General features: G+C 31.9%; 2 protein-coding genes and 1 long non-coding RNA gene across 3 annotated transcripts; 1 reads left to right on the forward strand and 2 right to left on the reverse strand.

Moving 5' to 3' along the window:
• Nucleotides 1-1,688: 1,688 nt before the first annotated feature.
• On the reverse strand, nucleotides 1,689-4,677 carry LOC127721172 (uncharacterized). The gene is given in 3 exon segments (XM_052227843.1): nucleotides 1,689-1,960; nucleotides 1,963-2,449; nucleotides 4,654-4,677. Coding segments are annotated over 3 exon segments (783 nt in total).
• Nucleotides 4,678-23,590: 18,913 nt separating this feature from the next.
• LOC127722195 (uncharacterized) lies at nucleotides 23,591-29,271 on the reverse strand. The gene is made up of 3 exons (XM_052229094.1): nucleotides 29,062-29,271; nucleotides 24,785-26,678; nucleotides 23,591-23,876 (listed from the first exon to the last, which is right to left on the reverse strand). The coding sequence occupies exons 1-3, from the start codon at nucleotides 29,074-29,076 to the stop codon at nucleotides 23,740-23,742; spliced, it is 2,046 nt and encodes a 681-aa protein (XP_052085054.1). The 5' UTR covers nucleotides 29,077-29,271; the 3' UTR covers nucleotides 23,591-23,739.
• Nucleotides 29,272-37,616: 8,345 nt separating this feature from the next.
• On the forward strand, nucleotides 37,617-45,664 carry LOC127722217 (uncharacterized). Its single transcript, XR_007991696.1, has 3 exons — nucleotides 37,617-39,134; nucleotides 39,996-40,091; nucleotides 43,113-45,664. It is a non-coding gene; the product is annotated as an uncharacterized LOC127722217 (long non-coding RNA).
• The last annotated feature ends 26,425 nt before the right edge of the window (nucleotides 45,665-72,089 follow it).

Here is a 72,089-nt window from a genome sequence, read left to right on the forward strand (position 1 = left end):
AAAAATTTATAAAAAAACGTCAATTCGGTATTCCTTTACTGTCGGTTTATTTCAACTTCAAAGTATTATCCATTATTTTGTTGAAACCATTACTGTTGTAGACGACCAACTCTGCATAAATCACTATATCTTTAGATTGATGATGCATTAACTTTGTTATAACATCTGTCCCGATGAAGTTGGCGCTTTACTTCATTAACTTGTTTGACTTAGTCTCTTATATTCTCCGGTTTTGAGATAATAGTATATTGATTTTCTCTGTTGCTATAGAGATTATTTGAAAGCGTTTTTCGCGATCCCGGACCCTCCAGTGCAGATGGAGTATCGTACAGTTCCGTAGTCTTATATCATCATTATTTGGAATCACCGCTACAAACTTGCATTCAATTGTATTTTATTTTTTTCCCCTTTGAAAAGAACACACATACAAAGAAACAAAAACATCAACCAATACAGCGTCTATATAACCAGACTCATTTGGTGCAGGAACCAACTTTATGTTAAAAGTAATTGCAAAAAAATTATATGAACTCGGTTCGTGCATTTCTATATTATTGGATGTAGTTGAGTCTGTCCTCTTTTTCCAAATTATATTACCAAACAACAATAGTACTACAACTGTCAAAATTCCAACAGCACCACTTATTAGTATATGTGTTGAATCTAAAATAACAATGAAATACTATTAACATAAAAAGCTGCAAAAGTCACAGTATTACTCTTCAATGTGTTCTCACCATTTTACTATTTTTTTTCTTTTTCAAATGTGATCTTAAATTATGATAGATAAGAAATATGAATCATTGATAAATAAATGTTAGTATTTCAAGAATTGAGATTCATGAACAGATGACATATGTCAAGAAAGACGGTGATTGCTTGATCAAACAGTATAGATCTCGTCGTTTTGTTTAGAACAAATTTATGTTAGCAGTGTATGCCAAGCTATCTAAACCAACTTAGATCTCCCCAATTATTTTATGATGTTCGTGTTACTCAGTGTTTAGTTTTAATCGTGGCAGTATGTGGATGGTTGGATGTCTTTTCGTCGTTTTTCGCTTATTCTTCCATTGTATTGTCAGTTTCCCATCGACTTATGAATTTGAATGTTCCTTTTGTATCTTCCATAAATGTTTTGATAACTTAATTTTCAAATTGAAAAGGAACGATTCTTATTCGAACACGCTCGAATATCTGTCGTTTTTCTTCTTTCTTTCTCACTCCAATGTCAAAGCGCATTACACGAAACTCAAATGTCAACAAACTAAACATGATCAACTTGATACATATATAATTGCAAACGAAATTCTGTTCAGCGATTTCAAAAAGTTATACCTCAGAGAACGCATATTATTTTTTGTTTTAAATACGTACCCTTTCAGTTTCTTTTTTTATATTTCAAAAGCAATACATAAATCAAGAATAGATAAGAAACACTCGCAAAATATAACATTGTAAAACGACTGCTTTAATTATTTGACTTAGATTTAACTTATACAATGTTATAGTTGATAATTCTGTAAGTTAGACTTATGATCATTAAAACCAATTTAAATTTAAAAAACTACGAATTCAAAAATGATTTTTCAGAATGCAATTATAAGCCTTTGATTAACATGAACCTAAAAGTTAGATACTAATTTATATATTGATATAATATTGATTGGTTAATGCAAGTTGCAAACGATTCAAATTGCCTTCCCGACAACTTTATCTAAAGACCTGATCATACCTATTGTAGAAATTGTTTGAGGCACAGATGTTGCGCTAAGTTTACCTGACATTTCCGCCAGATAGCTGTGACATGTTGGTAATCCATTTGGTACTTTTATTTGCTCAAAAGATTCATTCAGCATTAACATGATTAACGCCATAACCTCGACCATATGTTTATCAATGTGACAGTGCATACACCTAACTCCTGGGTTTCTGGCTTTTATTCTTATAATCAAATATCCCCGTATGGTACCACTATTGTATCTTTGCGTACAGGATCACTTATATTAATACCAGGGATGTTACTGTAATCATTACACGACGAATTTCTCCATCGTGCATTATTACAACTGCTATTAATATTCGGAAGTGTATTGCTGCATTCTTTATCTTCTGTCAACTTGAATTTGCCATCAATGGTAACCTCGAGAAATTCCGTTTTAAGAACTTTGAAAGTATGGCCATGCATGTGAATAGGATGCGAAATGAAAGCTCCGGTACCGAGATTAAGTAAAACAATAATAATGTCAGACCCATTTTTCAAGTTAAGTGAATGGCTACAGTGACAAGTTTTTTCATCAGTGCATCTACTACAGTCGGTATCAACCTCAGATGGCTGAGTGAGAGCGGATACCGTTGGCCAACAAAATATGCGGCCATTTATGGATGAATTACCTTTTGGAAAACCGAAATTCAAGACATGTAATGCTGTTTCGGTTGACTCTTGTGTAGTCTTCAAAACAAAAAAAAATCTCATCTTTTACAATTCTCCTGTACGTGCATTGATCCTACGCCTATAAGTCTAAACAGACACCGATCCCCCTTTGTAACATGAAATATTTCTAGAGTTGCAAGGTTATCTTTTAACTCTCCTCTTCCATTAATCAAAATAGAATTTGGAGATTTAACATCATCTTTCACATTTGCATACAGCAGGTCCATTGCGTTATATAGATGATTCCATTCTTGTATCTGTACAATATGTTGTAATTAAAATGGTACTGTATCCCTTTTTCTGAGAATGATAAATGCACCTTACATGCCCATATCTCTTTGATTACCTATATGTGAGTGATACCAGTAGGATCCCCCAAATCTCGGTTGGAAGGTGTAATTAAAAGTTTATTCCGGTAGTACCGGACATTGAGAAAGAAATGCCACACCATCCATTGCAGGCGATCCAAGTTGGTTAACGCCATGTCAGTGAATAGTAACATCTTCATTTATCATTTGGTTTTTAACCAGAATTGTTATTTTCTGGTTTTCATAAATAATAATAGAAGGTCCTGGCATGGATCTATTTGCAGTAATCAGATGTCTTGTATGATTCCAACCGTCAGCAGTTATTATATCATCTATAGGGAATTGGTCGTCTAAGTCTGTATTTAGTGAATAAATTGTCCGATCCTTTATGTACACTTGACTGATGTTTCCTTGACCAATCATAGTTAAAGCGGATTTTATATCAAGTGATGTAAAACAGTGGACAGCATTCTCATCACAATGAAATCCAACTACGGTACCATTCAATCTATACACAACACAGAGCACAGTACTTAATACCTGCAAATGTACAGCACATAAAATATGTATGTTATTCACCAAAGTGCAATAGATTTCCGTTCTATAACCGAAATATGTAGTATGGTAATATCTAATCATGTTCCTTGTTAAGTGCATCATGGAGAGGTATATGTACTCTCTTATAGCGTGAGCGTTCGTTTTGAAAACAGCAAGTTGAGATAATACAAATTTTCAGAATGTAGGTATACACTAAGTATCTCTATTCTTATTATGCTTATGAAAAAATGTGACATCGTACATCGATTAGAAAGAGACAAACCAAGACAATAATCATGAGGGAATCAACAGAACTCAACAAGGAGCGATTTCGGGTGCGTAAATATAGTAAACGTCTCATGTTTGCATAAATTACCCGTTATGCGATTCATACTCAATCGCAATGTCACAATCACGAATGGGATACAGTCTGTACAATTACAATTCAGACGACTTTATTGGAATTTTGAGGCTTATCTGACTTCTTAACTACAATTCGTTCCTATACTGGTTTGGTAAAAAAAAAACCTAAGAATTATAAATTTATATAGCAGTTTAACGGGGAACGAAAAAAGGGATTATATAATCGTTCCCTGTCTTAATCAGTTAAAAATTGAAATCATCAGATATTTAAACAAAAAGATAATTTGTTCAGTGTAAAATAAATATATAAAACATAAAGATTATGATGAATATACAATTTAAATAAAAAAATACACAGATGCCTAGTTGTACTTTAATCAATGTTTGTACACAAATATAACCTAACTTTGTTATTTCAAAGAAAATAATACGATGATAGATTCAATCATGAAAAATAAAATTATATTTGGAATACGATTTCGGCAGACAAAACATTTGTACAAAAAATCTCTACTAATTCAACCATAAAACTCCGTGTCTCATTTAACACAAAGGAAATAAACAGTATGTTTTACAGATCTACTTGAGATGAGGCTAGCTATGCCTATTTGGTTGAAATTAGAACTCGACTTTTTTAGCTTTTGATTTACAGTGTATGTACAGGAAAGACGTGTATAAATATATTATTGGGCTGGTGATACATTATGGAATGAAGAGTCGACTAGCAGTAGCATCGACCCAGTCGTTGTAAAAACTCAGGGTTTGAAACTAGCGTTCGTCTACTCGCCATTGGCAAGTAAATTTCAGTGTGGGCCCATAAAAATTCCATTTCCGTCGCCCACTTGGCAGCGAATATCAAATTCCAGTGTGGCCAATTAAAATCAAACTTCTTTCGCCCGCCTTTTCAGGGTAAATAAAAATTTAAAGAACAGAAATTTCAGCAATATATTTCTAATAATGGAGACTTCGTTTACTAAGTTGTTGCGCGCATGCTTCTCTAAACTTGCCACTTACTGATTGAAGCTCAGCCACAAACATTTTGATATGAGCGAAACAGGGGTCCAGTTTAATGCTTCTTCTTGCAGGAGTAATGCCGATACAATTACAAAGTTGAGGAGCATTTAAAACCAACAGATAAATATTTAAATACGTCGATAACATTATAAGTTATCTACGTTCATATCCGTAGATATGGATATTTTAACACCCTGAAGTATCCAAGTACACCCTGAGGCGCAGCCGAAGGGTGTACAGGGTACTGAAGGGTGGTAAAATATCCATATCTACGGATATGAACGTAGATAACGAATTTATCCCCGGTCTTAGTCTAAATCTGGCGATATTTAGAGAAATTCGACCACAAAGTTAAACGTGAAATCAACGTTTTTTTCATTTTTTAAATATCTTTTATTGAAATTTGGGAATTTGACATATTTTTAACGGGGTGTAGGGTACTACCTTTGGTAGAACCCTACAGGTAGACAAATATAAGACGTTTTTAAACTAGAGACAGAGAAACTGAAATGGGTCGAATTTGGCGCGCAATGTTGTGAGAGTTACATCATAAACGGTGTGACGTCAACGTGGGTCATTTGCATAGCTAGGTCAGTAGTACCATTCATTGACAATGTGGCTGCATAGTGACGATTTACTAAAATGTGTGCAAATAATCGATATAATAAGATAAAATCGTTAGTGGATTAAATATTTAATTATACAGACATCATGGAAAATCTACAGAATTCGATATTTCATAAGGAACAACCATGGAACTAAGGAAAACGCGCGTGAAATTCCCCTATGTAATGGGTAGCAACGTCCGGGGATATGGGTTAGCAACACACAGGGGCTATGGGTTTTGTAACGACGTGCGTTAACCAATCAGAATCCTAGAAATATACTAAGCCGGGGATAAGTTTACATAGCAACGTAAGCGGGGTATAAGGTATAAAATAACTCAAAGGATCATAAAAAAAATATTCGATCCGTTTCTTCTCTTTATAATTTAATTTGGAATGTAACGCGTCTTCTGATTGGCTGACGTTGTTTTGTTTATCAGCTCATAGACATAATTTTGTCATGTGACCGTGATGTCATCAACGTTTTTTCATGGTTTACTTCGGTTTAAAATGGAATTTAGAATTAAATTATAAGAAATGACTGTAATATTTGTCTGTCTATTCGAAATAACATAAAACATGTGGTGCACACTTTAAAATAACCCGCTACGCGGGTTATTCAGTGTGCACCACATTTTTTATATTATTTCTTCATAGACAGAAAAAATATTACAGTTATTCCTTAATTAGAAACATGATACATAAGTTATTTCTCCATTCATGTAATAAGAATCCAAATAGATGTGGTTTAAACATAAATGGCACAGTTTCGACAAAAAAAAAATAACCAAACAAAAAAATATAAAAGGTACCATATAATCCTCATCCAAAGATAGTGGTCTTTACAATATGCTAAGCTCTACGTTATCCCGATTTAGCAAAAGTTGAACGGAGACAGTCAAAAATCTGCGTATAACACCAATTTCCACAAATAAACAAAAAAACATTTAAAAGATGAAAAATGACAACAACTCTTAACACATTCAATGCGTCAGACACGCTTATCTAGATTTACCTCCATCGGGAACGTTCAAATCCAATTACTTGAAATTTATGAGTTTGAATGTCCTTTTGTTATCTTTTGCCTCTCTTTTGAAAGAAAACTGTGTATGAAAACTGAAACAGTTGAAGACTATTTGACAAAAAGTACATTTACATAATAGCCAAATCCTTCTGGGATTTTACATAATACAACCTCTTGCTGAGGTTCCTGACAGACACAATGGTATGTGCCGATGTTAAATGATTTTTTACATCTCCATTTTCCCCTAATAAACATATTTAAAAACATGTTGACTAAAATCGATATAAGAAAAGTACTTAACTCTACAATAACAGTATCATAGAAAACAAAATACAGCATAATAAAAATATGCTGACGTATGTAAGACTTCTCTTGGTTAGTAAGTAAGTGCAAGGTATCTGCTGTAGAAATCATTTGTTTTTAAGTAAGTAATATGTTTATCATAGTGACTTGCGAACATATATAAAAAATTTTAACACAATTACAAAATTTGTTAGTCAATGTTACACCCGGCCATTGAATCTAAGAGTCCCCCATGTGACAAATTGAGTAACGTTAAACTGTATCACAGACTATATGTAAATATAATATTTCTAAGATAATTCAAAATTAAATTAAATATACGAAATTTAAGATAACATATGTAAAACATTTGAATGTTATTGACTATACAGCACTTGTACTTTATTCATATTATATTCTATATTTATCTTATGACTGATTGCTTAATTATATTATATCCTAGTGATTAATGTCATGACAACATACATGTACTTAGATATGTAGTCAACAACAGATACACAACTTTTATACGTCAATTATATGATGTAATATCCATGTAACATCAATGAAGGCGTAATACCACCGGATCATAGTCCGTCACATCCGGTTTCTTACGAAAAATGGTCGACAAAATATTCCCTTGCATTTTACAGTTGTAGGCAATTAAGACTGCATTTCATTGCAGGAAAAAAATTGTGAGCTATAAACATCTACCTTGGGTGTTTCCAAACACCATTCTTATTTTAGTTAGTGTTTCTATTAAATATTTTGGGATATTGAAGTGACTTGGATATTAAAGCTTGTAAATAGGAAAAAAAGAGGTGAACATTTGATTGGTTAACTTTCGGTGACGGTTATTATTTTATATGCAATGAAATGTTTTGTGAAATTTCCACTGTAACACTGGACAGGATAAAATTTTACTCAAAATAGTATTTTTATATTTCAAACAAAGATAAATTCTGCACGATTTTTTGAAAAGTCCCAATTTTATAAAGACTAATAGGAAAAACACAATGTTGGTATTAATTCCATAAAAGGGAAGCTGCATATTCAACTTTGACCTTGTATACATCATGTACATGTACTCTTATTTTCCTTTTCTTTTTTATTGTATGCTTTTTCACCTGAATATTGAAAAAAATAATAATTCTGAGTGAATTGAGTGTCAAAAACATATTTGAGAGGAAATTGCCTTGAAATAGGTATATACCTTGAATTTTAGTATACAGAGCAAGCCATACTCATTTTTTTGGGGAGTTTTTTCTGACTTTTTCTCCTTATCTCCTATATTTGGCTATAGCAGTAAAACTTTTTCCTCGGTACTTCTTTAAGAAATATGCAGCAATAAGTAAATCAAATGATTTTTGAAGCAGGAACAACAAATTATTTACTTATAGGAACAATCATATGTCATTCTCTGAAACGCGGCGTAAACTTACGTTTTACATAAGGACTTAGTGAAACCTCCATGGAGTCAGTAAACTTTTATATGGATACTAAAAGTAGTTCATTCAGCTTAAAAAACTTAATCATTCATTTATTATTATATTTCGTACATATATATATATGATAGTTATCCCAATATTGTGAGGGAATGAGAGGTATAAATGGACCAAAAGGGACCTTATAATGTGGTATATTAGTGGTGTTTATCATCTGTGAGTCATCTTTTAATTCTTATTCGACTGTTTTTTATGCATATGCGATGAATATATAATCATTTATTAGTCCACTCTTTAATTTATCATGATGCCGCGTGATTTTGATTTTTCGAAGAAATTTTGCCCAAATCGCATTAGACATGTTAGATGACGTCTAACATTTAAAAAAAATTCTCTGAATAACTGAACTGATTATGACAAAACTTGACAGTAATGCTTGAAATAACCAATTTTTTCAACAAAAAAGTCTTCTTTAGGTGTAATACCACCACATAATAGTACGTCTTATCCGGATTCATACGAAAACGGGTAAAAATAAATCACTGGAATTTGACAGTTGTAGGAAATCAACCCTGCATTTCATTGCAGAAAAAAAATTGAGAGCCATCAACATTTATCTTGGGTGTTTCTAAGCACCATTTTTTTTTTAATTTGATGTTTCTATTAAAAATCTTGGGATCTTGAGGTGACAGGGTTACTAAAGTTTGTAAACAGAAAAAAATTATTGGTTAACCTCCGGTGATGGTTGTTATCTTATATGCAATGATATGCATGTTATGTGAAATTTTTACTGTAGTACTGGACAGGATGAAAGAGGGACGAGAGATACCAGAGGGACATTCAAACTCATAGATCAAAAACAAACTGACAACGCCATGGCAAAAAAAAAAAGACAAACAGACAAATTATAGTACAGATGACACAACATAGAAAACTAAAGTCTAAACAACACGAACCCCACCAAAAACTGGGGGTGATCTCAGGTGCTCCGAAAGGGTAAGCAGATCCTGCTCCACATGTGGCACCCGTCGTGTTGCTTATGTTATTACAAATCCGGTCTAATTCGGTAGGTCACATTCGTGAAAAGGGAAGGGTATTGTAGTTACGACATAAGGAACAAATCCGATATCATCTGTGAAACGGTTATTCCATTACGGTCAACCAACTCGTGATGGCGTCCGTAAAATTTACGAAGGGATGATTTCAACTTCACCACATCAAAACTTACTCAAGTATTTCTTTATTTGAAACAAAGATAAATTCTGCACAATTTTTTTGAAAAGTCCCAATTTAACAAAGTCTAAAAGGATACATTCCTGCAAATCTTTGCAGAGTATTATGATATTTTGTGACGGTATATAAGTCAGATAATGCATATTTTAAGGGTTTCTTGTCGTAAAACACACCTTGGGGTGTTAGGATTTCGCAGAAAAAGACCTCACTACGGTCGATCTTTCGTTTGATCAATCCTTACACCTCTCGATGTGTTGTACGACAAGAAAAACCTTAAAGTATGCATTTATATAACGTATATATTCAGTTTACTCATTAATACACCGTGTATATTTAAAAATATGTATCTCCACTTTTTCTCGTGTACTTTTTATATTAAATAATTGTTATAAAAATTATTTGGTAGTCAATGAATAAATGGTTTGCATGGTTTGAACTCAATCTATGAGCAATTCTTAGCAAATCCATCAGTACAAAATTCGGTATATTACACAGTTAAAAAATCATGGTCCATCTCCAATGGAAATATAGGGATACATTTCCAAAACTACATTGTTTGTAGTGAAATGTTCTATCTTCAGAGGGATGCTTTATTTATCTAAGTAGATTGACTATCTGCCTGGAATGTTCATGGTTTGGGCGATAAAATAAATGATCAATTATTTTTTCAACAAATTCAACAGTGATATTATTAGTCTTATAGAAACTTGGACTGGAGATAATCAAAAAACTAATCTACCGGATTGTGTTTCAATATCTAAATGTGGATAGAAAAAAAGAAAGCAAGATGGAATAGTGGCAGTATAATTGTATTATACAGAAAAAAACTTCATCTAAAGGTATTACCTATGTTTTTTTTGTTTTGATACAGATTTATATTTATGTACAGTTTTCATACCCCTATCAAATTCAAATTATTTTGACAATGATTTCGAATCTTAAGAAAATAAAATTAGTATCTTGGCAAACAGAGGGAAAACTCTCCTCATTGGTGATTTTAATTCACAAAGAAGTCAAAATCCTGGTTATATAAAAAATGATTCAATAAATTTACATTGTTTTTGTGAGGAAAATATATTATTACAAAATAATCTTATACATGAAGTCCTGAATAGAAATAATCAAGACTAACATTTTAACAACCACGGTAAGAATTTATTAGATATGTGTGTGTCTTCTAGACTCAGAACTCTAAATGGCAGGTATTCAGGTGACTCATTGGGATTTTTTACTTGTTTGACTCAAAATAGCTTTAGTAGTGTTGATAATGCCATAAAAAGTGAAAGTCTTCTGTCCTCGGTTCTTTATTTTATTACTCAAGATTTTAACTATTTGTCCAACCATGCTCAAATTAAAGTGATAGTACAATGCAATGTTAAACAAGAAAATTTTAAACACTCATCATTTTTTTACTGACTGGAATACAACCAAAGGTTACAAGTGGTCAAATGAAATAAGTTATCAAATCATTGATGCACTTTCTAGTGAAAAAGTCCAAACAAAAATCATTGATTTTGAAAATCAATCTTTTTCTGAAAATCAAAAAAGAGTCAACGAAGCTATAGTTGATCTTAATTCATTGTTTTGTGATATAGCGGACGATTCTTGTAAAATGATAAGACCTCAAAGAATTTAAAAAAAAAAATTAAAAAGGAAAATAATAAAACAAAAAAAGTCAAATTATTCTATCCAGTCTTTTGTTTTAAATAGTTTTTATATGACGTCATAAATGTGCACTTTTATGAAGAAAACATTTTTTTCAAGCTTTTTGGCTAAATTTAAATTGTTTTTGCTTCAAACGACCCAATGGAAGGACCATCATGATTTATTGTACGGATGTGGTTTTAGACCACTTTTGAATAAAAATATTTTACCATAATCTGAAAAGTCTGAAACTTCAAAAGATAACAAAGGGATATACTTTCAGACCAATAAGTTGAAAACAAACTAACAACTTAGGCCATGGCAAATAAAAAACCGACCAAAAGCAAGCCACATTATACAAAACTTAACCAAGAAAACTAGCAAGAAGACTGAGCAACTCGAACACCACCAAAAGCGGTTGTGTTTGTGCTCCGGAAGGGTTTACCGATCCTGCCTCAAATATGACAACTGTTGAAATATGATATTTTTTCTGATATTGACTTATTGCAATTTCAGTGTTGTTCACTAAGTTTGTCCTCGGTCATTTCAGTACTATTCAGGAGATTTTCAGACAATTCAGTACTTCGTTAATTCGTGAAAGTAAATAACAACTACTGAACAGTTAGAAAAAAGACTGAACATATCTTTACTGACCGCAAGAGATGTGTTTGATTAGAACTGACCGTTTTATTTCAAAATTGATTTATTAGTTAACACAACAAGAAGACATATATGAAATTCAAGGGAAGCCAACACAATCATTCAAATTGAGACCTTTAGGAAGTTTGAATTATTGTACCATTATATTGCCTAAGTGTTATGTGTGTATGATATAAACATGGAAAATAAACATGATGTAGGTTAAATCATCTAACTTAATGAAACAGGTTTGGAGATCATTTACAATTCACTTGGAAACTCAACATATACCCTCACGACACTTACCAAAGAGGAAATCCTAGATAATCATAGGTCTGTTCTATGTTCCTTTGGAATTTCAACCAAAGACGAAGAACTGGATCTTCCATCACTGTATTGGATACCTAAACTACATAAGTGTCCTTACAAACAACGGTATATTGCTGGGTCTTCCAAGTGCTCCACGAAACCTCTTTCTAAATTATTAACATCTGTTTTATCAGCAATCAAAGCCGGGCTCCAAAGTTATTGTGAAACTGCCTATTCTAGAGGTGGCGTGAATCAGATGTGGATACTAAAAAATTCCAATGATCTTTTAGAGTACATACAATCTAAGACTCTCTCATCTTGCAATAGTATTAAAACATTTGACTTTTCTACACTTTACACAAGTATTCCCCATTCCAAACTAAAAGACAAATTGAAAGAGTTGGTATTACTTTGTTTCATTAAAAAGAATGGCGAACGTAGATACAAGTATCTTGTCTTGGGGAGGGATAAATCCTACTTTGTAAAGAATCACTCTGATTCAAACAAAAAATTCTCTGAAACTGACATTATCAAGATGCTTGATTTCTTGATTGACAACATATTTGTTACGTTTGGAGGACGTGTTTTTCAACAGACTGTCGGAATTCCAATGGGAACCAATTGTGCCCCTCTTCTTGCCGACTTGTTTCTTTATTATTATGAGGCTGACTTCATACAGGAGCTTCTTAGGAAGAGAGATAAGAAGTTAGCAATATCCTTTAACTCTACGTGCCGCTATATAGATGATGTTCTCTCACTAAATAATACAAAATTTGGTGACTATGAACGAATCTATCCCATCGAACTACAGATAAAGGATACTACAGATACAGTTAAGTCTGCCTCATATCTTGACTTACATCTAGAAATTGACAATGAGGGTCGGTTGAAAACAAAACTTTACGACAAAAGAGATGATTTCAGCTTCCCAATTGTGCACTTTCCATTTCTATGTAGCAAAATTCCAGCAGCGCCTGCATACGGAGTATATATCTCCCAATTGATACGATATTCCCGGGCTTGTGTTTCCTATCATGATTTCCTTGATAGAGGATTGCTGCTCACAAGGAAGCTATTAAACCAAGAGTTCCAAATGGTGAAGTTGAAGTCATCCCTTCGTAAATTTTACGGACGCCATCACGAGTTGGTTGACCGTTATGGAATAACCGTTTCACAGATGATATCGGATATGTTCCTTATGTCGTAACTACAATACCCTTCCCTTTTCACGAATGTGACTTACCGAATTAGACTATTTACCGGATTTGTAATAACATAAGCAACTCGACGGGTGCCACATGTGGAGCAGGATCTGCTTACCCTTCCGGAGCACCTGAGATCACCCCCAGTTTTTGGTGGGGTTCGTGTTGCTTAGTCTTTAGTTTTCTATGTTGTGTCATCTGTACTATTATTTGTCTGCTTGTCTTTTTATTTTTGGCCATGACGTTGTCAGTTTGTTTTCGATCTATGAGTTTGATTGTCCATCTGGTATCTTTCGTCCCTCTTTTACATGTTTTATACGTTTTATCTGTACCCACTATATCAATCCGGTTATATAGTATGAAAGTAATAAGGTATGGGGGAACTTGTATTCAGCATTAGCAAGTTCAGTTTATTTAAAAATAAGAGGATATTGTATGATTGCCAATGCGACAACTATTTAACAGGTAAACTGAAGTGACTAAATGATTAAATCCCGGATAGTAATCAACAAAGCCACATACATTGTGTTTCGCTGAGCTACAGAAAACTAAATTCATTGTTTTGTGATATAGCGGAAGATTCTTGTAAAATGGTAAGACCTAAAAGAAATTAAAAAAAAAATAAAAGGAAAATAATAAAACAAAAATGGTCAAATTATTCTATTTATGAACAAAAGAAAAAGTTCTTAACTCTCTTTCAAGGTAAATAAGGAAAGATCCATTAAATCATAATCTAAAACAGAGATATTTGTATAACCTTAAGTCTTTAATAAAAATGTTCAACAGAAAAAAAGAAAATATAAAGAACAGTTGTATGTTAACTTTTCAAATACTCTAGAGAGCAATCCCTCAGAATTTATGAAAATTTTAAAATCTCTTGAAGTTAAAAATGAAGACCAAGAGGACGGTGTAAAAAAATACTTGAAGAAATTGTTAAATAAAAATGTTCCTCATTAAGGAATTTGTGTTGATGAAAATAAAAAAAATTGAAAATATCATAAATGATAGTTTACAAAACTTGGAATAAAGTCTCTTATGTAATTCTAAGACAGATAAACCTATAACAATACCTAAAATTCTACTTGTATTGACTAATTTAAAGAAAGGGAAAACTAGGGGACCAGATGGCATTGTAAATGAAATAAATAATATTTAACTCTTCTTCATAAATCTGGGAGTAAGTCTGACCAATCTAATTATAAAGGAATATCACTTGTAAATTGTATTTCAAAAATATGTAGTGCTGTTGTAAAAGAGAGGCTTATATCTTTGAAGAAATATAAATATTCAAACACTCAGTTTGGATTCATAAAGGATAACAGAACCTCAGACAGTTTATCTATTTTGAAAACTATCATTAGTAAAAAAATATATACATCAGAATAAAAAAAAAGCTTTTTATATGCTTTATAATTAACAAACAGCATTTGATTCTGTATGGAGAAATGGATTGCTTTTTAAATTGGTAAACATTGGAGCTGGGAAAAAATTATTTAATGTAATAAAAAGCAATTTTCTAGAACTGAAATAGCTATGAAACTGAATAATCTTTGTTGAGGCTCCTTTAAAACATTCAGGGGAGTAAAGTAAGGGGACCCTATCAGTTCTTCTCTTTATCATATTTTTATAAATTATTTAATGCAAGTCACTACAAATGAAGACTCCAAGCCATCTTAATAAGTTGATTCAAACGTTGGATCCCTTTTATTTGCTGATGGTTTAATTATACTCTCCGACAGTAAAGAAGGTCTTCGTAACAGTGTAAATAACCTGTGAGTTTTTTTTTTTTGTGATAACTGGAAGCTCACACTTAATATTAAAAAAAAACAAAAATATGGTTATTCAACATCACAGCAATAGTAATATTGAATCAATTATTAATTATAAAAACCATTGTTTACAAAATGTTACTGAATACAACTTTTTCGGTTCGCTACTTAAAAGTAATGGTAACCTGGATCATAGTTTAGACTGATAGTTTTTTTTTCGATCTACGAGTTTGACTGTTATCTTTCGTCCCTCTTTTAGAGAATCTTGCTAGAAAGGTCCAAAAAGTTTTGTTTTTCTATAAAAGCTAAATCTTCTTCCTTGGGCAATCTTCCTATACAGGTCTCAAATAATCTTTTTGACAAATTAGTACGCCCAGTGTTGAATTACAACTCAGAAATATCATATACGGATAATTATTTGACCTATCATAGGGCTAAAATTTGGGCTGAAAAAGGGGGGAACATTTAGATCCATTCTATTTTATAGACAAAACTTCCTCTGAAAAAAGATCATTTATACTTTTGTTAACTTATATTGAGAATAAAAAGTCTGCATCAAATGTTGGGACACCATCTGCACTTGGAAGATTGCCAGTAGAACATTTCATTTTAATTCAGTCTTTGATTTACCTAGCAAGACTTTACATGGACAACATAAACCCCCTTCTAAAATGTGTTGACAAAATTTCTTTTTGTCACAAACTTGTATGCATCATTATAAGATTCACACTACGATATTTCTAGACATGAAATTTTATAATCCAGATGGGTATTTTAAAATAATAATACATAATTGTATTCAAAACATTACCAGATGTATGAACAAAATTATTAAATATTTAAGGCTTATCTTCCAAAATCCAATTGCCGGATCCTATAAGTTCCGGTTCCCTTTTTAAAATGAAATACATTATATTCCAACGTGGTGAAATTTAGATACTACTTTTTAAATGTTTCCGTGGAAATAGAAATCGTTTGTGTTAATTAGTTTTCATATGACGTCATAATCGTGCACTTTTATGAAGAAAACAGTTCTTTTTCAAGCTTTTTGGGCTAACTTTTGATAGTTTCTGCTTCAAACGACCCAATGGAATGACCATCATGATTTATTTTACGGATGTGGTTTTAGACCAAACTTTGAATATGAATAACTTAACATCATCTGAAAAGTCTGAAACGTAAAAAGATAACAAAAGGATATACTTTCAGACCAATAAGTCGAAAACAAACTAGCAACTAATGCCATGGCAAATAAAAACAGACCAAAGCAAGCAACTATACACAAAATTTAACTAAGAAAACAAAAGACTGAACAACTCGAACACCACCAAAAACGGGATGTGTTTGTGCTCCGGAAGGGTTTACCGATCCTGCTTCAAATATGACAACTGTTGAAATATGATTTTTTTTTCTGATATTCACTTATTGCAATTTAGTATCATTCACTAAATATGCGTGCAGTTATTCTAAATACTATTCAGGAGATTTTCAGACAATTCAGTACTTCTTTAATTTGTGAAGGTAGATAACAACTACTGAATAGTTTGAAAATAGACTGACTGCAAGCGATGTGTCTGATTAGAACTGACCGTTTTATTTCAAAATTGATTTTTTAGTGTACATAACTAGAAGACATATACAACTATCAAGGGAAGCCAACACAATCATTCAAATTGAGACCTTTAGGGAATTTGAATCATTGTACCGTTATATTGCCCAAGTGGTCAAAAAAGTAAATGTATGATATAAACATGGAAAATATACATGATGTAGGTTAAACCATCTAACTTAATGAAACAGGTTTAGAGATCATTTACATGTTTTATATGTTTTATCTGTACACACTATACCAATCCGGGTATACAGTGCTGAAAGTAATAAGCTATGGAGGAACTTGTTTTCAGTATTAGCAAGTTAAGTTTACCATTTCTACTAGTATTGAAAAATAAGAGGATCTTGTATGATTGGCACTGCGACAACTATTTTACAGGTAAGCTGAAGTGACTAAATAATTTAATTCCGTATAATAATCCACAGAGTGGCACGTATTTTGTATTGCAAAACTCATAAATTCGAACTCTCAACTTGTAATTTGTTTGCTAACTTTAAAAAATGCATTCCATCCAAGCAAACACAAAAAATATTTTTAAAATGTTATTAAAATTTTACGTCAAATATCGCCTTAAAACATGTAAAATGTATGAAAACTATAAAAGTGTATGGCAAAAAAAAAATAGCGCAAAAACATTTTCAAATATTTTTTCCCAAAAATAGGCATAATATAATAAAATGTTGTCGAGAATATTCACGAAAATCTGGAAAAACATGGGCGGATACAACATTTTGATGATCTTTTCACAATATTTTTCTCGAAATACTTTCCAAACGTTTGAAAAACATAATGTCATTAAAATGTTCAAGTGCCAGAAAAATGTTTCAAAATGGTTTTAGAAAATGTTAGGTTGATACCTTTATCATATTAAAATAACATTTTCTGAGCTTTAAATTGAGTTTCAAGCTTTTCAGTTTTACAAATCATGTCACACTTTAAAAACGTGTTACTCATTTAGTCAAAACAATAGGTGTCATCTCATATGGGGATAATCAAAATAGAAAAATGTCATTAGACGAGGGAAAACTCTGATAAATATAAGGTTTCAACTCACTCAGGCAAAGTTCATATCTTCGGCTTTAAGAGTTCTTGGTGAAGGTAAATCAAGATCTTCGAACGCATGACATTTTCAAAGTGTCGTTTCCATCTTTTATTGCCAAAACGCCCATCTTGCGCAGTAACATTGATACCATTAATTTTATCCATTTGCATCAATTAAAACGAAAACCATGCACAATGTATATATTTCTTTCGGAGTTTTGTACGTATTTCCCTAATTTATTTACAGTCCGATAAATCTAACATGTGATTTTTTATTTGATTACAAAATCAGGTAAAGCATGTCTTTAATCCAAAGTTATTCCCATCATTCACAGATATGTATCAATTGACTTGTATTAAAATGGCATGCTATTTGCAAATATGCCTTCTAAAACAAGTTCATTTACTTAAGTGACAATCTTAAGAATTCCAAAATAAATTCAGGAAAAAATGTAGTGAACTGTTCATGTATATTGTAGATTTATGACGACCTACACTTCAACTGATGACGCACTTTAATAAAACATTCTCTGAATTCGTATGCATATTTTCAAGAAATTTAAATCTCTCCACACACATTTTCATTATAAGTAATTTAATGTGGTTTTTGTCGCCTTTTTAAGAAATGATTACATAAAGAGTACTGGTCTTCTTGGTAAATGTGTTATGGAATTTATTACATTCAACCTTTCATTCATTATTATACATAGTTTCTTTTGTTTTTCTTTAATGTATGTTCATAAGAAAACCACAACCCACAACTTCGACAAAGATATTTAGACATGATTGTATGTATATATATACACCAAAAGTTAGTACACACGATCAAAGACAAATGAATGATACTATCCAAATTTTCTTTCCCTGGAATGTTATCAAATCTGTAAATATAATCCTCATTTCGTACAAATCCGTTTCATCATAAAGTTTTATTAAAGATATTATATATATCAGATAACCTTCATTTGTTTTCCCTTTGAATTTTGTTTTTTATTTTAACCCATTTATTCAGATATCGTTAAACAATTTTAAATTATATAATTTTTACTCTCTGTTATAAACGTAATCAAGCGGAAGATAAAACAAAATAGAATGTATTATCGTCAAATGCTGCAATCAAATTCGCGTGTGTCATATAATAATGTCTGGTATTTTTTATGTCTTTCTGGCGATTGTGATATTAGTGAAAGCATCGAATGGTAAGTGGTTGTTTTATTACCTTTAATTTACATCCTCTAAATCAAGCACCTGTTGTTTTTTATTTACTTATTTATATTTATTTGCAAATTGATATACTAATACAAGGTAATTACGTCCTTTGTGATAACTCTCTTTATTACATTGCATATTGCATATTACATTAATAGCTAAATCCACTACCGTTCTTGTCTAGTGAAAACCCAATTTCTTTTTATAATTGTTTTTTTCTACATAGACTCTCGATTAGGATTACAGTTACACGTATAGGTAGCATTTAAATCTTGGGTATTCTCAAAGTGTAAATAAAAAGTGTGGCTAACTCCTACGATGTTTTTCTAAAGTTGAACAACGTTTTTTTTTAATAGAAATAGTTTTGGTATGGAAAGAAAAAAAATAAAAATGTACGAAAAAAACACTGTTATCTATTAACATATACGTCGATTTTTTAAATATCTGATTTAAATAATTCATCATCGTCAGACTCTGTTGAAGAGACACTAAGACTACAGAAAAATAAAATGCTAGATTTCCATTCTCAATTTTATTTGTTTTGTTTTGTTATGAATTATTATATTCCTTATGATTTTTAACTTATCAAATTCATAATCGGATTTTTCAAATCGGGGGAGAACAACCCGATCTGTTATAAAAGACTTTCTCTCGAATACAAAAACACTGATCGTTTTAGTTGATGTAAATCAAATTGAGACTGCTTTCGTCTCGCTGAAATGTTTTTTTGTTTTCTTTCTGCTTGTTGTTTTATCTAAGTTATTGATGAGTGCTTTCATTATAAATCGGTGCAAACAACGTGACATCTTTTATCTGAATAGTTTCTAGAATACCGACTTGACCATGATATTGTTTATCTTATCTACTGAAAGGGCCAATAGTTGTCCCAACTTAACTGACAATCGGGTTTTAAGATATTTCGGGAATCATTTGACTGAGTATGTTACGATTTCGATAATTCTCTAGCATGAACATGGGTGAGTTTAGTATTTTCAAAGCATCAACAGTGACTCCTGATCCGAGACTGGTACAGTTGTCTTTTTCTGTTTTAAATATTATAGGTTATGAAAAAGATTTCAAATAGCTGCTAAAATCTCACATATGACGGATACCTGCCATTTACATTTCTATAGCACTGCGCTGCGACTTATACTTTGCTTGGCGCATTTTCCCATGCGTTTCAAGATTATCATCTGAATGAACTTTTTACTGATTTTGCTAAACTACAATAAGGACAGACACATATTTATTAAATATCTTTTGTATAGTTAGAAAAGCTAAATTTACAGATTTGGAACACAAACACGCAAAAAGCATCATGTCTCTGTGCATATTACATATATTCATAAAAAAATAGAAGATATTGTAATCTCATTTTGTTGTCATTGTAAACTTATCTTGCTTAGCATCTATGTCAGTCAGAATTTCAAGACCTTCTTCATCTACAAGCTAGTCTAATATTTAACGTGGATAAAGATGCGCTGGAAATTTAAGAATAAATGTACTCTAAAAGTTGGAATTTTACTACAACGTCGATCTTTTCAAATACAAAATGGCAAATTTTCAGTCACACAAACACCAAATAAGTTTAAGAAAAACCATTCATTCATTCTATAATTAAAGAGCCGCCTTTGTTCTCAATTATTTTAAGGACAAGCGATACAGAAGCAATCGCAAGGTTAAATTTTCTTAAAATTGTACAATAGAGTGCTTTTAGACATTGTTCATGTCAACACAAAGTTTATCTGGAAAATTAGTTCGTTGATTAAAAGGGATAAAATGTGCAAAGGTACACCAGGCGAGTAGACATTGTAAGAAAAATAAAATACTATTTCAGTCTGTTAAAGAGAATTTGTGAATACAAAAGTATTATCTTGACAATGAAGGATCCGGGGACTTTTAATTACTGTTTACTACTTGCATTTTTAAAGGCGTGGGTGTATTTATAAGAAGAAATTATTAAATGATAATTGTAATTCGTTCATTTATTTCATTTCCATAATGGATGAAGGACCCTGATTATCCATGGCAGCAATTCCTGACCTGATACAGACTCTACCAGACACTATTCATTTCCTTCGTCATTTGATCATATACCTGGTAGTACCAGCTAGACCACAGACGAATACATAGTTTACAATCAGGACAAGAATTATAGGCAATGATGTACACTTTTGGAAGTGGAGAGAAGTGTTCACTTCTTTCGCATATCTTTCAGTGACGTTACAGGTGAAACTACTGAAATATTACTTCAAATTGTAACCGATGTTGATGGTCTCTTCAGAGAGAAAATCGATCGAAACCATATGATTTCCCCGTGAAACCGAGTACTTCTTTTTATATCATGGTTACGATAGCACATGCTATTTGACGTAAGTGTTTCGACTTTCAAAGATGAAATACATACATGTATAACTATTTTCAAAGAAACATATAGCCGTCTTATTAGTTAGCCCTTTTTAGATTAATCACATAACTTATAAAGTGGGTGGCAAAAACTTCCGTTTTAAGTAAGGAATACTAACGGAACTTCGATAAAATGTATCGGCCGATAATAGGACCAAAGTCTTATTCAGGAAAAAGACATTGTAAATGCATTTACACTCAAGTTGTAATATAGATCGAAGGCAGGGTAGGTTATGTTGAGCGAGGATATATCGGACTTCAAACGATGCTGAGCAATATGTCTTGATGAGAAATATTGTACAAGAACTATCTTTCTTGGCATAGCTGTTTTTGCCGGGCGAAACAATAAATCTGAACAGACATCAGTATAGACAACGTATACAAGACAAAAGATTGTTCGACAACCCAAGAATATGCAGAGAAAGTGAAGAAAATTAAATAGGCTATTTATACACTATAGAGTATATGTTGAACACGTCATCGGAGAATAAAAAAAAGTTACGAGGATTTGTTGCAAAATTCAAGACAACGAATAAAATATGTTGCGACTTAATGCGCTGCATGTGTGTGTCGTCGACTTATTTACATAATAAAAATTCATTTGGTTTAACTATGTATCTCTATTATTTTTTTTATATTTTGAGATAATCCCTTGTTTTTCCTCAACTGTGATCGTATGTCTTAGTGTAACCCAGGTATAGATCTAGTTTCCGCAAATGTCTATAGTACTTTTTGATTCTATTTATAATTTGTATATGATTGTTATTGAACGATATCAACACAGTGAAAAATGACACATAATTTGGGTTAATCTGATCTCGATCTGGAACAAACTGGCGCGTTGCGAGGAATGCAATAGACGATTTATTTACTATACTGAACACTCTCTCACATATAAACCGGGTTTGTTTACTTGGAATTTGTATTCATTATGTATAGCAGAACTGATAATAATAATAGAGCGGTAAATTTATGTGACGCATTCCAGTGCAAATATCTATAAAAAAAAACAATTTACGTCATTTTGATATTTCTTTGCTGTCGGTTTATTTAAACTACAAATTCCATAATTTCATTGTTACCATTATTATTGTAGACGACCCTCTCTGCATAAGTCACTTTAGTGAACATATATATATCTTTACATTGATGATGCATTAACCCTGTTATCAGATCTTTCCCGATGAAGCTGGCACTTTACTTGTTTGATTTAATCTCTTATATTCTTTGGTTTTAAGATGACAGTATTTGGATTCTCTTGGTGCTATAGAAACTATTGTTTAAAGTCGTTTTTGTCGTTATCGGATCCTCCAGTGCAGGTTGAGCCTTGTACGGTTCCATGGACTTATATTATCAACAATTTTTGTATTTTATTGATTTTTAACTACATACACTAACACCTTGCGTTCCAAAATAAAAACAAGAATTTAAAACTAGAGGCTCTTGAAAGCATGTGTCATTATGTAGGTCTATGTGCATAAACAATGGACTCTCTCCAACATTGTAAAGCAAGATGAGAATTCATGACAAAAATCTGTTTAGTTGACCATGTATTGCTGATCATTTTGTCTGTTTAGTTTCTCTCTATCTTTTTTAGTTTTTATTCAAAACACAAAAGAGGGTAAACAATCGTCATCTAAGGGCAATCATTCATATGAAGAGTGACAGTCTACTAACTTAATCGGCAACATTTGACTTGTATGTGATTCTTGCCTAGCTGATACTTTTTTGTTACTTAAAGTTTCTTTTGATCATAATTGGTATCATTTAAGGCAAAACACAAACATATTGGTAAAAAACGTCCTAAGAGGGCACAAACTCCAATAAAGAATCGTTGTAAAATTTCCTCCATATTGTCATAAGGTTCTATCTTTCTATTATAACGTTTAGTATTAAAGGCAAAAATGCAAATGCAAAAAAAAAAAATGGTAGAAATCGTCATCCAAATGCAATAACTCTAATAATGAGTTGACTGACGATAATTGTTGCTGAGTTTGTTTAAATTTGGTTCAGTAATTTCAGAAAAGATCTGTATAAAAGTTAATGACGACGACGACGACGGACGACGGACGCCAAGTGACACTTTTATCTCACTTGACCCTTTTGCCCAGGTGAGCTAAAAATGGATAGCACAAGAGACTACACAGCAAGAAAAATATGACTCCTTCGAAAAGAACACACTTGAAAAGAAAAAAAATGACCAACATAGGGTCTAGATAACCAGACTGAACTGGTACAGCCCCCAACCCCTTTGTGCTTGTTTAAGTTTACCCTAGGTGACAGAAGGTTCAACCTAACTAAAATAATATAAAATAAGATGGGTTTATTTGGTATAACGCTTCTATTTTTTTTTTCCTGTCTTTTTTCGTATTTCTTTAAATACAGTACTGTAATGATAAAATCACAGCTTTTTCAATCCACACACTACGTTATTATTAACATAGCTTCATATTCCGAAAACAATGAACTTAAATATTTCTTTTGAACTTGTTTTAAAAAAATAGAAATATGCTAAAGAATAGGACTATAGTTTTACTTTGAATAAAATAAAGATATATCATTTGTTAGAAAATATAAAATAAGAAATAATCAGATACATGTAAGCCAATATAATACATCATATAAATAAGAGCCAACTTTATGTAAATGCTAATTGTAACATAATTCTATGTACTCGGTGGTTGCATTTCTATATTATTGGAGGCGGTTGAGCCTGTCCTCTTTTTCCATATTATATAACCAAACAATAGTAGTACAACAACTCCCAATATTCCGACAACAGCATATAGTATATTTGTTGAATCTAAAATAACAATGAAATACTATTAACATAAAAAGCTCTTCAATGTATTACCGTTCTACTTTTTTCTTTTTTTCAACTTTGTTTAAAAATTATGGATAGATAAGAAATATGAATAATTGATAAATGAATGTTGGTATTTCAGGAATGAAGTTTCGTGAACAGATGCCACATGTCTAGGAAAACGGTCATAGTTTGAATTATCAGACAAGATCTTGTCATTATGTTAACAACATCGTTATGTTGGGCAGGATATACCTATCTATCTAAAACAACTTCTTTAACGGGGTACGTGTTACTCAGTTTTTGTTTTTTATTATTGTGTTTTGTGGATAATTGTATTTCTTTTCGTCGTTTTTCGCTTTTGTCTTGGCGTTGTCAGTTTTGCATCGGCTTAATAGTTGTGAATGCCCATTTATTATCTTCCGCCAAAATTTAAATAAAACAAAACAAATCAAACTATACTGCGCAATTATCATTCTGACACGATCGTATGTCAAGTCCCGCGTTTTTTTTCCTTTATGTATCTCTGTATGTCAAAGCGCCTGTCACAAGATTAATTTGTCTACAAACTAAACATGATCAATGGGATAAATTTATAATGCAAAAAGAAATTCTACCCAATGATTTTTAAAAAGTTATACTTCAGAGAACACATGTTTTTGAAGTCAGTTATTCTATCAGTTTCCTTTTTAAAGAGTGCTTTAATTATTGGACATATATTTACTATATACAATCTAATAGTTGTTAATTTAACTTATGATCACTGAAATCAATTTCAAATGTACACAAATCAAATCGTAGTAACACCCTAACCTTAAAGTGAGGTACTAGTAGTTATATTGAGATAATATTGGTTGCAAATTATTCAAAAAGCCTTCCCGGAAATTTTATCTAAAGACTAATCATACCTGAAGAACTTGTTTGGGCTGTAGATATTGAGCTAACGACACCTGACATCTTCGTCAAATAGCTGTGACAAGTTGGTAATCCATTTGGAATTTCTAGCCTGGAGTTCTCAAAAGATTCATTCAGCATTAACGCCATACCTTCGACCATATGTTCATCAATGTGACAGTGCATGAACCACACTCCTGGGTTTTTGGCTTCTATTCTTATGATGACATAACCCCCGTATGGTACCACTATTGTATCTTTGCGCACAGGATCATTTATATTAATACCAGGGATATTTTTGTAATCATTCCATGATGAATTTCTCCACCGTGCATTATTACAACTGCTGTTCATATTCGGAAGTGTACTGCTGCATTCTATATCTTCTGTAAAATTAAATTTACCATCAATGGTTACCTCGGGAAATTCCATTTTAAGAACTTTGTAAGTGTGGCCATGCATGTGAATAGGATGAGAAATGGCAGCTCCCGTACCTAGATTGAGCAAAACCATAATGATTTCAGACCCAGATCTCAAGTTAATCGAATGGCTACAGTGACACGTTTCTTCGTCAGTGCATCCACTACAAACGGTATCAACCTCAGATGGCTGTGTGAGAGCAGATACCGTTGGCCAACGAAATATTCGGCCATTTATGGATGAATCACCTTTTGGAAAACCAAAGTTCAGAAAATGTAATGCTGTCTCGCTTGAATTTTGTATGTCCTGTAAAACAAATTTTTCATCGTCTACATTTTTCCTTGATTTCAAATTACTTACAGGAACGCAAACTATGTCTTCCTCATGAGGGAATGTTTTAAATGGGCAGTTAAGGACGCGACTTTTGATATTATTTTCATAAACTTTTGATGTTATATTTCTACTGTTAGAAACATTAAGAAACCCAAGTCCAATATAAGGTTTAATTGTTAGATTATATGACGAAAGGATGCTGACAGTAATATTATAGATTCCCTCTTCTGCATAGTTGAGATCGAGTTCAAAATCATAACGTTCAGCAGGATATATAATAAGTTGATCAACGACAGTCGGAACAACCTCAAAACCATCGGTTTCTGTTACATTCAGCTTTAAACCAGGTATAGAAAATAAGAGTACGTGCATTGATCCTACACCTATAAGTCTAAACAGACATCGATCCCCTTTTGTGACATAAAATATTTCTAGTGGTGCAAGGTTATCTTTAAACTCTCCTCTTCCATTAATTAAAATTGAATTTGGAAATTTGACCTCCTTCTTCACATTTGCATACAGCATGTCCATTGCGTTATATAGATGATTCCATTCTTGTATCTGTACAATATGTTGTAGTTCAAATGGTACTGGGTCTCTTTTTCGGAGGACGATAAATGCACCGTACATGCCCATATCTCTTTGATTACCTACATGTGAGTGATACCAATAGGATCCCCCAAATGTCGGTTGAAAGGTGTAATTAAAAGTTTGTCCCGGTAGTATCGGGCATTGAGAAACAAATGCCACGCCATCCATTGCTGGCCATCTAAGTTGGTCAATGCCGTGCCAGTGAACAGTTACAGCTTCATTGATCATATGGTTTTTAACTAGAATTGTTATTTTCTGGTTCGCATAAATGATAATAGATGGTCCCGGCATTGATTCATTTGCAGTAATTAAATGTCTTGTTTGATTCCAACCGTCAGCAGTTATTATATCATCTATAGGGACTTGGCCGTTTCTTTCTGGATTTAGAGAATGAAGTTCCCGATCTTTTGCGTACACTTGACCGATGTCTTTTTCTTTACTAATCATAGTAAAAGCTGATTTTATATCAAGTGATGTAAAACAGTGGACAGCGTTCTCGTCACATTGAAAGCCAACAACGATACCAATCAGTCCATACACAATACAGAGAAGAGTATTGAAAACCTGCAAATATACAGAAAAAAAATGTATGTTATTTACCAAAGTGTAACCCGAATAATTCAGTCGTTATATTCCGCTGATCTAAGATTACTTCATTAACGCCTGAATGCATAAAAAATGAAAAATCGTCAATCAATCATTCGGAATTAGCTCGGGATTTACCTAACTCGATAAAATTGAGCTGATTGCTGATTGGTCAACTCTTCTTCAGGGCATCAATCAAAATCCAGGATTCGTGGAGAGTTTTTATCGTGTAAGGAATTAAGGCCCTCGCAAGTAGGAGAGATCGATTACAGGGAGGGACTGAATTATTCGGGTTAACCAAAGTGCAAAATATTTTCATTTTATAACCTGGATATGGTTATAAGGTAATATTTAACAAGAATATTTTGTAATGTGGAGGGTTATATGTTCTTTATTAAACGTTAGTATTAATTTTGAAAACAGCAAGTTGAGATAATACGTTTTTGCAGAACGTAAGTACACACAAAGTATATGTATTCTTATTATGCTTATGAAAACATGTGGTGAATTAAACTGATCGTCCTTTACTGGTATTCAAAAATCGTACATCGATTAGAAAGAGACAAACTGAGGCAATGAACAAAACCTGAGGAAATCATTAGACCTCAAAAGGAAACGATACCCGGTGCTTCAATATAGTAAGTGTCTCCTGCTAGCATTACCCGCCATGCGATTTCACACTCAGTCAAAATGTCACATTTGGGAATAGGACACAATAGGTAAAATTACAAAACAGACGACTATACCTGTATCTAATGATTTACAAAACAGACGACTATACCTATATCTAATGATTTACAAAACAAACGACTATACTTGTATCTAATGATTTACAAAACAGACGACTATACCTATATCTAATGATTTACAAATCAGACGACTATACCTATATCTAATGATTTACAAATCAGACGACTATACCTATATCTAATGATTTACAAAACAGACGACTATACCTATATCTAATGATTTACAAATCAAACGACTATACCTATATCTAATGATTTACAAAACAGACGACTATACCTATATATAATGATATAAGACTGAATTTTGATGTTTATCTGCCTTCTTAACTATATGTCGTTCCTAAACTGGTACCTAAATATCTAAGCATCAGACATTCACATGGGAGTTTAAGTGGGTACAAATCAAAAAGAAGAAAGGATCTATGTCTTTTATACAAATAATCAATTAAGAATTTCACATGTTTCAATCATCATATATTTAAATCAAAAGATAAGTTGTCCATGGTAAAAGAATTTCATAAAATAGAAAGAATAAGATGAATATACACTTTAAATAAAAATACGTATATAACCAGTAGTACTATAATCAATGTTTGTACACAGATATAACCCAACTGTGTTTTTAAGAAAATGATTAGATGATAAACATTTAAACAAAAAGATCTCTCCTAACATGAATAATTCGAGACACAAAATCCCATAACGCAATTGACACACAAAGGAAATAATAGCATTTTAAAGCTGTACTTTACATCAGGTTAGCTATGCATGATTGATTAACATTAGTGTTAAAGTGAAAGGTGATAATGAATTTGTTGTATAGTCTACTGGTGCCTTTTATAATAATTATTCCTTCTTAGAATAAGAGTATCCTCGATAATATAAAACAAGAGACCTACATCGTTATACAGAAAGGCTCCATGGTGTCGATAGTCAAATTATTGCGGTTGACCGGTGTATTATTCAATTATGTCCACTAGTTCATGGACATAGGGTTTAGTTTATCAAGGTGATGAATACAGTACCCAAAGGTGCAATGGTAGGTTGTACGTGTAAAAATAACTTTTCGATAATTAGCAATGTACCCTTATATTTGAATTTTGTATCTATTATGTCTGTTTGTTTTGTTCACACATTGTTGTCAATATAATGGAATTTTATGCGACTGTCATACAAGTGAGAGATTTAGCTAGCTATAAACCAGGTTTAATCAATCATTTTCTACATAAGGAAATGCGTGTATCAAGTCAGGAATATGAAAGTTGTTTTCCATTCGTTTGATGTGTTTGAGCTTTTAATTTTGCCTTTAGATAAGGGACTTACCGTTTTGAATTTTCCTTGGAGTTCGGTCTTTTTGTTAATTCACTTTATACATAATCATTATTTCATAATTTACCATAGGGATATTTATTCATTATTATTCAAGGTATTCATGTTAAACGTTTTATGTATTCAATTTATTTGACATGGACAATATACATATAAAACATATGTTTCTTGACATGAAATGTTATCATCCACACGGGCATTAAAAAAATAATAATACACAATTATATTTCAAGACATTAACAGAATATTATAAGGACAAAATTAATAAATGTTAAAAGACTTACCTGCCAAAATTCCATTGCCGGATGCTAGCAGTGTTAGGTGCTTTTTGTGAATGAAATACATTACATTCCAACACGGTGAAATATTTATTCTATATTTTAAACTTTTTTATGAAATTCCAATTTCTTTTTTTAGATACTTTTCTCAGAAAATCATTCCTTTCTTTAATTTTATTGATACGTAAACAGTTTCCATTGTATTTGGGAATGTATGAAAAATACCAACTTAAATACTAGAGTCTTTCTAAACGTGAAATAAATTAGTCATAGGTATAACTATGAGTGGGAACTCAACTGAAACATTGATTGAATTGATCTGCAGTTCAGTCATTGTGTTAACAATACAAGATTAGGAAAGTTTTAACATCTAAAAACTATATTAGGCAATTAAATGACAAACACATTCCTAGTTCTTAGAAGTGACCACCAAATTGCCAAAAAAATCTTTGTTGGTGCAAATATTCAACTGAATTTATAGAAAGGTTCATATATAGACTATTGTTTCTTGTAATGAAATAAAAGCAATAGACTAAGTATGTAAGATAGTTAAATATCCCCGCATTTAACCGACAAGTTGGCATATATCGGTGTGAGTTTTATGGAATTTAAATGATCGACGCATTTGGAAAACAACAGTAACAGTTTTAGTTTTCATCAAATTTCGTAGATAAACCAGTATACTGTAGATTTCAATATACTTCTAATTGTGACTGTCCTGTTCAATTTTGAGGTTAAAATGATAGTTATTCCGATTGATTTTTCGTTAAATCCTCGGATTGCCAAAGTATGCATTTACAAAACATGACATTTTAAATTAAAGCAAGTGAGATAACTATCTTATCTAATTTAAATTAATAAACAAATTAAAGGATAATAACACATAATCGGAACCAGTGAAAATCTTAAACTAAACGCCTATTACAGAAATGCAATTGTTACCAATAGTATTTACACTCATTTCGGTAGAATGGCAGCTTACTCTATCGTGCTTACCATTTAACGCAGGTGGTAGAGTCATGACTGGTAACGTCCAAATCGTATATTCCAAACCTTTTTTCTCTGATATATGTATGTATATAAGACAGGAGGAAAATAATATATATATAATATCATAAATATAAATCATGTATTGATATTCCTCATTATATTTTGATAAAAAATCATGCTAAAATGCTTTTGCATTAAAAGTTATCTTGGTTTATATGACACACAAACATGACCACAATTCCTTCAGTCAATCCTAAATTCCAATTATATGTATAGGTATTATAATATAAGAAGATGTTGTATAATTTTCAATAAGATAACTATCAAACAAATAGTTTACTTTAATAAATTGTTATTTGGATGGAGAGTTGTCTCATTGGCACTCATACCACATCTTCCTTTATCTATCATATGTATTATTTTTGCACAAACATTGTTTGAAGTCATGTTGGTGATAGTTTATACAATCATTAAACATTGTGTAATACATAATTGTTTTAGTCATACAATCAAATCCGGCGAATCTCACTTTTACTCAAAATAGTAGGTTCACGATGGATCAATATTGGTCCATATAATTTCATTACATTTAACCCCAATAACCACAGTAAACATCTGTTGACAAAATGTGTAAAAATATCTGACAAATTTAAAAATCAACAAGATCTGGGTTATAAGAACACTAATGTTGTCATCATGGCGTATTATTCTGCACTCTTAAGAAGAAAACTATAATCTTTACTAGCTTTTGGCTAAATTTTAATAGTTTTTGCCTCAAACGACACTGATACCATGCAAGGACTATCGTAATTTATTGTACGTATGTGTTTCAGACCCATCTTTGAATAAAAAGATCTTAACAACATCTGAAAAGTCTGTACCATTCCGGGTACCTATGTATATAATACTGAAAGTAATAAGATATGGAATAATTTGTATTTTATCATTAGCATTATTTAAAAAATAAGAAGATGTGGTATGATTGTCAATGCGACAACTATCTACCTGGTAAGCGGAAGTGACTAAATAGTCTAACCCGGATAGTAATCGCCGAGGTCGCACGCATTTTGTTTCGCAAATCTCACAAATTCAAACTCTCAACTTGACATTTTTTTCTAACTTTAAATGAAGCATTCCATGGGAAAACCGTTGTGCTATATCTTTAGATTTTTGTAATCGTTGTTTATTGTTCTTTTAATTTAAAAAAAAGATTCCGTGTCGTGATACTTGTAATCATTGATGTAAATCAGCTATTTGTCAAAATCCAGAATACGCATTAGCAACTTCAGTGAACATAAAGTATTATATTGTCAATCTAATACAATGACGTGAAACCTTATGTATTCAAAATATTAGATAAAAAAGGTAGGTTACTCGGAACTGATAATATTCATAGTTCTGAAACATTATATTTATAGTACTGTAACATTATATCTTATAATATTGTAACATCATTCTGAAATTTAAGTATTCTCTATCACGCCTAAGTAAACTATGTATTGTTATCTTATATTCCTGGCTATAAGTATTTGCAAAACTGTTATTTTGTTAATTTCCCATCTGTCATATCCTCATTATTCAAATTGTAAATACTTTGTTCATTTTATCATCACATGACTGTTATTCTGTAAAGCTATCACTTGTGTATTGGTTTTGCACGAAAATGATTTGCAGTCATGTTGGTGATATTTTATACAATCATAAAAATACAAAATCGGTGAGTATGTCATTTGCTCGAATTTCAGCAATTTTTCTCTTCCTGGTGACTTCTAAGGACGTTTTTTGTTAAACAAATGTCACATTATATATATATATATATATATATATATTCGTATTATCATATCTGCCCGTCTATTGACCTATTTTTTTGTATTTTGGATGCAGTGTTCTGATATTGCTGCGATTCATTTGTTGTGGTTCACCCTGTTCTCCGATTTGAATTACCTTACCCAACCAAAATGTACGATAACAAAATAAGTTAATGCTGTCTTCCTGAATTAATCATACACTCTTTATAAATTATTATTCGAAATTCATATCTTCATGACAAGAGGTAAATACACAATTTACGTAAAGCCAAGAAAATGATTCAAATTGAGAACTCTCGTTTGGAGTTTGATTCATTTTACTCTTATATTGCCTAGGTGTTGAAAAATTAATGCTAAAACATGAAAAATATACATAGAACAAGAAATCTAGTATTGATAGTAAAAAAGATGTATATGTTGTATTAAGCTTGTCCTACTAAGTTATGTTGATATAGAAATAAGAGGAAATGGTATATTTGATGCCACGATTATCCATTAGAGTCAAAATCATAAAAATTAATCAATAATAGGTCACTGTAAGGCTTTCGACAATGAGCAAACCGCATACCGTATAGTAAACTTAAGCAACTAAAAAGTTTAACCTGGATATCAGATTCCAAAATCGCACACATTGTGTGTCGTATTCTGTTTCTAACCAAAATCAAACTACCTATATGGTTTTTTTCTAAATTAAACTAAGGCATTTCAGTGGAAACCGGTAGCAATTTCTTTATATTTATATAAAATTTGTTTATTGTTTTTTTTATTTAAAAAAAAAACTATGTAGTTTGATGCTTGTTATTAACGTGAATCCGCATTAGCCACTTCAGTGAACGTGTACTATGTCTATCGATTATAACTTTTATGATTTATTACACCAATACGTTTTCCGTTGATTAAGCTGAAATTGACCTTGTATAGCTTCGACTGTTGTTATATCGTTCCGTTAGCATTGCCCTTAAAAGCTATGTCTTCTTTTGCTGTCAAAACTGTTGGCCTCGATGAAAATAAATTTAAAGGCACAATGTTTACGCTAACTGATTAAAACTGAATACAAAGAAAATCTACCTAAATTATAACTTTAACTGCATAATTTGATTATGTTCTACACACGAATATATATATCGGATTTTATCTTTAAACATACATATTCATTTTAATACATATAAACCATAGTATAACATATTTTATTTCGGTTCTTATTCACTGTTGGCTTTCGATTATTCGGCTTTGAGTGTTCCTGATGAAGTTAAAGACAAAAAAGCATGAAATTTATGATTTATTTTTTTTATATTTTCATATTTTAATTAGTGACCTCAACATTTGTTGGCCAGTAATTAAAATCAAAAGATCGATTTTGTAAAAGAAAAATATGTTTATTTTTAAGATGCGCTCTACGAACTAGATCGGACTGAGCTAAAGAATTTACTATTTCTAAAACTCAAAAATTAATATTGTTCATTTTAAAACTTTAATATAGTATCGGATATAAACTATATACACCCACTAGCCGACTTCGTATTTGGCCAGTCCATTGTTTTCATTTCAGCGCTACTGGTGAATCATTGATAGACGCTTGGTGTACTAAATTATAAATCTGATATAATTATACAATCAAAACAGTAACTTTGACATGTTACAAAAGACAAAAAATTACAAGTAATATGTTTTTATTTTTTGTTTTTTTTATTATTATAAAAGTTTCATTTTCATTGCACATTGTGTAGTAAGATAAATTTATTGCATATTTCCTTCGTTGTCTTCGTTAACCGGATGATACACCGTACACCAGATAATAAATTGTGTCACTTTCTTTTTATTTTAACAATACTTTTTAATTATCTTACATGTACTTTTGAAATATCTTTGAAAAAAATATTTTTAAAACTGACACAAATTTAAGAAGTTTACAATTATATGTTCAATTACTTACGTAACATTAGACATAGCGATAGATTATCATCTATAAGATATGCAAGCCTCCCTATCTTAAATGCCAAGAAGTCGTCTGTTTATATAGTGTAACGTGATTGTTTTTTTATTTATATTACAATACCTAGTATATATGTGTAGTAGGCCATGACCAACGTTTAATAATCTATCTATTATTAAGGAATGGATATACCTTGATCTTTTATTCTTGTATGTGTCAATATTAGACGTGAGCAATACCAGTGAATTAAGAAAGGGGCGTTCATTGGGATTGACGACACAAGTTTCCTATTCAATTTATTTTAAGAGTGTTTCAAAATGATGCTCATTAATAATGCGCATATGCTAAACATTTAAACATCAATCAATATAAAGAAAACATTCCTTCGACGAATTTTAACACCATTGTGATTCTGCTTTAACTTAACTTTTACCAATGTGAAACAGTCATAGATGACCTTCTTTCACATCTTCATCATCCGCTTGGGTTACATTACAATAGAGCTATTCTTTTTTCAGAATAAAGAAATATATAAAACGAAGGGGAACATTTCCCTCTAACAACTTTTTACATGAGATCAAATCCCCCCTTCTCTCTCTCTCTCTCTCTCTCTCTCTCCAAATATATCCTTTTTCCAAAGATTTCTTTGACACTATTAATATATGCAATGTTCTGTAAACGAAGCTTACACTTTCTGTCGAGATAAAAAAACCAAAACCTATGAAGTTTGCTACTTCAAATGTTTGCGCATGTTCAAGAATTTACATGAACATGTAAATTATTAGATCTTGTATTACTAATACTTCTTTATCTTATTTATCTTTTGTATCTTCTTTTTTGTAGAATTTTCCCTTTCTTCATTTGTTTGTCTATTTGATTTCTTCATAAATCGAAAAACGCACCAAGCTTAATAGAATCACATGGTATTGAATGAATTCTTCAACTCAAAACTAGTTAGACGCCTCTTAAATGTTATGTTTGTCGTTTGATTGCTTGTCCATTGACGTTGATCCCATATCTTTTTTTCTTCCGGTACTTCTAGAAACCGCTCAGCGATTAATTTTACATGATATCTTAGGAGAAAAATACTTGTAAGTCATGAATATTAAAGTATAACTTGCGATCAATTTTTGTAGTAAGATTTTTTTGTTAAAAGAGCCCCATAAGGACACTTTATGGTCGTCGTATATCCACACTTAAATATATAAAACAGTTTCAAACTGTTTGCATCAGTGAATTTTGAAAATGTGGTTTTGACAAACTGGTAATTTCTGGTGAAAACTTCCCCCACCCCTTTTCGTAACAATTTAAGACACGTTCCACTAATTATACAAATAGTCAAACATGAATAATCCAATAAACAAAATTTTTGATTGGTTTGTCATAATTGGTTATCAATTTCGATATGTTTTCGTCATTTTTTTAATGATTAAAGGTTTATCCTTCAGTATTAAAATATTGGTTCGGTATCATTTCATTAATTGTATCCTTGTTGTACATGTGTAATAACTTATTTTTTTTAACAATATAACTTCTTCATTTTTTTAAGAATTGTTTATATAACTATTTATTATTTGTTTAGCAATGCATTATTGAATTCAGCAAAATCACGATACAGAAGCTCGCAAGGTTAATTCCTAGGAGAACACGCCATATTGATATTAAATTGTATGTAAAAAGCTGTTGTATCTTCATCAACTGGCAAGCAAATATGTTATACGTATTGAACAAGTAAATCGGTATATGGCATTTAATCTACACGGCTTGGATGACCTTACTTGACCCGAACGACGTAGAAGTTGGGGTTAAAGTGTTAGCCCGAACATGCAGATTAAATGACATATACCGATTTGATTGGCAAATAACTGGTCTAACACATGACGGCATCATATTACATGAACGTTTTGGAAATATTCGGATGCTATTCAATCAACTGTTCATGGGAAAGTTTTCTTGTAGGGTAAAGCAAGGATTTGTAAAGTGATACTATACAAATCCTTGGGTGAAGGATGGTGGAAATGCCTTTAAGTAGTAACACTTACAGATTGGTAACTTTTTTATTCTAAATTGTCTAATTATTTCGAAAATCACGTTTCAAATACCAGGTCTTTGATTGACTCTTTTGAAACAGAGACATGAAATACATGTATTTTATGTTTTTGGTTACATTTATTCACAATCTTTATGTGAATTTTGGACGATTTAGTACTAGACATAGTGTGTAGACACCTTTCCATTGTTGAACACTTTATATGTTTACCGTGGGTTCATTATTATTCGTTGGATACCAATGTTCGTAGATTTCGTGGGTACAGTTGAACCCCGGAGTTAAAAGACGAATGACAAATGTTCCTAAGGCTTGTATGCAGACTTCGACCACGGAAACCACGAAATTAAATAACCACGAACATGTAAGTTTTCCTTCATCTACGAAAATTGATGAATCCACAGTATATATGTTGCCATCTGGATGTCCTTGAGTGTTTTTTTTCGTTTGATTGCTGTCTTATTGACGATTAACCCATATCTCGTACAGTTTAAGTTCCATGTAAAGTACTTTTGAATCGGTTTAAGACAAATCTAAAATGAAAAGGTTATTGATTATAGATTTAGCCTAAAGTACTTGTTCAGTGGAAGATTTATAGAAGAGATTTGTACTTTAATTTCTAGTGTAAAGTAAAGAAACAAAAAACGTGTCACTTTTCAATTGTTAACTCCCCCTCCCCCTCCGCCCCCCCCTTCTTTTTAAACTGGATTAATTTTGAATCTCGTCGTTACGTTATTAAAAAACATAGAACTATTGTACATATTATATTGTTTAAATTACTATTGTCGTGAGTATCTTTGAGAGGAATGGGTTGTGCTAAATGAAGATGAACCATAAACATATACAAGTAAATGTACAACTAATGTTTATACAATTGCCGTTAACGCTGTAACTTTAATACCTAAGGTATTACGAGCAAGGTTTCTCTTATGGTTTTATTAACATGATGAAGAGAGGCTGAAGTGTACAGATATGATGCAGTGATGAAATCCATGTCATCTCTGAAGAAAGAATAGGACGTGCATTTGTGTATCCTGTGGGTAGTATTCTGTAAACGGAGGCGAAAGATACCAGAGGGACATTCAAACTCATAAGTCGAAAATAAACTGACAACGTCATGGCTAAAAACGAAAATGATAAACAGACAAACAATTGTACACAAAACACAGCATAGAAAACAAAAGACTGAGCAACACTAACCCCACCAAAAAACAGGAGTGATCTCGTGTGCTTCAGAACGGTTAACAGATCCCTGACCTATGTGGCACGCGTCGTGTTGCTCATGTTAGTAAAACCCCGTAATAACTCGGTAGGTCACATTCGGGAAAGGGGGTGCGGGATTGTAGTTACGACATAAGAAACATATTCGCTATCATCTGTGACACGGATGTTCGATAAAAGTCAACTAACTCGTGATGGTGTGCGTAACATACGATGATTGAGCACATATTCAGTCACGTCTGTACATAATATTAAGAAACCTTGTTTTTCTTTTAATATAATAATTCAGGTCTATTGAAAGAGGTCAATCCTATTTTAACAAGAACCCGGGCTGTCTCCATTGAAATGGAGCATGACACTAAACATTGGTTGAGTATACTGTAGCAATTGGTAGATTAAGTAAAAAACGTTCATAGTGTAGAAACACTACTATAAGTATTGTTTTTCATGGACTCATTTTATAGTAGTGATTTATTGTATTGTGTGATCCGCATCTTGGTAAAAATGTGGATATTAAGAGCCAATCCGCCAGAAAACCATGCAATATTCAGAAAATCGTCCAAATCAACAATCACAACTTGACAAATTTTTATACATCATCTTAATCCTTGACATAAAATAAAAGAATTTGACCACTTAATTTTTCCCAGAATCGTATCTATTTTTAGTAACAGCCTCATTTGCATAATTCTGTAAATTCATAATGAAACCAAGGAAAAATCCAACTTTTTTATGCCTTTTAAGAATGACCCAGAAGCATATTAAATGGGGTAGTTGAGTTTTTAGAGTAATGTCAGCTGAAACTCATCCATTTTACTATGTTATGATCAATACAAATGAAAATTTAAACGATTTGGCACATTGCCAGGAGCAGGGACACAAAGGCGGGGTTTTTCATACATGAATTTACATGGTTTTCATTCGCTTCTATCTTGCAAGACCCATTCCGGATTTGTTTGCAACTTATATCGGTTTTAACTATGGGGTATGTTTTATATCAAAACAAAATATTAAGCTTGGCAAATGACTATTATATGTTAATTTATGCCTTGGAAGAATGGTGATTTTAGTCCCAAATTGACACATTTTGATTTTGATTTTAATTAAATTCTAAACACAATTGGTACTAAAATGGCTCATAAAATCATTCGAACAAGTAAAATCAATTTGTCTGAAAAATGAAATAAGACGTATTTGTACTGCAAGTCCAAAAATCAATAAATTGTCTGAAACCAGGGAGTCCATCTTTTATGCTCTTCCATTGACTTATCTCCCTTGGGTAAGATCTCAAACATGTCAGCTCCCAGTGATGGTTTGGCAGACAAATGTTTACAGTGAAGTTTGTGACTTCAATAATCTAGGATGAGCATGTGGGCTATTCCAGCCTTATACATCTACATATTACAAACTATTTAAGATATCTGAATGCACTAAAGACCAAAATAGCATTTCCAAAAAAAAATAATTACTGCCAAGAAATTTGACAATCATGACAATAATTTAGTGAATAAACATGATAAATATTGATTGGAAAAATAAGTCCATGAACAGCAAAAAGTGTTTTTAGATTTCAACGAGCAAAACAAAAGTATTCCAAATCATTCTTCGTAAAAAAAAAAGTGAGCCAGTGGAACCACCTTGCTCGCACCAAAATTGAGATTGAGAGTGTCAAAACTGCTCTGGCGCACCATCAATAAATCAACGACACTCTCTCTACGGTAGACTCTACCGTGGTATTGAAACCAGCATTGGTAACCAAACATATTCATACAGATACAGACTACCATTCATCTATATTTAGGAAGTCTGAATAATACTGAAAACTTAATGGTGTAGAATTTCCAACAGGACTCCTTATTTTATATAAGACAAGGAGTGGTTTATTTTCCCATGGTTGTTACATCATCTTGTCTTTGAATATGCTCGAAGTACAGGGACTTTTATGGAATTCATTGACATGATAGTCAAGCAAGATGTCAACATCTCGTCCAACCCTCTTCCAGCAAAGCCAAAGCTGACCAAGGATCTTCACCCTTTCAAAACAGGCTGTATACAGGACGAGTTATTCCAGTAGGAACAGGTACAAATCTTACAATCAATTTTCATTTGTTCCATATAGTCAATCTGAAATAAGGGGACCAACAATTGATACATTAGCTAGATTAAAAAAAGGGGGAGGTGGGTGTTGAAGGGGCATGTGAATATTCTTTTATACCTGACCTGTTTCTAAGACATCTTATTTATTTCCTATGGCAAAGTGCAAGCAAATAATATATATCCGTATATACATTGTTCTGTCTTGGGACCATTTGATTAAAAAAGCAAGGGGGAGGGTTAGAATGGTCAAAATATTTATGTCCTTGTCAGCTTAGGACAGAATTTTAATTTTCAAGCTATAAACCAGGGTACAATATATATTTATTTTCTGCTTTAAAAAATCAATTTATAGACCAGAATCATGATCATGATGATAATAATCAAAATCTATTTCAACATATTCAACGTTTAGCAGGTCAGGTTTTTATTCTCTCCCTCTAAGTTATATTTTCAGTTCTTACTGGAAGTTGTTCAGCTCTTTGTGTACTAAAAAAAGTTTTATCTCGTGGAAAAGCCTCCTACAAATACATGTTTTACATACAACAAACTGTACATGTAACGCTAGACAACTTTATCCAGAGAATAATATTTTTTTAATGAACTAATAGGCCATGGAGACTAAAAAAATCAAAAGCATTGCAAACTTTTGTAAGGTTCAATTTTAGGACCCTACATGTACATGTATGTAGATTACTTATAGAGCCCTTTTTAAAAGAAAAAAACATACATTTAAACTACATGCACAGTGATGCTACACTACCCTACATTTCCTGTCTGATATATTTTATTTCATGTAAAACAAAATTGAAGAATTATTTTATAGTTTAACACTTTTTATTTGTAGGGCTATATATATGCAAGCAATGCTCAATTAAGATGAATTTTTGTAAAAGTGACAATAGCCAGGTCAAACTAAATACATGTATAGAAGAAGATATTGGTAAGTTATTATTAACTTATATAATAATTTAACTGTTTGTATAACATGGTAATCATACCAAGTATATGTAATCACTTATATAATAACATAATTATACAATTACATGTTATACATTTGTACATCAGTTTTATTAAACAGGTCTTTGTTAACTTGGTTTTCCCGTTGAAAAATCACTTTGCTAATTTTAATTTGTAGTACTATATTGGGCGGCTCCTATAGTTTCCATTCAATAACTAACAATGACTAATGAACTGTTCATACATTCCATTTCAATTATTTTATTTATTAATACGTATTACTTTTACTGTTAAGTCTGTTTTTTTTTATATCCATTTTACGTGACTCTGTATTTATGTATCCCGTCATATTTGAACGACAAAATTATTTTATGTCTACCTGTACGAATTTCAAACGCGCGATTTTACGCCAGTACTTAATTAAAACCTTCCATCCTTTATGGGTGGATTTTTCATAGATATATAAAATAGTATAATAAAAGCAAAATGAGGATGTTAAATTTGATGTACATGTATGCCTTTTTGTGCTTCTTCGTTACATTTGTTTGTTTTTATAGTGATTAAGATGATAACACAATGTTGACTGCTGTACACCTATTTTTGACAATTTTACCTATTGTGTCTGTTTGTTTTGTTCATGCATCGTTGTCAATATAATGGAATTTGATGCGACTGTCATACAAGTGAGAGGTTTATTATCTAGCTATAAAACCAGGTTCAATCCACCATTTTCTACATAAGAAAATGCCTGTACCAAGTCAGGAATATGACAGTTGTTATCCATTCGTTTGATGTGTTTGAACTTTTGATTTTGCCAATTGATTGGGGACTTTCCTTTTTGAATTTTCCTCTGAGTTCAGTATTTTTGTGATTTTACTTTTTCAAATATAAAAGGGGGAGATTTTTATTGGTACTTTTGAAGATATTTCAATTGTTCGATTAATTGATTGGTTGTTGGTAATGCTAATGTCCAATGGCAAATAGTTCATGCATGTTTAGGACAAGAGCAAATTAAAATAAATACATTATTTGGGTTCTTAATATGCTAAATCTAACAATGTATTTAAATAATTTAAGATGTTGCAATTGGGCCCCATTTTAAATTGGTTCACATTGATTTCAAAATGGTCCAAAATTTTTTTTCTTATTTCTACACAACTTGAATTCTTGAGGTTCTTTTGATATACAAAATGCAAATGTTTTAAATTTAGATTTTTAATTTTGGTCCGGTTTTCAAATTTGTCCACATTTTAAAGTCCAAAGGGTCCAAATTTTAACTTAGTTTAATTTTAACAAAACTTGAACTCTAATTACAATGAATTAGGGTTCTGTGTATGATAAATAGAAATAATCAAATATCCTGAATATAAATATGTACTTAGATTTATGATTTTGGTCCCAGTTTTCAAGTTGGTTCAAATGGGGTCCATAATTTAACTGTGTTTGATTTCAACAATAATTTTAAAGATGCTGATTCAGCCTGAATCTAACCTGTATTTAGTTTTTGGGCCCTATTATGAAATTGGTTTACATTGAGGTCCAAAGGGTCCAAAATTAAACTAAATTTTAAATCTTAATTTGATCTTGGGGTTCTCTGATATGCTGAATCTATTAAACTTTATCTTTATACCATATTTATTCTGTGTTAGAAACCTATTATTTGCACAGTATTGCGCAATAGCAAGAAATATCCATTAGCACAATATTGCGCAATAGCAAGAAATTGTCAATTGTACAGTATTGCGCAATAGCAAGAAATATTCAATTGCACAGTATTGTGCAAAAGAAGATACTTCGTATAAATTGCTTATTTCTTGACCAATTTCAATGTGGTTTTATTGTTGAATTCTTGGGGTTCTTTGATATGCTGTATCTAACCGTGTATTAAGTTTTTGGATTTGGGGCCCCGTTTTTTAAATTGGTCCACATTGAGGTCCAAAGGGTCCAAAATTAAACTTTGTTTGATTTCATCAAAAATTGAATTATTGGGGTTCTTTGATATGCCGAATCTAACCGTGTATTTAGATTCTTAATTTTTGGTTCCGTTTTCAAATTGGTCTACATTAAGGTCCAAAGGGTCCAAAACTAAACTAAGTTTGATTTTAACAAAAATTGAATTCTTAGGGTTCTTTGATATGCTGAATCTAAACATGTATTTAGATTTTTGATTATGGGCCCAGTTTTCAAGTTGGTCCAAATCGGGGTCCAAAATTAAACTTTGTTTGATTTCAACAAAAATTGAATATATGGGGTTCTTTGATATGCTGAATCTAACCATGTATTTAGATTTTTGATTTTTGGGCCCCGTTATCAACTTTGTCCACATTGAGGTCAAAAGGGTCCAAAATTAAACTTTGTTTGATTTCATCAAAAATTGAATTCTTGGGGTTCTTTGATATGCTGAATCTAACCATGTATTTAGATTTTGGATATTGGCCCATAATAGGTGAATGTCCAATTTAAAATTTTTAAGTTCTTAGACCACATTCATTCTGTGTCAGAAACCTATGCTGTGTCAAATATTTAATCACAATCCAAATTCAGAGCTGTATCAAGCTTGAATGTTGTGTCCAAACTTGCCCCAACTGTTCAGGGTTCGACCTCTGCGGTCGTATCAAGCTGCGCCCTGCGGAGCATTTTATTATTGTTGTACAGATGTTAAGGGCTATTTGGACATGCTTAAAGGTGTGGATAATAACTATTCTGCAAAAATGATTTGGCTTTAGTTGGGAGAATTTTGTAACTGCATCCACTTACAGTAAAAGTTGTCAATTTTATTTCCTGTCAGTGGTATATATGAAATAAAAAAAAATGTGGTATGATTGCCAATGAGAACAAATGACATAGAAGTAAAGCTATAGGTCTCCATACGCCATATGGCCTTCAACAATGAGCAAGACCTATACTGCATATATATTCAGCCATAAAAGGCCCCAAAATAAGAAAATGAAAAAATATGAAAGCTAACAGCCTGATTTATGTATGTATGTTTTGTGGTTTTCAGATCTAGACTCGCAGCTAACCTTTCTGTCAGTGTCAACAACAACTGAACTTTCACAGCAGTCAACATCAGATTGGGAGACTGATAATGCTTCTAACAGAAACAATTTCAACCAACCAAACAAGCAACAGAAACTTTCCAACTTTAAAACATCAGTTAAATCTTCCAGGGGATGATGTCTCAAAAAATAACAGTTCATCATTTATGGAGATTTTAATGTTATGGTTTTTCTTTTACAAGAAAGTTAATGTACACTTGTTTTATAGTAAAACCTATAGCTGTCCAAGTATAAAAAAACACATTCAACTTTATTGAAATTGGAAGATTCATATGACTTATTTTAATTCTGTTATCTCCGAGGATGTGATGTAGAGCATTATAGGTACAGTAATCTTAACAGCTATCCAATTTCATTCAAAATTCTTTATAAATTTTGCACTGGTATATATAGACTAAGTAATTTGTTTTTCGTCTAGTTATGGGATTTTTTTATACCCCACGCAACGAGTTGCGGAGGGTATAATGTTTTTGACCCGTCCGTCCGTCTGTCCGTCCATCCGTCAGTCCGTCAGTCCTGTTTCTTGTCATCGCAACTCCTCTCAAACCACACAACAGAATTTCACGAAACCTTTTTAGATAATAAGGACATACTACGTAGATGTGCATATCGACAGGAAATTACGATTTAATTTTTTTTCCAGGAGTTACGCCCCTTTGAACTTATTTACTTTAATGTACTACTGCAACAGTTTGTCATCGCAACTCCTCTCAAACCTCACAACAGAATTTCATGAAACCTTTTCAGATAATAAGGACATACTACGTAGATGTGCATATCGACAGGAAATTACGATTTAATTTTTTTTCCAGGAGTTACGCCCCTTTGAACTTATTTGCCCAATATACTACTGCAACCTTTTGTCATCGCAACTCCTCTCAAACCACACAACAGAATTTCATGAAACCTTTTCAGATAATAAGGACATACTACGTAGATGTGCATATCGACAGGAAATTACGATTCAATTGTTTTTCCAGGAGTTACGCCCCTTTGAACTTTTTTGCCCAATATACTACTGCAACCTTTTGTCATTGCAACTCCTCTCAAACCACACAACAGAATTTCATGAAACCTTTTCAGGTAATAAGGACATACTACGTTGATGTGCATATCGACAGGAAATTACGATTCAATTTTTTTTCCAGGAATTACGCCCCTTTGAACTTATTTGCCCAATATACTACTGCAACCTTTTGTCATCGCAACTCCTCTCAAACCACACAACAGAATTTCATGAAACTGTGTAGATAATAAGGACATACTAGGTTGATGTGCATATTGACAGGAAATTATGATTCAATTTTTTTTTCTGATACAATTTTTTTTTTCTTACACTTATTTTATTTCTCCAATGACAATGTGGGGACGTGGGGTATGTGAGCGCGCTCACTAAGGTTCTTTCATTTTAGAAGCACTCATGATTTTCATGTTTGTATTGACCACATTGCAGCAACATAGATATAGGTACCTGGCAAATCTTGCCTTGTTAGCATACTAGGCTCAAAGGGTCATAAAAAAATGTCCATCACTAACTGTCTGTTAAAATCATGTTTACAGTTTTCACTTTTAAACCATCATCTTAATAACTTTAGAAGAAGTGTCATACATATATATATATGTATACAAAATTTAAAAACTTTTCAATATATATATAGATTCTACCACTGCATCGAGTGTGATACGATATTTATCCACTCGAGACAGTTAAATTTTCAAATTTAAAACGCGAGGCTCGCCGAGCGTTTTAAATATTTAAAATTTAACTGTCGAGAGTGGATAAATATCGTATTACACGAGATTTGGTGGTGGAATCTGTTTCTCTAATGATTTTCAAACAATACGCAGGCAAATTTATTCCTTCTTTTCGAATGATCTGCAAAAAGATGTGTTCTTTCTATGTGACGTCATCAGGCATGGTCGCCTTTTTTCATGCCGTCACAATAGGAAATTCAGAGGAGAGCAAGAAAATTCGACGTCATAATCGGATTTTAACCAATGAAGAACTGAGATCAAACGAACCACATGTTGATTAAATTTTTTTTTATACAATGGGTGCAGAAAGGGATAAATTGACGAAGAATTAGAGAAATATATATATATTTGATAAAAACTATCAACATGACAAGATCTAAATACCCAAAATTTTTCTGAAAAATTGGACATAACATCTATGAGCTATTGTCCCTGAAATGTGTAAATTTACAAATTTTCACAGTTTTCTGCTACTATCCGACAACTATATCAATATATTATAAGAATAAATTGCAAAAGTGGTCAGAAGAAACTTTTTTTTTACAGTCTAAACTTATTCTGAATTGTTTAACTTCTAATTTAAATTGATTGCGTTTGAAATATGTGTTTTTTATCGTTTTAGGTGCACAATTTGTCAATACGATCTATTTGAGCTCCTGGGAGCCTCTAGATTTATAATGAATAATTTGTTTTTATGTATGATTATTTTCTTAATGTATTAAATGAAACATTAATTATTCTTTTCCATTTGTTGTTATACTTATTTATAAGTCCAGATCCTATCATATGTCAGTAGTTACAAATTAGACGGCAAAATTGAGAAAATTTGAATATGCAGGTTACCCCATTTTGTTGTGGCATATACCAGACACCAACATTATTTGCCGAGCTTGATATTTTTTTTGATTGGGTATATATAGTTATACTTTGCAAGTAGATATGTTGTTTTACAATAATAAACGGGTCTTGGAGTATTTTGGCTCTGAAAGATGACCAAAATCAGCCATTTTGGACATGTAGCTAAATAAGACATATTGAAACAGTTAGATTATACATACACTTAATAGACAGCATTGTTAATTCTATGCATTCTTACACTTAAAGTGATGTATTACTAGGAACAACTATCAAAAAATTATAAATGTTACCATATTTTTTTATTTAAACCAGCGAAATATGCCAAAAAAGGCTTATTTTTGCTGTTTTCGAGCCATTTCATCTGTTAAAACATGGCGCTCAAAAAATATCCAGATCGGTTTAATATTTTCCCAAAAAAATTTGTGTGGTTATTTACATTACTAAGGTGCACCAATATGCCAAATATGAACTCATTTGGAAAAAGTGACATTCGGACGGTTTTGCATGGTTTTCTGGCAGATTGGCTCTTAATAATACAATACATTTTACGGATAATGCTAAATTAAGTTGACAAATGTGAATATCGGACTTATAAAACACTCACTAAAAACCTTATGAACTGCATGAACATCCTACAAGAAAGCATAGAAGTTCCAAAAGTGAAATGTTTACGAACCACTTTAAGAACCACTTACAAGGATCAATATATTAAACTGTTATTTTCTCCATTGTTGAAGCATATTACATTATACCTTTCATATATTACTGAGTTAGTATCAATTGATCAAACAATGTGTACTATTTATTGATTTTGACACGGGAATACAAACGACTAATTCTATCATCATGTCATTTGTGAAAAATTTGATGAAAATAAAGATCCCAACAATTCAAACACTTTAAGGTGGTACCTAACACTACAGGGAGATAACTCTGTAAAAATCAGCTAAACGTTTTAATTACGTTGTATTGTTAAGGAAATATTAAGCTTCTCAATGATCAAAATTAGTGTTTGTCAAACTGCTATATAACCAATGAAATTTTTCTGATAAAGTGCTTGGTTCAATTTTTTTGAAATTTTTACATTTTTGTCAAAGGGTCAAAGTAAACATTTTGTCAAAATTTTATGAAAATTAAACGAGCCAAATTAATATTAGTCAAGGTGTTGGGTACCACCTTAAATATAATTATAAAGACACTATGTCATGCTTTGTCAGGACAAGAACAAGGAGCAATACATTCAATAGACAGATCCTGTAACATGAAATTAATATAGATCTCCATTTATTAAAGAAGGTATGTCAGATAGGGACATTAATATTGTCTTGCAACCTTTCACCTACATACATCAGAAAGAGTTGTTGAATTGGGTTTACTGCAGGACAGGAGAAGTTCAGGTGACCATGTCTTTAAATATAATCAACCAATGGGTCTGAAAAACGGAAATGTTTGGCACTCAAATATTAACATAATCTTTCACTATCGTAGTTATCAATCATCTTTTAGTCAGGTCAAAAAGTATCTAAAACTGCACAATTGAAGCTGTGATACTTTGAATTTATGTATTGAACGTCCTTCTAAAAGTAGCATATTATATATATTAGTGTGCAGTTAGTACAGTGGCAATTATGTATTATTTTAAATCAGATATCATGAAATGATCTTAACGTATAGTTACAAACAATCATACACGTATAGTATTAATATTGTTTAAAGTTGTTTTTTTTTTGTTCCAACTATATTTCTACAAAGAAGTAAGGGTCATATTGGCCTACAAGTCCATTATTTTAAGATCAAAAATGTTTCAAGCTGATGCAACATTGTAAATTGGAAGAGATATGAAATCGTATAAATACATTATCTCTAGTTTTTCTTCTCCTTTGCTAAGCAATAACATTGATTATTGGAAGAGATGTGAAATCGTATGAATACATTATCTCCAGTTTTGCTTCCACTAACTCGCGGTTATAAATACCAAATGCTAGACAGAGTTGGTCAGCAGATACTACCTTTTTAAAGGTGTACAATATTTTCGTTGTGTCCTTGTCAATAACTGAAAACTCATTGCGGTTCATATTAACAAAAAATCCAAGTCTTCCTGTGGCAACTGTACCAGCTGTATTCCCCAAACTCATTACTTTAATTTGTTCCTTTGTATTCGACATCGTATTTATTGCTGTAAGGCATATGTAAGAAAAGCAATTATGAATAGTAAACGACCATCCAATGGTTCCGGCAGAGATATGATTGTCTATTTCTCTACGACTGGTCACTCCTACTTCGACAACTAAGAAATTTGAGTTATTAATAAAGGACGACAAAATTTCGTACGAGAACTTAATTTCAAAGTATATTTTACTTGCGTTAGTTAGAAATTTATCTCCAATAGTTCCTTTGTACGCGTTTAACTGTTCCGGATGATTAGCAACATTCGGAGTCCCTTCACTGAACGAATTAGCCATTACTTTGTTATCATTAGACAGGAACAGTAATGAATGTGTTGATTTCCTGTCAAAACTCAACGAACATGCGTAATCGGTCTTGTCATCTGAAATGAACGTTTGATAATATACATAAAGTAAAAATATAAAATATAAATATCATAAACACGTTTTGTAATTGTATATAACATAAAAAGGTATTCACAATATTTTTTTTTAAGCGAGGAAGAACTAGATAAGCAAAATATCTCCAAATACAAGCCGTGTGGGGAATACGTTAATGAGTCATCTAAAATAAGGTATACTGACATCAAAATACAGCATTAAAAATACAAATGTTTGTACACTATACCATACTCTTAGTCTGTTTTTGGTGATATCCATTTGGCGTGGCTCTACACTTATACATCCTGTCATTGTGATATTGTCCTGTGGTAATTTTTTGTTTTCTTTTCTTTCATTTTTGCTAATGTACTTTGTTTATATGCCTGTTTGTGTTTCTTTATTACATACGACGTGGATCTGTATTTATACATCCCGTCATTGTGTTATTGTGCTATGGTAGATTTTTGTATTCTTATCTTTTGATTTCACTAATGTGCTTTGTCTATATGTCTTTCTGTGTTTTCTTGTTGCACACCGTTAATTGGGAAATTTTGTCGTCGGAAATTTTTGGCGGTTTTCTATGGCATGTGTTTTATTTTGGTGTGTGTAATTTAGGTGCTTCGTCTAATTGATTGGTGTAATTTTGGAATAACAGTATTGAGCAGGCTCATTCATATTTGCCTTTATTTATCCGTTTATTGACAAAATAGCATTGAATTTTTCAAACTTGAAACACGACAAAGTTAGCTTAATAAAGGATTCGGATACAATTGCATACAATTTCGTATATCGTGGTTCAAATCTGAGAGAAAATATGAAATAAAGTCTTAAACATTAAGATCACTTTTAAATAGATTATTTATTTTTTACAAATATCATATGAAATAATTTTTATCATCTCCGTTGTAGTACATGTTAATCTATTGACGATCAAGGATTTAAATTCTAATCCGTATGCCTCTGACAGTACATGTTAATTAATTGAAGATAAAGGATTACAAGAAGTTTTAATTCTAATTAACAATCATAGCGTATAATTAGCAATAGCCTGGCATATTTATGACATGTGTGAATACAAATTCATGTTGTGTTTTCTTAATAATTTTTAGAAAATTGACAACTAAATAAAAATCATATAGTGTCGTTGTCAAATTGTACTAGGTATGTATTTGCAGATTTGGCTATGTATAGAATTGTTGGAAATATACGGAAGATATAACAACATAAATATTTTCCCAAACAATTAACATTACGATTCTCGTAACGGTATGCGATTTTGGCGTTTCAATTATTAGTGTTTGCTTAATTTTCGTGTGTTTAATTTTGACACTTTCAGAGGAGGCAGCAAATAAGCCAAAATCAAACTACAACCAAAGTAACACAGTTTACGGTAGTTTTTTGTTTTATAGTGATTATGATTATTACACAATGTTGACTGCTGTACCCTATTTTTAACTATTAAATCTGGTTTCTTTTGTTCACACACTGTTGTCAGTATAGAGGAATTGTATGCGGCTGTCATACAAATGAGAGGTTTAGCTAGCTATAAAACCAGGTTTCATCCACCATTTTCTTCATTAGAAAATGCTTGTAGCAAGTCCGGAATATGACAGTTGTTGTCCATTTGTTTAATGTGTTTGAGCTTTTGATTTTGCTGTTTGATTAGAGACTTTCCGTTTTTTGAATTTTACTCGGAGTTCAATTAATTGCCCCAAGTCTAGTAATTTTTTAAATGCATTTTAAATTACGTTTATTAAAAGTAATTACTAAATTTGCACCTCCAATTATACTTCATGCCAATATTTTGTTGGGGCTACTTTGGGACGAAATAAACTTAATTACTTCATAATATCGGCACGCTTTAGTACATATTGGTTCTTGCTTCTCTTTATAAACCCGTATGTGATATTTCGATTGTTATACCTTTGGGTTTTATATTAAGTTACAATGTTAATGGCAATTTTGTATAAACATTAGTTGCAAATACAATAGTATAAGTGTAAGACTCATCTGTATCTCCTCAGGGACCCCAAAGGGATCGAGACCCGGATCATTGACAGAATAATCATAAACGGTAACACTATACATTTTGCTAAAAGACATATGATATAAATGAGAGGATGTGGTATGAGTGTCAATGAGACAACTCTCCGTGATTTTTGTGTTTCCTGAAATAAAATGTTTACAGGAAAACATTTATAAGTTTACCATTTTCCGAAGAAGGAGATTTTGATACCATCAGTGGAACAACAATCACTAGCGTCAGGACTACACCACATATAAAAGCAAGTATTGGCCACTTGTGCTGCTTTGTTCTAATGAATATGTCTCTGGTAGACACAATGTCTTCTTCTGGAGCCATCTAAAAAAAAAAGTAAGCAATACACGAATGAAATAAATATAAAATATGGGAATATTCTTTTTATCCTAAAATTTGACCTAGATTTTTAAAACAATTTTGTAATTAAACTCTATACTATTAGTTTTTATTTTTTTCAAATATATATATCAGCACAACAATCTTAAATCTGCATATTTACCGAAGCAAATGTTTGTTCTTCCATCGCCCGGATTCGAACTCTTACTGCTGGGATATCGTGGCAACACCACCTGCATTGTGTTCAGCGCTCTAGACAACTCGGCCACATAGACTGATCTAGAAATTAGGCATTCGGTGACCTAGTTTTACCTTTCCTCGTTAGTAAACTCTAGAGTTGTAACATACAAGATATATAAGACATGAAGTAGAATTGATTGCAGATTAGCTGAATCATATATATATCAATATATATATATATATAACTATGTCTGATCCAGTGACAACCCTACGACAGATATTTATCCATCCGATCACCAGTGATGGTGGTACAAGGCTGAAAACACATTATGTATATATAATTTGTCTAAATATCTGCCCAACAATGTTAGATCTGTAAATTTGGGGAAACAAATTTATTTGTTTTTCCCTGGCCGGGATTCGAACTAATGCTACTGAGATATCGTAGCACCAAATCGCTTTGCACTATGCCCGACGTAGTGCCACTCGACCACCTAGGCTCTACAATAATAAAGTTTTCGGTGGCCTGGTGTTACCTTTCCTCGTCAGTTTTTATCTAGCGTCGTAAAAAAGTATATGATATACAAGGCATGAAGATGGAAGTTTTACAGATCATCTGAATTATCTATTGTAGAGGATCTTACAGATCAATGAAGGATGCAGTCACAGAAATAATTATATTATAAATACGTCTGAATCAGTAACAACTCTACGACAGGTTGTTATCAATTGGATCACCATGGATGGTGATACAAGGCTGGAAAAACACTTTCTGTATATATAAATATATAAGTCAATCGTCTGCACGAGCTGCACCTAATAATTCTGAAGTCAGAACTATGACATTCAATCACCAGGTGGTTAGAAGAGACCACTTAATAGCAAGAAATATGGTAAGTGTACACCATAAGGTTAAGGAACCCTTCAGTTCAAACTGTCCACCTCTCATGGTAGACCTTTTCTTATTTGCATAAGAGTCTAGTCCTTCATCATGTTTCTACACTTGTAAAAAAACAGACTAAATAATCTTTTTAATTTTTACATACAGGTATATTGGTGATTTAATTTCCATTAACAGTTCAAACGTTTCTGATTGGGTCCTAACAATATATCCTGATAAACAATAGATATAAGAAACTCCAGATAAAGATTCCTCTGCATCATTTCGAGATATTTACCTCGAATTTTACAAAAACGGCCATCTCAATACCAGAATGTATGACCAACGACACGGTTTTAATTTTAAAATTATAAAATGTTCTCATCTTAGCATCAATACACCAACTCCCACTGTATGCAGAAAGTAAAATAACAAAAATACCGAACTCTAAGGAAAATTCAAACCGGAAAATCACTTTTCAAATTGCAAAATCAAAAGCTCAAACACATCAAACGAATGGAAATCAACTGTCATGTGTCTTATCTAGAAAATTGTGGATTAGACCTGGTTTTATAGCTAGCTTAAACTCTAACTTGTATGAAAGTCGCTTTGAATTCCATTATATTGACAACAATGTGTGAACAAAACAAACAGCCATAATAGATAAAAATGTCAAAAATAGGGGTTTAACAGTTAAAATTGCGTTATATTCTTTAACACTATAAAGAAAAACAAATATGTCAACAAAGAAATACAAAATGGCATAACAACAACAGCACAACAAAACATTGACGGGATTCATAAGTCCTATCAACGCCAAAAGGATATTACCAAAAATGGAATAAACAGTAGAGTATACGTTCTCAACTCGTACGATATTTCAGAGGTTGCATACTCATACTTTGTGTCATCAAGGTATCTTAATTTCTTTCTAACACCTAATAGATAAATATTCAGTTTGTATTTTTCAAAGACGATCGTGAGTTGTAAGTTTTACGTGCCAGAGTTGTGTATCTTTTTATTTTACTTTAGTTTACCCGTTCTTTGTCTTCGAGCTATTATGTTTGAGATTTTTCGTCTAATGAATTTTGACGTTATTTATACATTCCGCAATTGGAGTTTTTACATTTTTACCTTAGGCATTACCGGTACAGATGAGTTCTGAGAAACGGTTTTGCCAAAGGGTTTTACATTGTTGTTTCTATTTTGTTTACCCTTGTATTTATTTTTTTTTCTTAATATTTACTTTGTTGTTTCTATTTTGTTTACCCTTGTATTTATACTATAAAAACGGAATGTTCTGTTAACGAAAACAACTTTATTGTTGACGTCATTTTTAAATTTGGAGTCTTTGTTAGATTAATTTGTATGTTTGTTTGAATTTTTAAGTCAGTTGTGTTGTATGGTAACACAGTTTTAGATTCTTTGTCCCAATTATTGGCATAGTATTCTATTATGTATGCTTGGGTTGCTCAACCAATTTTGTCAATGTAACATAATAAAAAAAAAACAGTTGTCAAATACGTCGGAGATCTATAAAACCAGGTTTAAGCCACACTTTTCTTCGGAAAATGTCTGTATCAAGTCAGGAATATGGCAGTTGTTTTTTACTGATTGTAAGTGTTTATTTTTCTTAATTATTATGGACGCCCCCTTTTGTGTGACAAAATTTCTTTTTTTAGCCCGTTGTATGAATACACCCGTATTATTACAGCCTTTTGTCATCACAGGCTGTTTCCTAATATCAATAAACCTGAAAATCTATGGCATGGTATTGGTTGCAAAAATTTGATATTTTTCATTTAAATGCAATATTTCTTATTTAATTGGTATATTTCTTCATTTAAATGCAATATTTTTTTATTTGAACGCTATATTTTTTCATTTAAATGCTATATTTTTTTCATTTAAATGCAAGATTTTTTATTCAGATGGTATAATTTTTCATTCAAATGGTATAATTTTTCATTCAAATGGTATAATTTTTCATTCAAACGGTATAATTTTCATTCAAATGCAATAGTTTTTATTCAATTGGTATAAAATGTCATTTGGATGCAATATTTTTTATTCAATTGGTATAGTAGTTTTTTATTTATATGCAATAATTGCATTATGGGAAATTCTTTGACGTCATAAGGTCAAATTTGCAACAACGTTTGTAATTGGTCGGAAATTATTTGGATTTATCCCCTTTTTTTCTAAACATGGGTGACCAAGAATTAAAAAACGCGTCAGAATATTGCCCCTCTTACTAAATCTAACGTTCGTGCGAGTCCTGCACTGGTTGTTAAAATCTTGTGGTCATAACTAGTATTTCTATTGCAAAATTTCGATGGTCAAAACGTTTGGTCCACTTTTCAAAAACCGTTTCATTGTATATAGATTTATATGCAAGTATATCGGTTTTTTAAATAGATTAGACACCGTTGGTTTTCCCGTTTGGTTTGAATGGTTTTACGCTACTTTTTTTGGGGGGCCCTTTATAGCTTGTTGTTCGGTTTGAGCCAAGGCTCCGTGTTGAAGACCGTACGTTGACCTTTAATGGTTTACATTTACAAATTATGACTTGGATGGAGAGTTGTCTCATCGGCACTCATACCACATTTTCTTATATCTATATACAACGTAAACCAGACGTTTCTCAGACTGTTTTCTTTTTTTAATAACTCCTTTGTCGCGAGTTGTGTACTGATTGATAACTCAGTCTGGGAGTACACGATTTATTTCAGTACCAGTTGTTACTAGGTTTGAGCAAACTTCCAGTAATTGCAAATACTTTTATGTCGGTGCTTTGTGTCTATTGTCTTAATGTTAGTTTTTTTGTGTGTCTCGTACCGATCTTTTGAGTTAATTTGCTGATTTGTGCAGGTTGTTATTTTATTGTACTGTTACACCACTGTCCCAGCTTAGGGATAGGTTGCTCACAAACATGTTGTTGTACTGTTACACCGCTGTCCCAGATTAGGGGGAGGATTAGGATCCCGCTAACATGTTTAACCCCGCCACATTCTGTATGTATGTGCTTGTCCCAAGTCAGGAGCCTGTAATTCAGTGGTTGCCGTTTGTTGCTTTGTTATACATATTTGTGTTTCGCTCATTTTTTGTACATTAATTCGGCTGTAAGTTTTCTCGATTGAATTGTTTTACATTTTTGATTTCGGGGCCTTTTATAGCTGACTATGCGGTGTAGGCTTTGCTTATTGTCGAAGGCCGTACGGTGACTTATAGCTGTGGATTTCTGTGTCATTTGATCTCTTGTGGAGAGTTGTTTCATTTGCAATCATACCACGTCTTTGTTTTTATATCCACCCTACCATACTCTTTATTTGCCTGTCCTAGGGATGGAGCCTGTAGTTTAGTGGTTGTCGTTGGTTCCTGTCTCGACTCATATTTGATATTTTGTGAATTGTTTTGTTATGTATAATTAGGCTGTTAATAATAAATAATAATTTTTTCTTATCTTATCTTATCTTATCTATAATTGCTTAGATAGTTGCCTTATTAGCAATCATATTCCATCTCTTCATTTTTATATTATATACGTGACTTCTACACTCGTGTTTTCCTGAACAAGCATGAAATAATTTTCACTGCGCATTAAAATTAGCAACAAACAATCAATCAATTTAAACTTATGTTAAATAAGAGGAAAACCATTTGAAAAAAAACTATATGGATTAAGTTTTTTTTATCCTACATTGAACTTTTGATGTCGTCCCTAATGTGCCAAAAAATAGATAAGGGGCGGGACCAAACCTATAGATAACATAATAAAGAAATGATAAAATACCCAGAATACGTTGATTGACTTTTGGTTGCCTTATGTCCAGTGGCAAATATGTCACGCATGTTTATGACAATAATAATAGAGATCAAAGGATAAAGAATAGAGTGAAATGGTCAAAACTAAAAGAAATAGAATTATAGAAACGATCTTTGATCTGAAACCCCTACTCTCACACACACACTATAACCATTACTGCCAATACTCGCATATATACATCTCTATACAAATATCTAAATTTGAACCTACTCCCCCCCTCTAGACACCGAAGTTTTGGATCCGCCCCTGTTAAATGTGTCTAATTATATACATTGTGTACGGGTCTAGATAATAGCTAAACGTACAATCATATAATTTGTTGGATACCTAATTATATTATATAATGTGTCACAAAATAAACTTGTACACCCCCCTTCCCAATGCAGTATTGAAAAGTAAATCATTTAAAAGTCCTGAAGATAAAATATGTTTTGAAGTATGCCCTGCATACTTATTTATGCAAAGACATATAGTAATTATTGAACTACTGTGGGGCTTGAAAACAAATCTATTTAAGGGATTCGGAGACGAGAACAGTTTAAAAAAGCTCTGCAACGAATCCTAAATGTAAAATATTTGCAGCATAAGACATGAGAGCACATATTATAGATAGTATTAAATATGAAGTTCAAGCCTCATATAGTGTCCTATGTCATAGGACTATTGTTGTAACATGGGTTAGTAACTGGTTCCAATTTATCCTGAATTGTCTTTATTAAAGAATTAGTTCCGGAGTATAACAGCTTATGTCTCTACTTGTGGGTTTCTGGTTCTGCTGTCGTAATTAGGTGACTTTTTTTCTACTTGAAGTAAAAAAGAGGGGGCTTAGTCCAAATAATTGTAACGTCCTGGATGCTTTTAATTCTTTTTTCATGTGTGCCTTCCTGCAACGTCTCTGATGATCAAAAAAAGTAAAAAAATGATATAGCACTAAAGAACGTCATGATTACATGTATTTGGACTTAGAAGGGGGGGAGGGGCTAGCTATGTATTTTTCTTTTATTTCAATGTGTAGATTGTAGGAGAGTTTCTTCAGAAAAGGGTTTCATTGGAGGTGTTTTTGCCATGCACGCAGGCATCTGTTTCTATCCATGAACAAGTTGTGTGCATTAACAGCCAGTGCACGAACTCGCATGAATGCCAGATTTAGTTCGAGGGGCGATATTCTGACGCGTTTTGTAATTCTTGGTCACTCAAGTTTAGAAAGAAAGGGGAGAAATCCAATCAATTAACGACCAATCACAAACGTTGTTGCAAATTTGACCTTATGACGTCAAAGAATTTCCCATAATGCAATTATTGCATATAAATAAAAAAGCTACTATACCAATTGAATAAAAAATATTGCATTTAAATGACATTTTATACCAATTGAATAAAAACTATTGCATTTGAACGAAAATTATACCATTTGAATGAAAAATTATACCATTTGAATGAAAAATTACACCATTTGAATGAAAATTATACCATCTGAATAAAAAAATCTTGCATTTAAATGAAAATATATAGCATTCAAATAAAAAAATATTGCATTTAAATGAAGAAATATACCAATTAAATAGGAAATATTGCATTTAAATGAAAAATATCAAATTTTTACAACCAATACCATGCCATAAAAATCATAAACGGCATTTTCTTAAATTAAAATATATAAATAGAGGTATTGATTTTATTAACTTTTCTAGTATATTCAATGACTCTACCATCCAAAGCCAAATAACTCCATATTTTGCTAATATAGAACCACCTATAATTTCGTATTCTTATAAAAAAAAAACAGCAGAAGTTTGATTTTTAATTGTACGTCAGTTACATCAGACGTCAATATAGAAAATAATGTTCCTTCCACTTGAGACTGTGAAACATCTAGTTTTAGATATGTTCCCTATGACCATGTCATTACAGGAGACCTCAACATCATCGAAGACCGTGAGGTCAAAACTTTTCTTCAGAAAGGACGAAAATATCGTCCTCCATCTTAAATAGATTTGAAACAGTGTCGTCAGGTCATTCAAGACGCTCTGTCTACCTACTATAAAAATTGGTGTAAACGTGAAAAATCTGATAAAAAATCTCTAGACAGTTATTTAAATAAAATTAGGAATACGGTTGACATTCGTATATCTCATTTTGAAAACAATTTTGAAATTAATAATAGGGTCCATGATATTCCTATTTCTAGAATAAAAAAATAAACTCCAAGTACTCGCAAAGCGGTTTGTGTTCGTACCGGCAGACAAAGCAGCTAATAATGTAGTGGTGGTATGACGCATATCCTACACGGAAGTTCTCCAAAACGAAATTATCAATTCTTCTACATTCAGGTCCGTACGCTCCACAGAGAGTCAAATTGTAAACAAGCATATCACTGCCATTACCCAGCTTAAAGCCTTTCCAGAACATTTGAAAGTCCCTACTATGTACTGGTTACCTAAATTGCACAAAAAATCATTTAGATTCCGTTTAATCTCCGAATCTAGTAAGTGTTCTACTACTAATTTATCAGCGCTTCTAACTACCTCCCTTACTACTATCAAAGAACGTGTTATTAACTTTTGTAATAGAGCTTATGAAAATAATGGTATTAATTATTTTTGGAGTGTTAAAAATTCTTCAGAGGTTTTAGACAAAATACATGCTTTTGATGTTCCTCCTAATTCTGTTGACAGTTATGATTTTTCTAATCTCTACACTACACTTCCGCACTATCTTATCAAGAAAAAGTTTTCATATTTAATTAAATGGTCTTTTGAAAAATCTCATTGCAAATTAATTTGCTGTTACTCGTTTAAAGCCTTTTTCTGTAATGAAAAAGGAAAGTATGCAAGATACACTAACTGGAAATGTGAAGATATGATTAAAGCTTTAATTTTTCTCCTGGACAACATATATGTTCGTTTCGGCGAGAAAGTGTATCGACAAGTAGTAGGTATTCCTATGGGCACTAACTGCGCCCCTTTAATAGCAGATTTATTCCTGTATTGCTATGAATCTCAGTTTATGACCAAACTCAGTTAAGACACGTCATTGTTACATTTGGTTGATACATTCAACAATACCTTCCGTTATCTAGATGATATTTTTTTCGTTAAATAATCCAGAGTTCTCTAAATATACTACCGAAATTTACCCAAAAGAACGTACTTTAACTAAATCTAACATAAACAGCAGTAGTTATCCTTTTCTACATTTGAAAATGCCTGTTCCAAGTCAGGAATATGACAGTTGTTGTCCATTCGTTTGATGTGTTTTGTCATTTGATTTTGCCATGTGATAAGGGACTTTCCGATTGAATTTTCCTCGGAGTTCAGTATTTTTGTGATTTTACTTTTTTCTAGATTAAGACATTTTAATTTCTGAAGGGAAACTCCATACTAAAATTTACAACAAAAGAGACGATTTTTTATACCCTATTGTTAATTTTCCTTTGTTAGATGACGATGTTCCTTTGGCTCCATACGGTGTTTATATATCCCTTATCGTTCGTTATGCCCGTGTGTGTAGTGATGTCATAGATTTTAACGAACGTAATCAATACATCTCTTGTAAATTATTAAGTCAGCGATTTCGTTACCATAAAGTACTTAAACTTTTACTAAATTATTTCATAGAAACAAAGATTTGATTAGTAAATTTAGCTGTACCTGTAAAAAACTTATTAAAAACGGTATTTCGCGGTAATATTGTACTAAAAGCGCGGAAATCACAATGTGATCCGTGTAAACTCATCGAACCTTTAAACAAACTTATTAGTAAAGGTTATCTTACCAATGTTGTGATTAGATCTTTGAATATAGTTTACATTGGCACTAATATCGTCATCAAGAAATTAAAACATAACTAAATATGTATTCTTTTCAAACGGGATGTATAAAGACACACCCACGTTCATTTTTATCTATAAAGAGGTTGACTCCTAACTATCCTACTGCCTGTCGATACATTTATTTTTGACATTGCAAAAGTCATGTCTTCTTTGACTGTCCATGAAGTTAAAATACTAAATCCCTGGGATGTGTTTTAGTTGATTTTAGTCTCTGGTGCATGTTTTTTTATTATTAATTGTTTTTGGCTTTTAACTAGCTGTCAGTAATTGCGAGTACTCTCAAGTCGTACTTTCGTGGTAATTTGACCTGTTGAAACTATTTGTAATGCTTTTTTGTTATGTAATGTTTACTTATTTAGGGTTTATATCTGGTCTATATACCAGCTTTGATAAGTGTTTGGTATTACTATAAATTTTCACTTCTTCGTACTATGAACATAAAAATTATTTGTTTTGTAATTTTTTTTCCTTTCTCCACTTAAAATGTATACCTAACACCAACATTATTTTCATTTATCTGTGCATATTATTGTAAATGGCGGATCTTTTAACAAGGTTATTGTTGTTTTTCTGAAATTGTTTAACATTTCACAGCGGTATAATACTGTTACTTTAATTATTCACCACTTATTTTACTGATGAGTTAAGCCATTTCAATTGATATTTTATAGTTTGTCTGCCTATGTTTTGATGTTACACTATTGTTTCAGATAAGGGTGAAGGTTGGTACCTATTAAAACGTTTAAACCCGCTGCAACTGTTTGCACCTGTCCTAAGTCAGGAATCGGATGTTCAGCAATTGTTGTTTGTTGATGTGGTTCATAATTGTTCTCCCTTCTCGTTTTTATGTGGATTAGACCATTGATTTTCCCGTTTGAATGGTTTTACACACTATTCATTTATGGGGCCCTTTATGGGTTGCTGTTTGGTGTGAGCCAAGGCTCCGTGTTGAAGACCGTACTTTGACCTATAATGGTTTACTTTTATAAATTGTGACTAGGATGGAGAGTTGTCTCATTGGCACTAATACAACATCTTCTGATATATATGTACCTAAAAGATAAAAACAGCAATTTAGTGGTAACCAATGACACTTGAACACATGCCAAATCAAATGGGAACAAGTTGACAAGTCCATGTACACCAATTTAACTCAAATTCTAAGATTTGATTTTAAAACGAACTAAAACATGTAAAACGTATATTATATTTCCACATGTCGAACAGAAACAATTAACTATACATGAACTCTTAATAATGTGCTGGCATTTCGTATATATTTTCGTCCTCATGCAAAAATTTGTTTAAGGCTTTGTCCTTATTTAGAAATTATTTATTTGTTTTCTTTTCTTTTACTTTTTTTTATGTTAGACATACAGCAATATACTAGATATAGAATTTGTTGACTAACTACTTTCCAAATTGTTCACTGTTAATGAATAGGGAGAACTCTGTTTGAGGCATGTAATAAACCACTGGGATGACCTCTGAAGAATGCCGATGGTATATAACTCGATATAAACATAAATATTAATCAAAAGACAAAAATGTCCAATAGTTTAACGGCAATTTCACTTGGTTAGTTCTTGTTCATGTTGTATATTAAAAGTTAGGTAAGTCATCGTTTTTACCTGTATAACAGTAAGTTATGAGGGTTGATTCAGTCAACGAAATAGTTCCTCACAATGGCTCCCTTGTTTCACTTTTCAATGTGGACATCATTTTTTTTTATATATATCTGAATATATTAAGCCCATAAGTAACCCATATGCAGTAAAGGATTAAATTGCTAGACTCATGGACCCGGATTAAAATCAGGATGAACAATTGACTAAAGAAAAAAATACACCAGCAATGTATTAAGTTTTTTGGACAAAATTAAAATAAAAATGCTATTTAAAAAATATGTCAATCAAACAAAATCAAATGTGAATGATTTGTCTAAATTTCTGCTTATACCCTTTTTGATTAACGGGAAAATAGTTTACTGATTGTGGCACCGTTAAAGTCCACAATTCATCTTAAGTCCACAACACTACTATAGTCCAAAACAAATTTCCGCTAAAGTCCATAACGCCGCTAAAGTCTACAACCTTTCCACTAAAGTCCACAAAATGACCTCCGTTAAAGTCCACAAGAAAACGCCGTTAAAGTCCACATAAAACACCGTTAAAGTCCACACTTTTTTTTACAATAAAAAAAAATCAATTATCTTTGTTTTTAGTACAATACAAAGATGGGAAGTTATTTTTTTTTATCAGTTTAATACATGAAAAAAGTACAGTATTTGTAGAAGATTTTGTTCCATTAATTTGATCTTTGTTTTATTATGATCCTATCAGTGAATAAAACAGGGCAATTTGGACATCATTTCTAAAAAGTTGTCTAGTCATAGTAAATTGGTTAGTTATTACATAATTACTGCATTCTTCAAGTACTGGTTTTTTTCTTTACATTCTTATTATTCTTGTAGATAATAATCTTTTTTTGACGTAACAATGACGTAACTAATGTACATAGCAAACGTATCGGAACTAGAATAAGAATAAAGATATTCATTGAATCCTATGGAACACCAATACCGTCTTGTTATGCCCATTTTCATTATAGGATTTGCATTCACCTTTATATGATGTGCACTTGTCATCATATGATGTGCAAACACCTTTATATGATGTGCAAATATCTGTATATGAAGTGCAAATATACCTATATGATGTGCATACATACTTATATGGTGTGCAAATATTCTTATATGATGTGCAAATGTACTTATATGATGTTCAAACAATCTTATATGATGTGCAAATATACTTATATGATGTGTACATATCATTATATGATGTGTAGTTTCCCTTATATTATGTGCAAACATCTTTGTATGATGTGGTTGTGCCATTATATTATGTGCTTGTAATCTTATATGATGTGGTTTGATTTACTTTATTATATGATGTCAAAACGTCATTATATGACGTGCTTTCATCGTCGTTATGGTCAATGAACATGATTACGATTATAATCATTACTGTCTACGTCATATCTGATTCTGATCTGCTTCTGTTGCGTAACTATTAATCCGGCTCAAATCTGTAGCTATCGTTTGGAAAATGGTTGAGATTTAACAACAAAGATGAACCTTGGCATATATGTTAGTACATCGTTTTAAGATGTAAAAAATCACATCTGATATTGTTGGAAAATTGTCAAAATATATATGAATTGCAAAGTTTTGTTTTAATCGACGTGTCTACAATAATCACGTACGGTTAAAGTTATAAAATTTAAGAAATAACTCTTTAATGTCATGCTCATTTAAACAAGGGAGGGCATTAAATTTGTCAGTTTCTGTATAACTAACGTTAGCATTTTTTCTATAAGAAGTTAATACACACATTTCTAGTATGTTCATTTATGTAAATTTTGCCTTGCTGATCATTTTAGCTGTTCGAGTTTCTCTTTATATATTCTCAAGATAGACACAAAAGAATGGACAAAAATCGGACTTTAATAGGGTAATGGCTCATATAAGGGACCGGTCATTTGTAACCCCAAAAGGGGGAATAGGAAGAAATAAAGGGGCATTTTGATTTTATCATTTTTGGAATGAAAAGGTGGCATTCAATTTTATGTAGTTATAGATTTGCCGTGGTATAATATTATGGCGATGTCTTCGTCGTCCGTAGGCATCAATGTTCACGCCTCGTTCCGCTCGCCTCAATTGTTAAAATCAGAATCCTTAGTTTTAACAATTTCTTCTAACAGAGGACTTTTCATCTGAAGCTAATATTGAAAGGAATTATCTAGTATTCATTTAACTTGCAAGAACCAATTCGTCATTATATTGAACGTAACAATGACGTAATTGTTGTGCTGTTAGATAGCACGAAAGCTTTCGACAGCGTATGGCATGATGCTTTGTTGTATGAACTGCATAAATATGCAGTTACCGGTGATTTATGGCTGCTTATAGATAAACTATACAGTGATATGCGCAGTTCTGTACGATTCAATGGTACTAGACTATCTCGTTGGTTTGAGGGGCTTATGTGGTCGAGTGGTCTAAGTAGTAACTACTGTAATCACTAGCCGGTCAACACTGAGGTTACGAGTTCAAAACCCACCCGTGCGGGTGCACTCGACTCCAATCTTAATTGACTTGGATTGTCAGTTTTCCTATCGAAGGTCGGCTTCCTCCACCAATAAAAACTGGCCGCCACGAAATAGCCAAAAAGCGGTGCTTAAAAGTGGCGTTAAAACACCAAAAAATCAAATCAAATCAAATCTCGTTGGTTTGATCTAAAACGCGGCGTTCGCCAAGGTGGCATCTTATCAGTTCTGTTATATTAAGTGTATATATACGATCTTTTATTCGACATTATAGACTCTAAATGGGGATACGTTTTCAAGATATCAGTGTAAGCAGCTCTGTTCAAGCCGGCGACATTGCGTTACTCTCAACAACAGAAAAAGGAATGCAGCACCTTATTAACATTTGTCAGACTTATAGGGAGAGTTGGGCATTCAAGTTTTTTCCGACTAAAAGCAACATCTTACATTATTCAAAGAAGAACAAGAGTGTTTCAAGTAATCCTACTTTATATGATGACATCATACCACTCGTGACGTCTGCCAAACATGTCGGTATTCTTCTGAACTGTAAATTTAGATCAATGGACCAGACATTGAATGCGTGCAGAGTGTTAAGAGCTACTGCTCTTTCAGTTCTAAATTCTGGAATTCATCCATCAATTTTAAACCCTTTGATGTGTTCTAAGATTATACTTCAAATATGTTACAGCAAAGCTCTATATGGTTGTGAGTTATGGAACAATTTGACTCAAACAGAACTTATAATTACGATGTTAGAAAGATCTCACAGATTTGTGTGTAAAATTATCCAATGACTTCCGATACGAACACGTTCTGATAAATGTACAAGTCTTTTTGGGTGGTTTTCAGTTGAAAGCATTATCAACAGATGTAAACTTTTATTGTTTGGTCGACTATGTAGATTGAATGTCTTCTGCGTTACCAAAACAAATAATGATAAGCAGACTAATGGAATTCAAACATAAATGCATTCCAGAACAACTTGGTTTTATACCTGACATCTATAAAGCAGCCGAATTTTGCAAATACTGGTTCTTTCCCATAAAAAAAACTGGTCAGTTATTGTAAATCGGAATATAAAAGCAACTGAAGAAACATGGTGGTTATACCGAATTTCAGGCGATAATGACTTTTATATATTTAGACATATTCATTCTGCAATAAAACAGCATAAAGCATGGACAATTGCTAAACAGTTTCCTAAACTTCGTGCCTTCGCAAAGTATGTTATTGACTTATGTTCTGTAGTACGTTATGTAGATGAACATTTACTTTGTGACAAATGTGGCAAGTTCTTCTTGAATATCGTTGAACACTTACTGGTATCCTGTGATTTTATACAAGACAAACGAGATGATCTATGGCAGGACATAATTAACGTTAATCCCATTCAATTCAGTGTTTTTATGGACAGTCTTTCAGCACATGATTTCACAACAACAATCCTCTCATGCAATACGTCATATGAATTGGAAAATGACGAATTAACATTTTTCTCTAAGATTTGTGTTCGTCATGTGGAACAAATCTGCAGACGTTTCCACAATCGATAGAAGATGTATCCATTATTGCTATTATTGACAGTGCTCATGTTGGCTTATATTAACTTGAAACAGTAACTGAAATTCTTTGTTTTTTTATTTTCTAATTTATATATTTCATGTACACCAAGTCTCTATGATAGAGGAAATAAAGTTATACATATAGAAAACAACGAAAAATAATGTGTTATGCATTTCAGAACGGATAAATTCCAAATAAAAAGGAAAATATTCTATGCTTTAAATTATATTTTTATCGATTAGTATCGAATATCGATGTGTTGAATGGGTGTTTACCAAACTGTCACAATGAAAGCGTTTTCATTTTTCTTTTAATTATTAAGGACAAATTGTTACACATCTTCAAAACGAGTAAAAACAAGATCAGTTTTTTTTCTCGAAAAACATCCCCATAATGTCAAATTCCTTTGCAAAAGGAACATTTTGATATATATAAACTATAAAGTAAAGAGTAATGTAAAAATCATTAAAAAAAAGCGGTCGCATGGTGGTCTACCAAAATGTCACAGCATCGCTAATTTGACGTTCACTAAATATGTACTACAGGCAACGTATGTTTGCGTTATGGTGTTTTGTTTTTGAAACGTATCTATTTTACTAAGAGAATACATAAAATATGAATTTATTTTTTAAGTTCCCTTCGTTGAAATGTGTTCCTCTTTTCAATATAACATTTTTTTTTCAATAAAACCTGATTTGAGTACATTTCAATGATCGAGACAGCAACTCAACAACAAATATAATACATATTTACTCCATTCCGGAGCCAAAGTGGAAAATTAACTATTATTGCATCATACTTGTATAACATTTTAAAATATCTTTTAATAGAATATTGATTAGTTTTTTACTTGTAATGAATTAACTCAAACTTTGGCACAACAGTGTATGTGCTGTACTATTTCAACACTGTTCCAGATAAGGGAAGGGTTTGGCGCAAGCAAAGTGTTTAACTTCGCCACATTCTGTATGTGCTTGTCCCAAATCAGGGGCCTGTTACTCGTTTGATGTCATAGTTTCTGTATAATATATTATTTTCCCGTTTATTGTTATGTAATTATATCAGGCCGTTAGTTTTCTCGTTTGAATTGTTTAACCTTTTTTTTTATTTCGGGTCTTTTATAGCTTACTGTTCAGTATCGATTTTGCTCATTGTTGAGGGCTTTACGGTGATCTATTATCTATAATAGTTGTTAAATTCTCTGGTAGAGAACCTTCTCATCGGCAATCATACCACATATTTTTTCTATTAGTTATATGATTTCATAGGCCTGGTTTGCGAGCGATCTAGGAAGTGTATCTATAATAATCACTAGGGTGTCAACACCAAGGTTTTAAATTTGATGAACCCCGCTCGAAGCAAGGGCGTTCGACTCCAATCCGTATTAACTACTTCTTTATTGTTCAGCACTCTCTTATTTAAAACCACTGGACGTTAAGAAACCAACAATCAATCAATCTTATTTAAAATAACATATTGTTTCCAGCATATACATATTATTAGAGAGAACGCTATGTTGGAGTTTCTTGTGGTTGTACAAATGTTTACTAAAAAATACAAAAAGAGCACCATAGCTAGATAACTTCTCAGAAATGTTGTCTGTTTGATTGATAGAAAATCGCAATAAAAAGATAAAATTTATGGGGATCAAAATCAGATACTAAAATCTCTTCATTTATTAAAAATATAGTTCAAGCTGATAAAAAATAATTTCCAAGAACAAAGGTCCATGCTTTTTATTAGAACTATACTATCGGGAGTATAAAAAAGCGAATTGATTTTTTGATAATAAAAAAAAAATGTGTGGACCTTAACGGTCCTTTTTTGTGGACATTATCGGAACTTGTTATTGTGGACTTTAACGGCGTTTTCTTGTGGACTTTAGCGGAGGTCATTTTGTGGACTTTAGCGGAAAGTTTGTGCACTTTAGCGGCGTTATGGACTTTAGCGGAGTTGTGGACTTTAGATAAATTGTGGACTTTAACGGTGCCACAACTGATATTCCTTTTTTTCAATTCTTTGAAAAGAAAAAAAATCAAAGCATCATAAATATAACCGAGGGAATCGCATGAACTACAAAAGGAGCGAGTCTCCTGCTATATGCATACAGCATCCGCCATGCAAATTCACACTCATTCAACATGTCACAATGAACAAAATTATAGTTACCATAAAAACTGAAACCACAAAATGTTGTTCGCCTTTACTTCAAATTGCTCAATGAAAATTACTCTAATCTAAATCATCCACACAGATTAATTCAAATTTCACAAAGATTAAATCAAATTTCACACATATTAATTTAAATTTCACGGAATGTATACGAATCACATGTTTACAAATCAAAAGATAGTGATAAAAGGAAGCAAACACATGCCACATGCACACGAACTTTTGCTAACCCCGAAAGATCATTGACCAATTGAAAAGATGAAATCCACTCACTCACTGGTCATTAGTTAAATGATGATATCTAATTTAAACAATTAATGGAGTGATTAAGTTAGAAAAATCCGACCACTGAGAACTACAGAGACATCTAAAACATTTACAGTATACATTTATCATTCTTTCTATAGAAGTCTAAGCTATAAAACTACATAATAAATCTTCCCTGCGGTCTTAAATCTTTTTAATTGGCCATTCAGCCCATTAGTCAGTACTTTGATTATTTAAATGATTTATAACAAACCTTTCTAAAATTTGCCTTTAATCATGTTAATAAATTTTGAAATTATTAAAAAACTAAGTTTTCAACTCCATCAGGCAATCATGACCTTAGATGAATGCGGTTATTATTATAGCTCTTCAACTGTTTTGTTTTTTTTACATCATTAGCTTTCAAATACTTGGCTTTGAGCGTTCCTGATAAAGAAAAATAGAGAAAAGTGCTTCGTTCGCACGAAATTTATAACGTGTTGTTACCATTTTTTCAATTAGCAAATAAAATTGGGGTTTTTTTTCATAAAAGATTGCAACTAAATGATTAATGATTCAATGGGTAGTATATCCTGTAGACGTAGATCTCCTTTCATTTAAATTGCACGAAGAAATAGATATGTAACTCTTCTTATCAATAGATTTAGTGAAAAATTATTATGTCAAACTAAACATGTTGATTCTGATCATCACATTTAATGCCCCTCTATTGTTATGATATATTCCTTTACGTAAGTCAATTCAATATTTTTTTTGTTCCTTTCAAACGCAAGTTTTAGAAAGCAAACAGGAGGTAAAAATGTGAATGTTAATAATAATTCATTATGTAATGTCAAAGGTGAAAGGTTGGCTGAGGTATAGAAATATGGTCACCTCTATGTTTCACCTGCCCGTTTGTTTGATTGATTTGCATCATATCTAGTGGTAAATATTTCATGCATAATCAACATATAACACATTTACAATCAATACAATAGGTAGGTTCTGAAAAGTAGGTCAAACAGTATGAATGGTGGATTGTCATTTGAAAATGGGGTGAGTTTTTTTTTTTTTTTTTTTTACCTGGAAACAGGCAGATCTCCTTTCATTTATTGTACCCTCAGATAATTTGGGTTTGTACAGGCCATCTATTGTACCCTCAGGGAACTGTTGCAAGAGCTCTTTAACGAAAAAGAAGCATGGAACTCATCGTAAAAAGGCCATCGGATTCAAGTCCCCAATCCGATCAGATGTGGTTGTGTATCACACACACACACAAACGAACGCCCATTTCAGCAAAGGTTTTATTGCCGGACGGTGAAAGAACGGAGGAGACCATATTTCTATACCGCAGCCAACCCTTCGTCTTTGACATTACATAAAAAAGTACAATGCATTTATGATGACCTTCCTTGTCGTACATAGACATTTCAGTTAAAGTTTTATCAATCCCACATTCACCACGAGCAGTATGTAACTTGATATTGCTCTAACAACGTACTGTGGTGTATTATTAACATTGTTTACCTCTAGTTTGCTTTCTAAAACTTGCGTTTGAGAGGAATAAAACAGTGTTAAATTGTCAAAAGTAAAGTAATATATCATAACTATAAAGTGCATCATATGTGTTACTCAGACACAACATTTGGGTTTGTACAGAACAATTTTTACTACATTTATTTTGCTACATCATCATATTCATGACCTACCGAATTAGACTATTTACCGGATTTGAAATAACATGAGCAACACGACGGGTGCCACATGTGGAGCAGGATCTGCTTACCCTTCCGGAACACCTGAGATCACCCCCAATTTTTGGTTGGGTTCGTGTTGCTTAGTCTTTAGTTTTCTATATTGTGTCATCTGTACTATTATTTGTCTGTTTGTCTTTTTGTTTTGGCGTTGTCAGTTTGTTTTCGATCTATGAGTTTGACTGTCCCTCTGGTTTCTTTCGTCCCTCTAGATATATTAATTTACATATATTTTCCCTTGCGCAATTCAAATGAAAGGATACTTATTATTTTTGTACAGGATAGACATCCATAACAATGTCACATTTACCAAGGCGTATTGCATTTTTATCATAAACGATAATCTGTCTGTGATTTAATCTTATATCCTTTATCAAATAAACCCAATTTGAAAATCATATTTCATTTCACATTTCCTTGATCAGATAATTGTAAATAAGCATGATATGAAATAATCACGGAATTCTAAAATAATATGTACTATGCAATATGACAAACAGACATTTTAGTACTGTGTCTGACAAGATTTGTGAGGTAGACGAAGTCGATGATTAAATTGATTTTGTATGTACAATAATAGGCAGATCGTCATATTTTGACTTCATTAGCTGACTGCTTTCGTGTGGGTTAAATTGGAATGAAAACAGCTTTATAAGACTGAAACATGTTATAGAGACACTCAAGCTTTTTCCTTGCGTACATTGTAAGTAAACGTGCGTAAAATAAATGTCAATGTATCTCTTATAATAAATAATACATTTTTCAAAAACTGAAAACGCATTATATGTAAAGTTTTTCAAATTATTGATGAATACGCTATTTTAGAATTACAAAAAATTTCCGTATTACTAATTTATTGGTGAAAATGTAAAACTGGCAAATTTAATCTTTTACACGTTTTGTTTCATTGATAACAGTAACACGAACTAATCCAGTGTTCAGTTTGGTAGTCAATAAAATTTCTAATTATCTTTTATATACAGTATATCATTATATTTTAAAGGCTAAATTATTCAGATTAGGAACTCGAAAAAAAGTTACGTTATACATGTAACAGTTATAATTTATTAAGTATGAGAACATTGTTTTAAACATGCATATATATAAAAATCAATGAGGAAATGTGTTCGACATGAAATATTATTATAGAAAGAGCACAGAAAACAAAAGACAAATCTAAACTTTTAATGTTAATTCACAAAAGACAGTTTTTTTTTTTTTTATTTCTTTAAGAATTTTTAACGTCCAATTTATAGTTGCCATACGTATCTGTATAAACAATCATTATTGCATAATCAATTTTACGGTGAATTACTTGAATGCCTACATTCTTTGATCTGCCGAAAAATTAAAGATAAAAATAAAAATATGTTACCATTCAAGAAATTCTGTTATATCAAAATTAAGTATATAGTGAAAGTAAACAGCAATTAAGATTTCTGCAGGTAAGAATACTCTTTCAATTAATTATCCAGATACTTTTTCCCTATATCTATTTGTTTGAAATTAATCAATACTTTAGTATTTTGGAGAGATTAAAAATAAAACTTGTAACTCTTGCTGACAGTTCAGTGAAAGCAACTTCTAGTAAGTCTTAAAATAAGGAATATATTTTATTCTTCTAACTGTTTAACAATTTGCAAAGGATACACATTAGCATGTACAGATATCATGTAAAGTAATATCACAAGACGTCATATTTTCAGTCTAGTTTAGCAATAAGGTGGCTGTATTCGTAAATTGAACTTTTGAAATTTCTCTGCTCTGATGTCTGATCTTCAGGTTGGTCAGTCTACTTCAATATCTCTGTGTTTCCGTCTTTTTAATGTACACATTCAAAGAATAGCGCTTCGGACGAATGAAATTTATAATGTGTTGTTTTAATTTTTTTCTTCAACCTGCAGCATATTGTTTAGTCGTTGTTTGATTTTGTAACTTTTTCTTCATAATTCCGTTGCAATTTGTTTTAATCATTTGATTTGATTTAGTTCCTAGTTTTATAAAAAATATTCTAAGGTACACACAAATTTTGACATTTCTCTTTGCAGGGTTCATAGTATCTTCCTAATTATCATTTCTTTTTATTAAAACGACACCCATTTACTAAAACAATATTTATTCATTTATTTTATTTTGAATTGGATAGATACACATATAATACAATGTAGGCATTCCAAGAAGGGTTTATGCACCTTTCTCCAACATTGTGAAATCGTTTTTTCACGTTTATGCAACAAGTGTCAAACAACAGATGGACTTGGTGTTTATTCATCAATTGCGATTGTTGTTATAGGTAAGGTACAGGGCGACCTGTATATGATGTGTAATAAAATATAAAAATTTTACTTCTTTTAAAAATGACGAGACAAAATACCAAAGGGACATTCAAACTTATTAGTCGAAAATAAACTGACAATTCCATGGCAACAATGAAAAACAATAAAAATACAAACAACAGTATACACAACACAACATAGAAAACCAAAAGCTGACAAACACGGGTCCGCATAAACCGGGGGTGCTCCAGAAGGATAAGCAGATCCGCTCCTTAATACATGTTAAAGGGTTACCAAATTTATAGAAAAATAAAAAAAAAGAGGTTAGGGATTAAATCACCATATTGTTATAATTGTCATCATTTGATTGTTATCTAATAAAATTACATGCCGTTGAAGGGATATTATCAACGAGATACCCAAAAATAAAGTATGATAGTTAACTTTTGCGTAACAGGGACTAAAATTCCATCTTATTTTTTTCTCAAAATCAGTCTGTCCCTATTGTATATTCCAGTTACACCAAAACCATTGCACTTAATGT

This window comes from Mytilus californianus, unplaced genomic scaffold, assembly GCF_021869535.1.
Source record: "Mytilus californianus isolate M0D057914Y unplaced genomic scaffold, xbMytCali1.0.p SCAF_12, whole genome shotgun sequence".
NCBI classification, from domain to species: domain Eukaryota; kingdom Metazoa; phylum Mollusca; class Bivalvia; order Mytilida; family Mytilidae; genus Mytilus; species Mytilus californianus.

Coding starts and splice junctions, on each gene's coding strand:
- LOC127722195 (XM_052229094.1), bottom strand. Junction 23,877..24,784: donor AGCCCAAACAAGTTCTTCAG/GTATGATTAGTC, acceptor TTGTTATTTTAG/ATTCAACAAATATACTATAT.